Source organism: Vulpes vulpes, chromosome 3, assembly GCF_048418805.1.
Source record: "Vulpes vulpes isolate BD-2025 chromosome 3, VulVul3, whole genome shotgun sequence".
Lineage (NCBI taxonomy): Eukaryota > Metazoa > Chordata > Mammalia > Carnivora > Canidae > Vulpes > Vulpes vulpes.
In genome coordinates, this window is record NC_132782.1 from 151752768 (window position 1) to 151824489 (window position 71722).

Sequence of the window (71722 nt, forward strand, 5' to 3'; positions counted from 1 at the left end):
ATCAATTAAATCCAAGTTTTAAGAGATGGTGTATAGGGATCAGTATTTTTCAAACTTTCTGGGCAAGTCCAATATTCAGCCAACTTAGAATCAGTCTCTAAACATTTTTATAAGCATTTAAGTAAATGCCAAGCTGCTGGCACACTGGCTTTATTTCATTGGAAGAAAATGCAAATTTTAAGTGCTTATCATCTTACCACAAAATTATTCATATTTCTGCTTTGCTGACCAAGTACCAACTTGAAGCAGTTTTTCTTCCATATTTTACTCCAAGATTGTTTAATATCCATTCCTTGTGTGTAAAGACATGTACATAGTGTCTGGAATGTCATAGACACTTGCTATTCAAGAACTTGATTTCTCAATGTAATGTGCTATATAAAATGACGGTGTTTCGTTTGTAATTACTATTTTTTTTATTAAAAACCTAGACAGAAAATGGTGACTATTCTTTTGCCCTTAGCTATAAAGTTAAAGAACCAAATTTGATCTTTTTTCAAGGTGTTTGTATAATAAAACTTTTCGTATTTAAAGATGTGTAATGGGGCGCCTAGGCGGTTCAGTCTGTTAAGGTCTAACTCTTGTTTCAGCTCAGGTCATGATCTCAAGGTTTTGAGATCTAGCCCCACATAGGGCTCTGCTCTGGGTGTGAGGCCTGCTTGAAACACTCCCTCTCCCTCTCCCTCTGCCCCTACTCTCATTGTGCTGTCTTTCTCACTCTCTGTCTCTCAAATAAATAAATAAAAATAAATAAATAAACAAATAAATAAATATTTTTTTGAGTAAGGATTTGTAATGTGAATTCTGTTGCATATCGAGGTAAAAATTGTGGAATTTATAACAATTTAATTTTTTGTATTTATTGATATTAAATACATAAATATGTAAAGACAGTAACTTTTTATCTGCACTAACGTGCATGCAACTGAAATCACAAAATTGATGTAACGGTTTAATAACATGAATTATGGAGTCAGATTTGAATTTTACTGTGCTGTACTGTGTAACCTCAGACAAATTACTTAACTGCTCAGAATTCTACTTTCCTTATCTATTGGTAAAGATTATACTAGTACCTCTCTTTTAGGGTTGTTGTGAGAATTAAATAGGATAGGTGAGAGTTAGATGACAAAAACTCGATTGGATGCCTGGCTCATGGGGGTTAATCAGTTTAAAACAGCCTGCCAGCAAGTGCAGAAAACCCCTAGACTTAGAAACTCCCACGGCAACTCTCTCAGGTCCCCTCCCTCTTTGGGAGCTTTGTACTCTGTTATTTGATAAACTTTACCGTCACTCAATAAGCCTTTTTTTGCGGCCCACCACTCTGACTGGTCTACCTCTTCATTCTTCGAAGCAGTGTGACCAAGAGCTGCAGGCACCAAAGGAAAAGGAAATCCTGCAACAGCATTTTTAATTTCTGCCTGATTAGATTTTAGTTGTTTTATTTCTAGAGTAAGGGATTCTCTAGTGTCTTCTATGCTTTTTCCCAAGCCCAGTTAGCATCTTTATAATCATTGTTTTAAATTCTACTTTAGACATTTTACTTCTGTCCATATTGATTTATTCCCTGGCAGTGACTACTACCTCCTGTTCTTTCTTTTGGGGTGAATTCCTCCATCTTATTATGTCCAAAAAAGAACAGAAGAAAGAGAAAAGGCAATAACAACAACAGGAAAAAAAAAAAAAAAAAGAGGAAAACAAAAAAAAAGAAAAAGTCAAAACAAAAAACAAGACAGAACAAAATAATAAACTAGACCCTGGGTGTATTTTGGTCTGCTTGTTAAAAGAATCTAGGTCCCAAAATAGGAAAGAAAAACATATATATACAATATAAAATTAAATAAAATGCAATGAAAGGAAGCCGAGATGCCTAGGAGGCTCAATGGTTAAGCATCTGCCTTCAGCTCAGGGTGTGATCCTGGAGTCCCGGGATTGAGTCGCGCATCAGGCTTCCTGTGGGGAGCCTGCTTCTCCTGCTGCCTGTGTCTCTGCCTCTCTCTCTCTGTGTGTCTTTCATGAATAAATAAAATCTTAAAAAAATAAAAAGGAAGCCAAAAGTAAAGTATATATAGATATATAAATAAAAATTTTAAAAATTAAAAAGGAATTGAAAGAAAAAAGAAAATAGCTGAAAAAATAAAACTGGAAGACTAAAGAATCATCTTAAAAACATGAATGCTATATACCATTGCCCCCAAGAGCTAAAGTTTTGCAGTTCTCCATGATCAGTAACCGTGGTGCTAGCCATTTGTTCCTGCCAGTATTCTGGAGGTGGGGCTTGTGCTGATTCTCAGGTGCCCTTGCAGTGTAGAAATGTGCCTCCCTGGCCAGGGGCAGGGCTCAGTGTAAGTGGCTCTGGATTCTACTCTGTGGTGTTTTGCTCCCTGAAGACTTTGAGCACCAATGGGGGGGATGAAAATGGTGGTGCCCTCTTCTCCAGCCCTGGAGCTGAAAGTTTACACCCCCACTCTTCATTGAGCCTCACAGAAAAGTAGTCCGTCACTTTCTCTCCCTGGTTTCCATCCAAACGGTGTTCACCCAGCCTGTGACTGAGCTCCAAATCTCCAAATTTCATAGACTCCCCCAGCTTGGACCTGCACTGTTCACAAAGCTCCACACTTTTAAAAATTCAACAAAAGCCAGCATTCAACAATGTCCAGCATCTAATAAAAAATTACTAGACATGAGCTTTTATGCATTCATTTCATAATAGATATAATATTGAACATTATGCTGTGTATCTGAAAGCAGTATGTCTTTTGCCAATACAGTTCAATAGAAAAGTAATAATAAAAAGAAAAGAAAATTACCAGACATGCAAAGGAACAGAAAATCTATTACCCACGACCAGGGGAAACATACCCCCTGGTATGTTTGATCAGTCAATAGAAACATACCAGGAATGACAGAGATAATGGAATTAACAAACACTTTAAATAATTATTATAAGTATATTGTAGAATACAAAGGAAATAGGGAATATAGTGATAGAATGAAAGATATCAAAAAGATCCAAATAGAAGCTGTAAAGATTAAAAATACAATACCCCAAATGAAAAATCTGTGTAATGAAATTAAGAGCAAATTAGGCACAGCAAAAGAAAAGGTCTGTAAACTTGAAAAACCCATAGACCCTACCCAAAATAAAGAAGAAACAAAACTGAAAAAAATAAAATTACAAAGCCTCACTGAGCTGTGGGAAAGTATGACATTGAATAATGCGTCCAATAGGAGCCTGGAGGGGCACAGTTGGGTTAGGGTCCAACTCTGGTTCTGGTTCAGGTCATGATCCCATTGGTCAGTTGAGGGATCCAGCCCCACGACAGTGTCCTCACTCAGTGGGGAGTCTGCTTGAGGATTCTCCCTCTGCCTCTCCCCGCTTGCATGCACACACGTGTGCTTCTCTCTGTCTCTGTCTCTGTCTCTCTCAAATCTTAAAAAAAAAAAAAAAAAAAAAAAGAATCAAAATGTAGGAATGAGAAAGAAAAAGGGAGGACATAAAAATTACTGGCCACAAGTAATGGCTCCATTTTTTCTAAATGTGATGAAGATCATAAGCCCTCAGAAACTCATATAACCTCCAGCAAAAGAAACAAAACTCCACCAAGACACATATAACCAGATGGCTGAAGACTGCTGATAGAGCATCCAGAGAAAAACATTTTATACAGAAAGATAAAAGTGACAGTAGAATTCTTGCAAAAACCTGCAAACCCAGAGAACAACTGGATGATACCATTTTGGATTGGCCATCCTGGCTGAGGGTCGGGGGCAGTTCTGCCCCACAAAGCTTTAGGCAGGGACTATCAGCCCTTTCCCAGCCGCCGCTGATGTTCCCTCCTCGCGGGCCAGCCATCGGCTGAGCCAGCTCCACAGTTCTATGTATTTAGTCATCTTCCTGGGACTGCTCTTAGTTCTCCCCTGGGTCACATATTCCCCGTATTTTGAGACAAATATTTGCACAGGAGGTTACTGGGAAGTAAACTCAAAAACACGTGGAAGAAAGTGACAAGTGACGGGCGGGCTGGGGTTAAAAGAAAAAGTTAAACCGCGATGCAGTTGCAACAGAGGCCTCAGCTGACCCCCGAGGGGCTCTGAAGCGGAGCTGACTCTTCAGAATTGTCCCCAACTCAGAGAAAGGGCTGGGCCTTTGTACCTTTCCGTAAACCAGTCACTGAATATGGGTTGATTCTGAAGAGGAGGTATAACCTCCTCTGCCTGCAGGCCTGTGTGGACACCGCACCGAGGATCCCTGGCATTAAAATGACAAAAAAAAAAAAGAAAGAAAAGAAAAGAAAAATAAAAGAAAGGAAAAGAAAAGGAAAAGAAAAGAAAAAAGAAAAAAAAAGAAAGAAAAGAAAAAAGAAAAGAAAAAAGAAAAGAAAAAAGGCAGGGGGGTAGTAAGGTGGGGGGAAGGATTTGTGTTAATATGAGAGAGAGGGCAGAGCGAGGAGAGGTGGTGAAAACCAATTTTCAGTTATTTCTTTAGTGTTTACTAATGTTAACTTCCCTTGTTAAAAGATAAGGTCTGTCTGTTGTAGATGATTTGGGAATGAGCGTTTAAATCACCCACAGTCTTGTCAACCAGAGTCAACCCTATGAAAATCTTAGAGCTGTTTCTCCAGTGTCTCTAAAGAAAGTGGCTCTCTTGGTCTTCTAAAACTTTGACCGTTGGCTAGGATTAAGGACTGATGATGGTTTTCCCTGAAAGTTCATGGTGAAGCTAAAACTACCATGACTAAGACCTGCCGTTCTTGTTCACCCCGCCCAATGCCCCAGACTTTGTGTTTGTGGATCTTCATCAGCTTCCAGGTGCCCTGGAGACTGTAGAGGCTGCCTCCACCCTTGGAGCTTAGCAGGCTCCGTGTCTCCCGCGGGCCTACTGAGCCCATCTGTCAAGCAGCACGTCCGGCGCCAGCGGAGTCCAGGGTCCTTTCCCTTGCCCAGCTGCTTGTTCTGGCGTCCCCTGCACGAGGACTTGTAATCCACCTACTGCTGGCCTAGAACGTCATCCCGCGTCATACTGTTCGCTCCCTTGAAAATTAAGTCTCCACATCAGACCATAAATTGGGCGGGATTACACGATTTATAAATCACCCAAGTGTTGGTTGAATCTAACTTTCGGGTTCACTGTTGGATAATTCCTAAAATGACTATCTTTTGTTCTGTTTTTGTTTGAACCATTAGTAAGTGTGGTGGTGGTGACACGGGCAGCAGTGCCATCTGCAGGTCTCCTCTGACGCAGCTCGTATTAGTCCCTGGGATTCTCAAAAGGGATTGGAGTCTACTGAGTATTTATGGCTTTATAATGTCAAATATAAAGTGATACTAGGCATAAATTTAAGAAGCACACACTTACCGGTACAGATCCCTGCGACGGGTTTTTTAAACCACTGAGCTGATGTCAGTTGTCATATTCATATTTATCACCAAAATAATCGCCAACATAACCTACAGGACCTACAATGCACGTTGAACGAACATTAATTTTTGGATCATACAGCACTGGGTTCTAATTGTGGCTCCGTTACTCACCAGCCGTGTGACATTAAAAATTTTAATCTCTTTGACATGAAGTTTCCTTATTTATAAAATGAGAATCGTGCTCCGTCCCTGACATCTTTGAGAGCTGAAATAAACTCACATGTATGAAGCGCCTCAAATAGAACGTGCAGCCGACGTGGCCCAGTGACCAGTAGTTCCCTTTCCCTTAAAATCAAAACAAACAAACAATCTAAAGACGCCGCCTTTGTACCCAGGCAAGCTAAGAGCTGTAAAATATACCATTACTGGGGCACCTGGGGGCTCGGCAGTGGAGCGTCTGCCTTCGGCCCAGGGTGTGACCCCCGGGTCCTGGGATCGAGTCCCACATTGGGCTCCCCACGGGGCGCCTGCTTCTCCCTCTGCCTCTACTTGTTGCTCCACCTGCTTCTGCTTCCTCATGCTCACTCTCCCTCTGCCAAATAAGTGAATAAATTCTTAAAAGAAAATGTATATATATATATATATATATATATATATATATGCTATTAACTTTTGGGGGAAAATGGAGTTTGAAAGAACTGTCTTCATAGGATACTTATTATTCCCCCTGTCCTTTGTTTTCATTTTTACGTCTTTTAAATTTTAAATCTATATAGACTACTTGCAAAGAATATTTCTGCAGGATAGTTACAAGAAATCGTAAACAGTGATTTCTGAATTTGGGGGGTATGAAGGCTTATTTTTTAATGTGTATAACTTGGGAGCTGTTCTAAATTCCATCATGTACAACATTTTTTTTTTCAAATAAAAGCAAATAAATATAAATATTTGAAAAAGGAAAATATATGAGATTATCCATATAAAAAAAAGTGGGGGGGATCCCTGGGTGGCTCAGCGGTTTTGCACTGCCTTTGGCCCAGGGCGAGATCCTGGAGTCCCGGGATCGAGTCCAGCGTCGGGCTCCCCGCATGGAGCCTGCTTCTCCCTCCTCCTGTGTCTCTGTGCCTCTCTCTCTCTCTGTCTATCATGAATATATAAATAAATAAATCTTTAAAAAAAAAAGGTGGGGGGTAGCCCGGGTGGCTCAGCGGCTTAGTGCTACCTTCGGCCCAAGGCCTGATCCTGGAGGCCTGGGATCAAGTCCTGCATCGGGCTCCCCGCGTGGAGCCTGCGTCTCCCTCTGCCTGTGTCTCTGCCTCTCTCTTGCTGCATCTCTCATGAATAAATACATAAAATCTTTAAAAAAAAAAAAAAAAAAAAACGAGTAATCACTTCTCCCCACCCCCAAATCTTTTCTTCTCCCTCTCAATGAAGCAGGACCCAAAGGGAGAAGGCCTCACCGAGGATTCAGACTTGGGATAGACTCTCTGAGGCCGCAGGCTGTCCTCTGAAGGAGCCTGGATCCTGCAGCAGACGATCACTTCCATGCGTAGACGTTGATATGCAGAACTCAGGAAAATCTTTGCCTTGGGGGGGATTTGCTCATCGTCGTGGAAAGCTCACGTGGGTACAGCTACCGGACGGATCTGCCCTTAAGGCCTGGCATAGGCCTGGGCTGTGCTCCCACGGCGGCCCATCGGGTCGGGCGGGCCCGGGATCCCCTGGGCATCCTCTCGCCCTGCACCCCGGGCCCAGACCCTGCCCGCGCCGGCGCCCGCACTGCACCTGCTCCTGCTCGGCCGCTCCGCACCTGCGCCGCCTCCCGCCGGGCCTGAGCTTCCAGGGGCGGGACGACTGCGGCTCCCTGCGCGGCTCCCACCGCCCTGCCCGGCTCCTACCCTGGAGGGGGGACTCGGGGGCCGCAGGGACCACAGGCCGCCAAGCCCGCACACCAGGTGCGGGAGGAAGGAAGCGCAGCGCAGCTCCCAGGACAGGTGCGCTCCAACGCCAGCCTCCAGGCTCAGTCGCCGGGCGCTGGGCGCGGTGTCCCCCCCCCCAGGGTGACCTGGGGTCTCCGTGCGTCCCCCCACCCCGGGGAGGGTGACCTGGGGCCTCCGTGCGTCCCCCCACCCCGGGGAGGGTGACCTGGGGCCTCCGTGCGTCCCCCCACCCCGGGGAGGGTGACCTGGGGCCTCCGTGCGTCCCCCCACCCCGGGGAGGGTGACCTGGGGCCTCCGTGCGTCCCCCCACCCCGGGGAGGGTGACCTGGGGCCTCCGTGCGTCCCCCCACCCCGGGGAGGGTGACCTGGGGCCTCCGTGCGTCCCCCCACCCCGGGGAGGGTGACCTGGGGCCTCCGTGCGTCCCCCCACCCCGGGGAGGGTGACCTGGGGTCTCTGTGCGTCCCCCCCGCCCCGAGGGTGACCTGGGGTCTCCGTGCGTCCCCCGGGGAGGGTGACCTGGGGCCTCCGTGCGTCCCCCCGGGAGGGTGACCTGGGGTCTCCGTGGGTCCCCCTGGGAGGGTGACCTGGGGCCTCTGTGCGCCCCACCCCCCGTGGGCAGGCCGACCCCGCCGCCAGGCAGGGGCACAGGTGCACGGGGCTGCGGCCGGCTGGGCCCCCTCCTGCTGCCTGTCCCCCCCCCCCCCCCCCCCCCCGCCCACGGGAAGTGCCGGGCCTCGGGCCTGGGCCTCGGAGGCGGGTCGCCAAGTGTCCCGTGCACGTCCAGCCTCCCGCTGCCCCCGCACCGCGACCCGGGTCCCCGGGGGTGGTCGTGGGGTGGTGCGGGGCGATCCCCGAGCCCCTGGCGAGCACGCAGCTGCCCCCGGAGCCCCCTGACCTGCGCTTGGCGACTGTTGGCTCCGCAAAGGAGGAAACCACGTCCAGGGACGCGCAATCATTTAAGGGGTCGTTTCGTGCAGGAGGAAGAAGGGAGGTGCTGGAGGGTGCAGGAGTGGGGCCGAGCCCCGGGGGGCTGGGGCGACTGCGGCCCCCAGGGCGTCGGAGGCCTGCACGCCCCCGGCCTCCTGCCACTGCCAGGGCGGGTCGCCGAGCCCAGGGCGCCCAGCAGGGCAGGTGGCCCCGGGACCAGCCCGTCTGGGCCCCTGAGCTTGGGAGGCGACTCTGGAGGCGGCCTCTAAGGGGAAGAGTTGCTGTGAGGGGCTTCGGGGCCATCCCTGCGGGCCCCAGCGGGGTGCACCAGGGGACAGGGCCCCAGACCAGGGAGCAGCGGGGCCCAGAGTGCCACTGCCAGGGGATCTCCAGCTAACTGGCCGCACTAGGGCAGGCGGTGTCTCAGAGGCCCCTGGTGACCTGGGCCTGCAGCTGGGCCTCGGGGCCTGACCCCCGCAGCTCCTGCCCCTCAGGCTTGTCCCCCCCTCGGGGGCTCCCCACCTGGGCCAGGCTATCCACCCAGCCTCCTGGGGCTCAGCCTCTCCCTAGGGAGACCTTAGGGCTCATGGAGCTCGGCGTCCACCACCGGGACCGAATCTAGCGCGACTCTAAGCCTGACTCTGGGTGGCTTGACTGGGCCCTAAAGCTGCAGTCGTGAAAATTGGTTTCCATGGTAATCGGCAGCTTCTGCTGGGAGCTCAGCCTGCACTCGGGTGGGGCATAGCTCAGATGGGAGGCAAGAGCCGGAGCCCCCCCGGGGCTCATCAAAGACCCGCAGAGAAGGGCCGAGCTGGCATCGCCCTGGCTCTCGGGCATTCTCTGACGGGAAGAAAAGGTGAAGACTGATGGATACGAAAACAGACAAGCCCTCCGCACCCCAAATCTGGTTGTTATGTTCCACACCGAGGCCGTTTCAATTCGGACCAAATGAGACCTTGGGCTTTTGCTAATAGGTGAGACACATAATCTTCTTGAACTTTAATATCCTCACACGTAACATGGGAGGCTCATACTAGACTATGTCGAAGCCCCTCGTACTATGTTGGGGTCCAAGAGGAGTCGAGCCAAGGAACCTGAGGCATCGCTAGGACCGAGACGTTTATGGAATGTGCTGTAGTTTCACTAATCCGGTTCATTCGGTAAAGACGACGCACCTGTTTATTTCTGCAAAGCCAGCGAGTGTTTCCGACTCAGTCCAAGTGCGGAGGTGGGCCGCGGAGGAGGCAGGAACTCCTGGCCACTTCCTTTCCTCTTCACCTCCTCTCTCCAGGACCTCTGAAAGGGCCCGGGGTCCAATGATGACTAAATAGTCTCACACATTCCAAAGTACAGAAAGTCACGGCGTGCCCCTCAGAGGAGAGATGGGACCCGTTTCTTCTACCCTATTGCAAATGTGAACTTTATTTATACTGCTCCTTTCAAATCTATGATCTGCTAGTTATGAGGTTCGCGGCCATAAAAATCGAAAAATCTTTCAAATGTAACAGTTAAAATGTAATTTCAGTGCAACTGGAGCCTTTCTAAATCAGTTATTAAAAGGACTTCCAAACTAAATAAAACATCTCCAATTAATGAATGTAAATAGCAACACGTTAGGCACTCAGAAATGTGTCCTCGTGCAATAATATATTAAAAATATTATGTAACTAAACAGGAGATGATTCAAACAAAAAATTTAAAGTATTTATTCAGAAGTATGAACACCAAAAATTGAAGTGGTTTTTAAGACCTAGATTCTTTGAATAATTGCCTCAACTGCAAACAACAGGCCAGTTATGATTAACTTAGCTAAAAAAAGATTATGAGAGATTTACAGTGGAAAAAAAAAAAGCTAGCAAATCTGATTGAATGTGAATTTCTACATTTGTGATTGATGCCAGAAAAAGAGCTTCATGGAGTATCTCACAGCTCTAATGCACATTTTTGTGCCATTATCAGCAGCATTGCAAACTAACCGTCAAAGCTTTCATGCTAAGCTATTAATATCTACTAATTTGGGTTTTTTCCCCTCCTCAGCCTTTTTTTTTATAGAAGATAAGCAGAGTTTGGAAATAAGTAATTCAACAAGTCTGATTTGAGCATCTTTAAAGGTTTTTTTCCTGATATTTCACTTTTTCATAATTAAATGTGATGCCTTATCAAATATTGGCCCAAACATTTAATTATAAAATGTCATTAAAGCTCCATAACTTATGCACACCTTTACCATATTTTCTTGTATGCATGGCTTTTCTCCTTCTCTTCCCCTGTGTGCCCTTGGACTATTCTGCTGATTACTGGAAGGGCCTTCTGAGAAGCAACTTAATTCTGGCAGAAGTTTTCAATCTGACATCTCATTTTACAAACTTGATTGGAATTCAGGGTATTGAATCATGGCTCGGATAGGTTGAACTGAGCTAAAGCGTTCCATTCCACAAATATCCTAAAAAACAATCTCCTTGCCCATTTTCTGCCATGGCCCAAGGCCACCTGGGTATAAGATACCTGCTTTATTGAACAGGAAGGTTTTTTTTTTTTTAATAGGTATTCTCTTCATACACCGTAATAATAGCATCGTCATCAGATACGGATACTACCTTGCTAAATGGCTTACCGTTTTCTTTCGTTCAGTTATGCCCCCAGAGTCATTTTGACATAGTGAATTAGCCTTGAGAAGGATGAGGTTTTGTTCATTCATCTCTTCAGTCATTCATTTCTAGGTATTGTTCTTGCTTCTAGAGACCCAGACAAGAATCCTGCTGCCCAGCACATGGTCCACAATTAACCACTGCCTTTTAGAAATTTGATTGATTGATTGATTTTATTCTTCATATTGGAAGATCATAGAGCTGCCTTTGCTATATTATGAAGTAAATACTGGATACTGCTCAAGTATACATATAATTAGCTTCTCACTTATTTGAATATAGGAAGTACTACTGTTCATCTGTTTAAATTCGAAGGCAAAAAAAAAAACCCTTAAACTTGTAATAGAGATTAGTACTGAAACTTATAAAAACATACTGAGCACATAACCCTATTATTATTATTACACACCACCTCAGTTGGGCTTGAGAATGAATGTTTTTGCTATTTTGACCTGTAAGCGCGAGGGCAGTGACCTAACAGTAACCAAAATATGCATTTATCCGAAACTTCCTTGATAGTCAACTCTAATCCAGAAACTTTATAGCATTCATTCATCTATTTGTTGTCAATTCATTTATTTACTCACTAATACCAGCTATATGCTCTGCATTGTGTTAGACAATGGGGACGAAAGGCTAGATAAGACACTCTAATGTTGATGTAGAGAAGCTGACAGACTGGTTAGAGAAACAGATAAATAAATTGCCAATTATAATATAATACAGGTGCTATAACAGAACTACAAAGCTGGGAGGTAATAAATATCATATGTTGTACATCCTTGGGATCATATGGTCTATCCTAAGGAAATAAAATAATGAATGCAAAACATAATAAATTAGGCAATCAAACACTTGTCCTCATGCAAACTGTAATGATGTTTGATGAAGAAAGGGACTTTTGTCTTTTGATTCACTACCATGTAGACAGTGTATGACACTCTATCTTGTAAGTCTTAACAATGGTCTTTTTTAAGTTTCTTGCTTCCTGAATTATCCAACCTCCATTACCAGCATATTACACGTAATGCCTTCAGTCATAAAGTCCCATAATCTCACTTTCCCACTTCCAAAGATATGCAATCCAGGCCTCCCAAGCTGTTCTATATGAAGTTCAAGCGGTTCCCTGAAATGTATTTCAAACAAGTATTTACCAATTGGTGAACTTCAGCCCCCAACCAAAATTAGCACTAAACACTAGATTTATCCTCTTGCTTGAAATAATAAAAAGAATTAAAACAACAGTGTCCGAGATATTCGACATCACCCAATAAAAAGCGATGATCAGTCAACAAGGTAAGCCATCCGATTGCGCCAGTTTAGTGCTATGAAAGTTTTCTGTGTTGTGATACCCAGAAAGTGAACCTAGATAGAACCTGGAAGATTCTCTGAGTTGAGGAGATGAAACTGAGAATATGAGGAGAATAAGGTGACTTAAAGTTCACAGCAAGGAGTCCTACAGAGGGGGCAATCTACACAGAGAGAATTTTGAGGTTCTGCATCATGTCCCCCTTTAGTGCTCTGCTGAAATATTTATCAGTGATTTTCTGTAAGCAAATAACCCAAAGCCAAGAGAATCAACTGACTGGATTAGAGGTAACAACAGTCTACTCACCCACACAGACCCGAGAATACGACTTATCTATTCCCATTATTCAGACTAGAAAATTTCATGATTCGTGGGACATTTGATAGAACACACAGAAAAGTTTTGCCTTAGTACTTGGACAGTATTGGAAAATTGCCCTTACACTGAGCACTGCTTCAATCTCACCTAAGAAATCTTAAAAACAGAACTCAAAAGGACTTGCTTCCAAAAACACTGAGTCTCAGAACAAAGCACAGGACCATTTAAAGGAATACAAATAAATCTAGCAACCCATGAGGTAAAAGTTAAAATGCCTGGTAGCCAATAAAAAATTACTAGACTTTTTTAAAAAGCAGAAAAATATAACCCATTATTAGGACAAAAATCAGTCAATTGACACTGACACATATGTTATAATTACCAGAGAGGTATATTAAAACATTCAAAAATTTAAGTACCGATAAAAAAAAACGCAAATAGATATTCTAGAGATGAAAACTACACAGTCTGACATGAAGATACACTAGATGGTATTAACAACAACAACAAAAATTGATTAATCCAAAAAGAAGGCAGTAAAAGAAGGCGAGGGTGACAAAGAACAGAAGAGATGAACAGAAAACAGTAAGATGATAGGCTCTAATTTAACCACATCAATACTCACATCCTACATAACCCAACTAAAAGACACATATTGTCAGACTGGATAAAAAAAAGCAAGACCAAACTATAATCAGCCAGCAAGAAATTCAGTTTTAAACATAAACACATAAACGGGTTTTAAAACACGGTTAAATATAATTCACCATATTAACAAACTAATAAACAATATTCATGTGATAATCGTAGTGATGACAGAAAAAGCATTTGACATAATCTAACATCCATTCCTGATTGAAAATCCTCAATAAGTAGAAAATTTACTCAACCTGATAAAGGACATCTATGCAAAAAGCTAGAGGTGATACCATACTTTATGGTGAAAGACTCAGTATTTGCTAAGGTCAGGAACCAGACAGGATGTCTTCTCTCACCACTTCTATTCAACTGTCTTGGAGGCTCTAGCCAGTGCAATAAGGCAAGAAAATAAAAATAAATAAATAAATAAAATAAAATAAAAAGCATCCAGATTGGAAAGGAAGACATAAAACCGTCTTTATTTATAGCAACATGATCTTCTACTAGAAAATGTGATGGAATCGACTTAAAAGCGGCTAGAATAAATGAGATTAGAAAGCAGGATACAAGATGAATTCACAAAAATTAAATTTATTTCCATATGCCGGCACCTAATAAGCAGACATTCAAGTGTAAAAAAAACTACCATTTACAATAGTATAAAATATTTAATAACTACTTACTAAGTCCCGGGCTTTACTGTACAATGACAAAGAGAGGCACTGTCTCAAGAAGCTCTCTAAGTAGGGACACAAACACAAAAACAGATAATATACTTTACTTATTAAAGGTAAAGCCCTTAAGTAAAGGAATAAAAATAAGTAAAGGAATAAGTAAAGGAATAAAAAATGTATCTGAACATCGGTCAATTGTTAACAACTTTCTCCAGTTAGTAAAACTATTTCCCTATTGTCTGAGAATGACCCATAAGCACCCTGAAATTTCATAAACTGGATTAGCACAACCAGGATTCCTAATGCTATTAGTAGAACAGCTCTTTTTTTTCTTACGTTCATGTGCCTGAAGTTAAGAGGATAAGTCATTCCTAATCCATGTTTGAGGTTCTTTTGTCTAATAAGCCAGTTCTCTGGCCCAGAGAGGGTGGAAAAAGTCCATTCTAGAAGATTTCAGCTGCCCATTCTTCTTTGCATTTGTACCAACTGGCAGAACCAGAGAACTTAAAAGTATACTAAGGCCTTAAATAGCTGGGGCACCATTAATCCACTAGGCTGGCCCATAGCCTCTTTTGTGCTTTTGTGTGTGTGTGAATCCAGGGCTAGTTCATTAAAATAAGGCTACAATTGAGATTTTAAGTAAAATATTTTAAAATTCTTTAGAGAAAACAAACCCAAATTGTTAAACACTCACTTATTGGCACAATTTTTAAGATTATTCTTCTGCTCAATTCACTAAGGCAGTTCTTTTTTTTTTTTAAGATTTTATTTATTTATTCATGAGCGACACAGAGAGAGAGACAGAGACACAGGCAGAGGGAGAAGCAGGCCCCATGCAGGGAGCCCGACGCGGAACTCGATCTCATGCCCTGAGCCACCCAGGCCTCCTGCACTAAGGCGGTTCTTTTAGTGACTTACACTAACTTGGTTGAGCAAACGAGTCTTAGGGAGTTCTTATCTGATGCCCTGAGCACAATGATGCGCAGAGTCTACCTTGTTAAGATGTCAGACGTCAAAACGCGCCCAAGCCAAAGACTACAAATGATTTGAACTATTACTCACACAGGTGTGTGCAAACAAGGAGGAGTCCCTGAGGGCAGAGCAGGACCCTCCGGCCAGAGCTCAGGGCGACATCCACTAGCCCGAAGGGAGACAGGGTGTGTGTGTGATCGGGGGCTGTGGATGTCTCTGCTTCCCATGACATTATTTTTTTTTAATATTTTATTTATTTATTCATGAGAGACACACAGAAAGAGACAGAGAGACAGAGAGACAGAGAGACAGAGAGGCAGAGACCCAGGCAGAGGGAGAAGCAGGCTCCATGCAGGGAGCCTGAATGCAGGACTCGATCCCAGGTCTCTAGGACCAGGCCCTGGGCTGAAGGCGGCGCTAAACCGCTGAGCCCCCCGGGGTGCCCCTTCCCCATGACATTTTTAAATGATGTCCGGGCAGACAGAGTCTTGGCCGTGGTGGGGGGACCCGGGGGGCGGGATAGGTTGCCTCGCATGTGGCTTACGAGGTGCAATCCCAGAGGGCGCGGCTATCGCTGGTCTGTTGGTTTTCCCCCTGGGGGAGCAGTGGGGTGGCTGCCAGTCTCCACGGTGCCAGGTGTTGAGCGCCGTAGCCACGCGTCGACGAGCGGGCGATTCGTTCCCTCGCTCTGTGCCAACCCAGGGGCCTACAGACGAAGGGGGCAGCCCTGCCCACCAAGGAGACAACACGGCACGATCTGTACAAAAGTGGACTCACATAGAAGTTTCCCAAAAAGTACAAGACAGAGAGCGTCCCACTGAGGCCCCACGGGAACGTCACGCTGTCAGGTTGGGGCAGAAATTAGGCACCTGTCAGCTGAGTGGGGAGGCACTGGCGCTCGGGCCAAGGGGCCAGGCCGTGCGAAGCCGGGGAAGCACGAGAGGCACGCGGTGGCCAGGAGCCGGGGCGCCTCCGGGGGTCAGGGTGGCGGGCAGGGACACAAGGACGCAGCGGGGACCGGGGCGAGGGCACCCTGTGGCTGTGCTCAAGTGCTCGGCCTGGGCGCGGTGGAGCGGCCCCGGGAAGGACATGGTCTAGCTCCGGCAGCACCGTCGGGGAGCAGCTGGGACAGGCTGGGGGTGAGAGGGCAGGGAAGGTTCCCGGAGTTTGAGCCCCACCTCCACCCCACGGGCAAGCTCCTTCAGGGACCGGACCTCAGGGCATCAGAGGCGGCCCGGGGGCAGAGGAACGGACCACGAAGTCCCGGGGAGGAGATGGAGACCTTACAGCGTCTCAAACCTAATCACGAGCTCTTAAAAAAAAAAAAAAAAAAAAAAGATTTTATTTATTTGACAGAGAAAGGGAGAGTGACAGGGAGAAGCAGGCTCCTCGCTGAGCAGAGCACCGGACACGGGGGCTCAGTCCCAGGACGTGGAGATCATGACCTGAGCTGAAGGGGACCTCGAGCAGCTGAGCCCCAGGAGCCGCCAGGAACCTTGATATGCCCGTTTCCACCCCCCCCCCCCCGGCCCTGATCAGTAGGACCCTCGCTCAGTGGCTGAAATTCCCACTTGGTTCCCCCGTGCCCCTGAACACGAGAGCAGCCCCGATTCTTCAGCCTCCCGCCCCGCGACCTCGCTGTGCGACACCGCGGTCCTCCCTGAAGGCAGAGGCTATTGTCACGCCCCTCGAGGTACGGCCGGGCCCTTGACTGGCTCTGGGTAACAGAAGGCAGCGGAAGTGACAGTGTTACCTCGCTCGCGTTCACTTCTGCCGTGGGCAGGAGAATGTGCCCCATTACCCTGCCCGACAAACGTGGGGTGAAGCCACCCCCCCCAGCTGAGACCCAGAGGGCAGCCGACAGCCAGGCCGGCCAGTCGCGGGAGCAAGCGCAGCCCGTGTCGCCTGCCACCCAGGCACTTGCTGTTACGGGACAGTGAGGTCTGATGCTTGAGTTCTGGGCCACAGTAGGCAGATGATAGGCCCCATGACCCCAATTTCTTATATCCCAGGCATATCAATTGCGTGACACAAAATCCCGTACTTCTACTCCAAAGCAGACCTGCGTGTACCCACTTTTCCCGCCTGCGTTGCTCCAACCTAGACTGATACCCAGCCCCGCCCCGCCCGAGCCGCCACGGCGTCCTCTGCTCCCACCTGCACCGCCCCCCCCCGTCCGTTCTGCCAACACCAGGGCGACTGATGCAAGTCGGGTCGCCTCAGGCATCCCCCCATGTCCTCCTGTTGCCCTCGGAAGAGTCTAGTCCAAGCTCCTCACCGTGACTTGTGAGCACGGCAGGGCCCACCTCACACCAAGATGAAAGAAAAGGACCCTGCAGTGCTTCACTCTCGAAAAATGGTTCCTTCGAAGAAATGTGGAAGCAGCTGCTCCTAAGAAACCTCTGCTTGAAGGAAGGTGCTTTGCTGTTTTGTTCCACGGAATGCCATTTTGGCAAATGTACCAAAATATATCAAAATGAAACGGTTTCCAAGGACTATCACTCAGCCATCAAAAAGCGGAATCTTGTCATTTGCAATGACTCTCGGGCGGAGCCAGGCCGTATTATGGTAAGTGAAGTAATTCAGTGAGGGGGCCCTGGGGGGCTCCGCGGTGGAGCGTCTGCCTTCGGCCCAGGGCGTGACCCCGGGGTCCCAGGATCGAGTCCCGCGTCGGGCTCCCCGCAGGGAGCCTGCTTCTCCCTCTGCCTGTCTCTGCCTCTCTCTGCGTGTCTCAGAAATAAATAAATAACACCTTTAAAAATAATAATTCAGTCAGAAAAAGACAAATACCACGTGATCTCACTCATATGTGGACTTTAACAAATGAATATATGGGAAGGAGGAGGAAGGAGAGAGGGAAAGAAACCATAAGAGACTCTTAACAATAGAGAACAAATTGAGGGTTGATGGAGGGGCAGGGGGAGGGGCTAGACGGATCCCAGGCACGAGGGGGACACTTGTTGAGACGAGCGCTGGGTGCTGTATGTGAGTCATGAGTCACTGAATTCTACTCCAGAAGCCAGTGTTGTGCTGTGTGTTAACTAAAATTTAAATTTTTAAAGAACGAAAGCCCGTTTGGCAGATGCATGAATTGAACGTGAAGATCTGATTTTTCCGGCCAATAAAAAATTAAGGTAGAGAATAAGAGGAGGGGATGAAAGAAAACGTGGCACCAGGTAGGCGATGGAGTGTGTAACAGCGGATGACCGGAGGGTACTGACTTGAGGAAGCGGTCCGCGGTTGGGGCTCGGGAGGTCAGGGGTCAAGACCACGCTTTGGGGAGGATCCTGCGCGGCTGTTCTCTGACTTCACACCGAGGAGACTACGGAGAAGTAGGCTGGCCCTGAGGTCAGGGGTGCTGGCTGCGAGGCTGGACATGAAATCACACTCCCTAGGACTGAGCGCTGGTAAGGCCGCTGAATATCTGCACAGAGAATACTTGGGGCTGAAAACAGGCTTTTGCATATTTTCCTTGTTTTATACCTGAAGAGCTCGGGGCTCCCTGCGGTTCAGCGCACAGTAATTAGCTTTCATTCTGACTTCAGTCACGTTCGCTAACTTGACGGCTCGCACGCCCCATGAGCCTGTAAGTCTGCCAGGAAGGGGTTGCTAGGAGTTGTATTTTTTTTTAATTTTTTTAATAATTTTTTTAAGATTCTATTTATTCATGAGAGACACACAGAGAGAGAGAGAGAGGCAGAGACACAGGCAGAGGGAGAAGCAGGCTCCGTGCAGGGAGCCCGACGCGGGACTCGATCCCGGGTCTCCAGGATCACACCCTGGGCTGACCACGGCACTAAACCGCAGAACCCCCGGGCTGCCCAGGTGTTGTATTTTTAAAAGGCCCCTCAGAGCGCTGGCTTCCAGGATGGAGAGAGGCTGAAGACTAAAAGCTGCCACCGATGCAAAATTAAATGCCGAGGTCACCAAAATGAATTCCTGCTATTAAGCAACGTGGCCCTGGCCCCGCAGTACCTGAGAGGGGCGTCGGTACCGTCGTGGGCACTGGTCAGGCGGGGGCCGTAGCTCCGTCCACAACCCAAGCGGCCGTCCTTTCTCTGCCTTCTTTGCCTCGAGGCGCTGACCAATCACAAAGTGTGGTCGGAAATTTCCAGAAATTCCTCTTGAATCCGAGCACCCAGCACCAACCCTGATGCGTCCCCACATCGGTTACCTCCACTTGTCGGGTCTCTGGTTTGCTCCAATCTCTGGTTCCAGCGGGTTGCACAGTGTGACCCAAGCGGCCCTAACTAAACGCCCGTCCGATGGGATGGCCCCCCCATGCCACCTTCCCGCGGCTCCCTCCGTTCTCACGGCTCGGGCCTCGGCGCCTCCACATGGTCTACAGAGCTCTGCGGAACCTGGCCCGGGGTCCTCTCAAATCTGGCTCCTCTCTGGCCGTCTCCCATCCCACCCACACCCCAGCCCACTCCATCCATCCGATCGCAGTCGCGCCTCGACCGTGGCAAGCACGGCCACCTGTCCCTGCACACTCCCGCCCTGCCCGTCCACTGGGCGCCTTCCTAGCTTAGAGACCTCCCCAGACGGCTCCCGCCGCATCCAGATGCCGATATGATGCTCATCCCCCGTGACTCCCCACTGGCCCGTGCTGCCGCCCGTCGACGCACCAGAGCTCCTGGCCATAAACCATGAACCGGTTCCAGTCAGGCAGACGGCCCACGGGTGGCTTAAATGTGAGGTCGCTGGGGGAATCCCTGAGGCAGCTAAAGGCGGGGCGTGGAGGTTCCAGGCAGTGCTAATGCCCAGCTCCGCTGTGGGATGGCTCCACGGGGACACCATGGGCCTTGGGGCGGCGGAGAGCTGGCCGGTGTCACGCACGGGGTGTCCCCTCTGGAGCCTCTGCCCCTTCCGCTGGCCGGTCGCGGGGCCGTGCCCTCCCTGGAAGGCAGGCCGGGCCCAACTGTGGGGGGAGCCTCGGTGCCCGTCAGGGCTGCTGGGTGGGACGCTGTGGTCCGCGTAAACCCTGGGGTGTTCCTCAGCCGTTAGGAGCGACAAATACCCACCATGTGCTTCGACGTGGAGGGACCTGGAGGGGTCATGCTGAGTGACGTAAGTCAGTCGGAGAAGGACAGTCATCATATGGTGTCACTCATACGGGGAATATAAGACGTAGTGAGAGGGGATAAAGGGGAAAGGAGAGAAAATGAGTGAAAATATCAGACAGGGAGACAGCACATGAGAGACCCCTAACTCTGGGACATGAACAAGGGGCCATGGAAGGGGAGGTGGGCGGGGGGAGGGGGGACTGGGTGACAACCACGAGGGGGGCGCTTGATGGGATGAGCACTGGGTGAGACGCTGTGTGTTGGCAAATTGAACTCCAATTTAAAAAAATGAAAAAAAGAAAAAAGAAAAAGGCGGGATGGGAAAGTAGCTCCTGTTTTCTAACTTGGGGCGCTCGGGTCAGTGGTTCTGTCGAGGAGCCTTGGGGTGGCCCGTCCTAGCCGCCTCTTACGTCCGAGGTGGATGGTGAGTGTCCCAGGAAACCCTGAGGTCGTCAGCTGGTGCAGTGGGCGCCGCGTCTGGTCCGGGGGCTCCGGGCCGCACCCCGGCTGTGCTGGCAAACTCCGGGGGTCAGTGACCGCCAAGGCGGGGCGCCCTCCAGGCTGCGCGCAGCACACACGCCGGCCGGCCGGACGCCGAGGGCAAAGCGGCCCGGTAGGTGCCCGGCAGGGCGTGCAAAGGGCGCGTCCGAGGGACACGCAGCCGGTGGAGCGCCCGGAGCAGGTGCAGGTGCAGGTGTGACCCCGACCTGCACGCCACCCCACCTCAGGTCTCCGGAACCCGGCTGAGCAGTCACTGACCTCCTGTGGTCCTCGAAGAGTCACAGCCCCCGCGATGCCAGCGCAGTGCCCACCTCCGGGGGATGGAGTGGGCGTGCAAGGCCGCGTGAGCCAGTGGACGGGGCCCGCAGCCTCCTTCTCCCCAGCCCACCCGCCGTCTCCTCGGGAGGGATTGAGGCCTCTGGAGGGCAGCCAAGGGGCTGCCACGGGAACGGCACAGCCCGGGCTGAAAGCCGCTCCTGTTCCCGCCTGGGCCGGGGCGGGGAGGCCGAGCTGCCGTCGGGGGGGCGGGGGCCCGGGGCGCATAAAGGCCACTGTCAGGCCTCGCTGCCTCCGTCTGCTCGTGCCGCCTCGACCGTCCGTCCTGCCCTGGGAGACCATGTCCATCCAGTGAGTATGCCTGGGGCCGTTTCCAAGTGCCCGCGGGGGCTGACGTGAGCAGCGGCTTCGGGGGCCCCTGGGGGGGGCAACGGCCCACTCATGGCCTCAGGCCTCGGAGGGGACACTCTCCTCCTGTTCATGTATTGAAGCAAATACCCAGAACTGGGGGCGACGTTGCCGCGGGATTTTTGTCAATGGGCCTTGGCAGCGGTGGAGGCCGGGGAACTAAGCCCGGGGGGCCGGGGGGGGGGGAGCACAGGGGCCCGCCTGCCCCTTGTGCGCTGTGGCACCCGGGTGGAGGAGTCTGCGCAGGGTCCCCTCCCAGTCACAAAGTGGGCCCGGAGTGACGAGGCGGGGGACAAAGGCGGGACCCTGGGTCCCCCGGTCAGAGTGTTTGTGAAGACTGTTCCGCGGCCCCCGCGGCTGGGGAAGAGCCGAGCAAAGGTGGGGAGGGGGGCACCAGCTGGAGGGGGGAGTGGGGCCGAGGGCCCGGCCTGGGTGCCTCAGCAGCAGGGACACGGCTGGTCCCGGGGATGTGGCTGGTCCCGGGGACACGGGCCACAGCAGATGCCGAGGGGAGGCTGCACCCCCGACGTGGGCACAGCGCCCAGGACGGCCCTGCCCTGCAGCCGCAGCTGCTGGCCCCACACCAGCACCCACCCCGAGGCTGCCCCAGGCCCCCCAGCCCGGCGGGTGCCCGGCGGCGTCCTGGGGGCCGACGTGGGCTTCTCCCCGCCCTCGCCACCTTCTCAGAGTGGAGCATCCCGCCGGCGGTTACAAGAAGCTGTTTGAAACCGTGGAAGAGCTGTCGTCGCCGCTCACCGCCCATGTCACAGGTGGGTCTCACCTGGCCGGAGCCACCTGCGCCCTTCAGGGGAGGCCCCTCCCTGTGGCTCCTGGGCCCCGGGACCTGTCGGGGAGGGCTCCATCCCGGGGGCTACACGGAGGGCGGCTGTGCCAGGAACCCAGCTCCCGCCGCGTTGCCTCCCTAGGGTAGACACACGCTGTGTGGCCGCGATGCCCAGGTTCGAGCCCGGTGCCTGACGAGGGCCTGGCACAGGGACATGTCCTGGGAGCATCTGTCCATCGGGGTCGGGACAAGCGGGCACCTAGGACACGTGTCCGGGGAGGTCAGGGTACCGGGTGCGGGGCCGCGCCGCCTGTGGGCCCCCGGAGCCACGCGGGGCAGGGCTCACGGCAACTGCAGCATCCTGCTCGTGGGAACCCCGCACGGGACTTGACAGCGCCGACCTTCAGTTCCCTCACCTCGCGGGGATGTCGTGCAGGTCGCATAGGATGACCTGGGCTTTACCTGGGGCCGCTCTGCAGTCAGCAAGCGCCGGCCACACGCGCATCACCAAGGACCCCGTGACCCGCCCGGCACACGCCGCGTGGGCTCGGCAGGTCCCTTCCCCCCGGGCCCTCTCCCCTAAAGTGAAGGGGGAGCCAGAGCTCCCTGTCGGCCCACGTGACGGTGACAGCGGGCCCGCAGGCCACGCCTTCTCCAGGTGTCACCCGACCTAGAGGCTCTTATGGAGCCGCCGCCGAACCCGAACCGCAGGAAGTGATCCATGTGTTTAAAAAAAAAAAAATTGGTAAGGACTAAGCCACCTCGGCGCCCTTGGGAGGCTCAGAGGGCGCGAACCTCACCGCTTGGGCCGACCTTTGTGCGGGCGCCCGTCCAGCGGCCCCCTGCGCCGAGCCCCGGAGCCGCACACACACACCCCAGGCAGAGCAGGTCCCTGGCACCAGCCCGGCGGGCCTGCTGCAGCGGGTGGGCCTCGCCCCGCGGGAGCCGCTCCCTCGAGGACCGGGGAACGGAGCTGGGTGCGAGGAGGCCCGCACTCCTCTCGTCTGCTACAGGAGCATCTTCCCCCGAGCGCCCCGGGCCCTGCTCCCAGTGCACCCTTCCCGCCCCTCGCTCCGTCCAGCTCCATCAAGAGATTTGCGATTCTTCTTAAAAGAGAGATGGCAAAAAAGGCAAATGTGTTGGCATCGGGGACAGTCTGTTAGGAGCAGGAACCCGTGTGCCCCACGATGCTTTTCCTCAGCTCCTTCAAACCTCGTGCCCTGGGTCAAGCACCCCCGGGTGCCCCCCACCACATGGTCTCCCAGCAAGGGGGGTCATATCCGCGCACCCAGTGAGGGCGGGCGGCGCGAGGCCGCCAACGAGAGCCACCGCCGGCCCCACCGAGGCTCGGGGCTGAGCGGCCACCGCCACCGCGGCCCCCGAGCAGTGCCCAGCCCAGCCGAGGGGCGACGCTCCAGGTGTCCCCTTGATCGCAGGCAGGATCCCGCTCTGGCTCACGGGCAGTCTCCTCCGATGCGGGCCGGGGCTCTTCGAGGTTGGATCTGAACCATTTTACCACCTGTTTGACGGACAAGCCCTTCTGCACAAGTTCGACTTTAAAGAAGGACACGTCACCTATCACAGAAGGTAAAGAGTCCCAGCTCCTCCTCCTCCCGGGCTGGGACCTGGCTCAGCTCCTCCTTCCACGCCCTTCTCAACTCCTCGACCCCAAAAGCTGACTTAGGATTCGTTTCCTGCCAGAACCCACCGGCCCAGTCCATGGTCCCAGGTCCCTGGGCTGCGCCACCGCACAGGTGAAACTAAGCATAGGGCCTTCGGCTCCAACACGCCCGGCCTCAAAGTCTGTACCTACCAGACACCACTTGCCTAGATGGGCAGACTTTGCCAAGATGTTACTCTCTAATTCTTGCTTTTATCACCTATAAAATTCTTTTTTTTAAGATTTATTTATTAATTTATTCATGAGAGACACAGAGAGAGAGGCAGAGACCCAGGCAGAGGGAGAAGCAGGCTCCATGCAGGGAGCCCGATGTGGGACTCGATCCCGGGACTCCAGGATCACACCCTGGGCCGAAGGTAGATGCTCAACCACTGAGCCACCGGGGCTGCCCATTGTCATGTATAAAATTCTACTTTAGGGTTCATTACGAGGATTAAATGAGGTACCTGGGAAGCATTAGTAGTAATAAGTTCTTATTATAGTTACTATTATTAGACCATTGGTTCTCTTGACTCCTTTTTTCTTTCTTTCTTTCTTTCTTTCTTTCTTTCTTTCTTTCTTTCTTTCTTTCTTCTTTCTTTTCTTCTTTCTTTTTCTTTCTTCTTTCCTTTTTTTTAATAATCCGAAAGGCCCCTGGGAAGGAGGGAGGAGTGGCACAAAGGGGAAAGGACTGAATTATGTCATAATGAACAAGAAAGAGAAGTTCTCTAAGTACAGAAGGTTGTTGCTAAAAGGCTCCAAGGCCCAGGCCATCGCTCCGAGCGCCCATTACCACCACCACGAATAGTTTGTCTTATGCTTTAATATTCAGACCTGGGTGATGCTTTGTTGATCACCACAGGGGTTAGGAACTCCGAGGAGACACCCAAAGGGAGAGCGGGTGGAGGCCTGAAGCCGTCAGGATAACTCAGACTGTAACACAAGAGACATAGATCAGGTCAAGCAAAAATTTAGCTAAGAAGTCAGACAAAGGGGATCCCTGGGTGGTTCAGCGGTTTAGCGCCGCCTTTGGCCCAGGGCGTGACCCCGGGGTCCCGGGATCGAGTCCCACGTCGGGCTCCCGGCACGGAGCCTGCTTCTCCCTCCTCCTGTGTCTCTGCCTCTCTCTCTCTCTCTCTATGTCTATCATAAATAAATAAGTAAATAAATATTTTTAAAAAAGGAAGTCAGACAAAGCTTTCGCATGTTCCCCAAACACCTTGGCACTTTTTCCCTTTCGTGACTTTTGTTTCTTCATCTGTGAAATTTTAAACCTCATTATATGGATTGAGGAAGTGCAAAATCAGATTTTAACTGGCTTCCCACCTGAGAAATCCTAGGTGACATATGGGATAAGGTTGAGGAGTTCTGACGGGGCAAGATACCGGAGTCGAGAATACCTGCCTTTATTTTTTTTTTCTTTATTTTTAATTTTTATTTTTTGAAAACTGGTTCTTTAAAAATAAAACTGAAAAACCACAAGCAAGGTCAACCAGAAAAGAGAAATGTCACAAATTATCAAAATGAAGAGTTGAAAATAGTACATCATTACAGAACAAACAGTTGTTAAAATGATGAGGATTTTTAAAAATGATGCTGCAATAAAGAGATAGTAACAGAAAAAAATACTCAAGTGTCCATTACATAGTAGAAATAATACATAATCTCATATAAGGTAATAATCATTTGATGAAAAAGATATAAAGCTACAAAAACTTTAGGGACTGCTCCCAAATATTTCAAAATTCCTAAATCATTATTTTGCATTACATAATTAATGTTAAACTAGCCAAGTTAGGGGCCCCTATGTTACTTGGTCAGTTCAGCATCTGCCTCCGGCTCAGGTCATGACCCCAGGGTCCTAGGATAGAGCCCTGCTCAGCGGGGAGACTGCATTCCGCCCCCCCCCCCCCCCGCCCCCTGCCTACCACTCTGCCCACTTGTCAAATAAGTAAATAAAATATTTTTTTTAAATGAAAAGACAAAACTAGCAAAATTAAATTTTCAAAATGAGGAAAAAACAGGAGTGACATAAAGGAGGTTGAAAGGACTATAATTCGGCACACCAGCTTTCGTATCTCTCGCTTCCGTGTGAGGTTGACGGGTTAGAGGCCGCAGGAGGGGTCCACGGAGGCCGTGTGTGACCCACCGTGGAGGCTGCATGGTGCGAGGCGGAGAAGCTCTAACCCAGCTCCCTCCCATGTGCCCATCACTTGACTTCTCCGCTGGGACAAGGCAAGTCCAAGCCAGGAGCCTCCGGGTCCTCATCTGCCACTGCGAGGTTTATCTTATAATTTATCTTATAATTATCTTATAATATATCTTATAATTTATGTCTTCATAAATTTAAGCTCATAGCACACGGCCTCCTTCTCTCTTAGTCACCCTGGGAAAGTGGCCAGACCACACCCTTCATTCTTCCTGGTGTCATTTAGGATCCCCACGTCGTGAGGACACACAGGAGGACCATTCTCGGCTCCGTGTGGGCCACACGGGTTGCCCCCTGCCCATGATCCTTTCCCATGTCTCCGTGTCCTTCAGGTTCATCCGCACCGATGCTTACGTCCGGGCAATGACCGAGAAAAGGATCGTCATAACGGAATTTGGCACCTGTGCGTTCCCAGATCCCTGCAAGAATATATTTTCCAGGTTACTGAAACTTGACTGCATGTTATTAAAGACATTTTACATTAGCCCTTTTCTTTCACAGCTTGAAGGTTACTGGACTGAAAAACTCTTCTGTTTGCTTCTGTAGGTTTTTTTCTTACTTCCGAGGAGTGGAGGTCACTGACAATGCCCTTGTTAACGTCTACCCGGTAGGGGAAGATTACTACGCCTGCACGGAGACCAACTTCATTACAAAGATTAATCCTGAGACCCTGGAGACAATTAAGCAGGTAGGACGAAATGCTCAGGCGACATTGCTCAAGAATTTAGAATTTGCAGTTTAGATTTAACTCCAATTTTGGGGAAAGCACATGAGGGCCAGATAGGTTGTCTCGCTGCCTTGCTTTGTCATCAACTACTAACCATCTGACACGAGGCACTCTTTATCTACAAAATTTTAAATATTTATTTAATATTATATTAGTATATTAATATGTTATATTATTGCTATATTATATATTAATATTTAATATTATATTAATATATTAATATATTATATTATTGCTATATTATATATTAATATATATTATATATTAATATATTATTAATATATAATATTATATGGGTTGGAGGAAAACCTTGTAAGATGCCTAACATGTTCATTCATTTATTTGTGACCCAAATATTAATGGAGTCCCTTCCATGTATCAGAACTTCCACTAAAGGCAAAGGAAACATCAATAGGTAAGACAACATGGATAGGTCAAAAATTTGGAAGCTGTTTAGCTAATGGGAAGCTACTGAAACTTTTTACTAGGAGAAATGGTATAAGCAGAGCCCTGCTTTAGGATATTTGATCCAGAAGCCAAGCATGAGCCATAGGGGAGGACGAAAGAGATAAGGGATAGGAGGAGACAGGTGAGGTGGAATTTAAGGCCAGAACTAGAAATTCAGTGTAGTAGAAACAGAAAGGAAAATAGTCCCAACCCTGGGTCTCAGGGTCACTAATCTGTAATTCTCAGCAGACTATTTATTAAGGCCTAACATATCCTCGCAATAGCTCTTTCTTGTTTTTAATGTGCGTTTGTGACCATGTAAGCGCATATGTGAGCTCACGTGGAGAAGACCTGAAGCTGAATCCCAAACCACTCATTCAACTCTGATAAGTGAGTCTGTCCTCACATTGCTATGGTCAGAGGACTGCACCTGTAAGGCTCAGGCACAGCTCCAAAATAGCCTTTATTCGGGGGCCAAGTTGCATCGTGAGCATCACGGCGCCTTGACGTCATGTAAAAATATGCTCGGAAAAATTTGAGATTTTTTTTTTTTGAGATTATTTAAAATCACCATTACTAAAATAGGCTCCTAATCAGTGCCTTTGCCCCCAGCCTGATTCTCTTAAACACAACTTCTCTGATTCGGGAGAAGCAACTTTTCTAAAAGACGAGTGTGAATGTGTTACTCTACCCGAGGCTCCCACGGTTCCCAAGGCGAAGTCCACACCGGGCTCTGCTGGCTGGCGGGTCCTTGCTTCTCTTCTCTGCCACACTTTTCACAGCAGCCACGTTCACTGACTAGTCATCTCCAACCAGCACCTGCTACTTCACAATTCAATGCTTGTGCATTAGGGATCCCGCTCCTGGAACACCTGTCATCCTCTCCACCTGGCTAATCTCTGCTCGTCGCTCACGCATCCGTTGGGCACTGCCCTTGAGAGTCCGGCCTAATCTCCCAGGGTGGGTTAGAGGACCCTTCTCTACAGACACCCTTTGCCTTTGCTGGCAATGCAGCATGTTATACACCAGCTTACTGGCCTAACAGTGCTCTCAGATAGAACTTTCTACCTCTGAGGACTTGGAACGTGGCTAATGTGATGGAGGAACTGAATTTAAAGTGTTGTCTAATCATAGCCAATCCACCTCAGACTACGTATGGCTACCACACTGGACAGCACCAGTCTAGACTGCAGGTTTGTTTTTTTTTTAAGATTTTATTTATTTATTCATGAGAGACACAGAGAGAGAGGCAGAGACACAGGCAGAGGGAGAAGCAGGCTCCCTGCAGGGAGCCCGAGGTGGGACTGGATCCTGGGACTCCAGGACTACACCCTGAGCCAAAGGCAGATGCTTAACCGCTGAGCCACCCAGGGATCCCCATAGACTGCAGTTCCGAAAGCGAAGGCCGTCCCTCTTCTCCTAGACCCTAGCACAGCGATAACAGAAACTCAAAGAGCCCTTATGAATGAATGAATGAATGAATGAATGAATGAATTTTCTTGCCTATTGCTTAAGTAAGAATGCTAAAAACTTCCCTTTAAAACAAACTCTCCCTATAACATATAAAGAATTTTGTTTAAATAAACACACACCTCATCAATTATTCATTCAATAAATCTGTACTGAGCGGGTCACAGGAGAGATTCTCGCTCTGATGTTGGCAGCGTGTGGCTCTGTATCCTTGAAGAAGTCACGTGACCTCTCTCGGACCTCAACTTCTCTTTCTGTAAACAGATTTATGCTAGATTTGTGATTCTGACTCGCTTATGAGACTCCAAATTGAATTAAAGCGCTAAATCTTCTCTCCACAAACATTTGCGTGTAATTCCAGGAGATTCATGGTCCTCCTGAAGTGTATTTAGGTTGACTCTATACTAAATCGAATCCTGGGTTTTCTTTCGGTTCCAGACTTCTACTCTGTGCAAGCTGCTGGATTTGGTATCTAGGGACTACTCTACAAAATTGCCATTTTTGTAAAAATAAGAATCATTGTACATCTCAGCAACTTCACACAACTCATCTAGTACAATAAGGGGGATGGAAAGAAATCCGAGGATTCAAATGATCAGAATATGCTCTTTGGGTGAGGGTGCAAGCCGTGTTCGGTGAGACCTGGGGGCGAAGGGGTGCAGAGTCTTCCTCCTTCCACGGATGACACCTCCTCTCCTCCCGCAGGTTGATCTCTGCAACTACGTCTCTGTCAATGGAGCCACCGCTCACCCCCATATTGAAAATGATGGGACTGTTTACAACATTGGTAATTGCTTTGGGAAAAATTTTTCGATTGCCTACAATATTGTAAAGATCCCTCCACTCCAAGCAGGTCAGTTTACCAAGTTGGCTCGTCTTAGATCGGGTATCGATACTGTGAGAGAATTCCTGGAAACGCGGGGGTTCCTGGAAATGTCAGGAGGGCGCTATCCACACGCGGTTAAATGCCTCTCAGATGGCCCCTGCCCCAGCCCACCAGGGACCAAAGCGCAGGAGCACCTGAGCACAAAGTGACAGCTTGAAAATACGGAAAGCAAGGGGCCAAGTCGTATTCCACAGCGTTTCGAGAACGTACTGCATAGGACCACTTGCTCGTGCAAGAGTCAGACTCAAATTCAGGAAGTAGCTCTCGAGGGCTGACTCCTCCTTATGCCAGGCACAGGGAAGTTTCTAAACAGACGTGTCAGTGTGCAGAGTAGCACACGCACAGGTATGAGAGGGTGCTCAGGGGTTTGCGAGTGTGTGATTCCCAAAGACACAAACAAATCTATGAACTCATATTAGGAAGGAGAGAACTCTCTAGAATTCTCCATTCATCCTCCATTCATTGCCAGAAGATTTGATAACCATCTTGGTAACAGAATTATTTGTGTGTGTGTGTGTGTGTGTGTGTGTATATAATTATATATATCAGAATTACTTGAATATATATTATATATAACAGAATTATGTGTGTATATATAATTATATATATCAGAATTATTTGGATATATATTATATATAACAGAATTATGTGTGTATATATATAATTATATATATCAGGATTATTTGGATATATATTATATATAATAACAGAATTATGTGTGTATGTATATAATTATATATATCAGGATTATTTGGATATATATTATATATAATAACAGAATTATGTGTGTATATATATAATTATATATATCAGGATTATTTGGATATATATTATATATAATAACAGAATTATGTGTGTATATATATAATTATATATATCAGAATTATTTGGATATATATTATATATAATAACAGAATTATGTGTGTATATATAATTATATATGTCAGAATTATTTGAATATATATTATATATAATAACAGAATTATGTGTGTATATATAATTATATATATCAGAATTATTTGAATACATATTATATATAATAACAGAATTATGTGTGTATATATATATAATTATATATATCAGAATTATTTGAATACATATTATATATAATAACAGAATTATGTGTGTATATATATATAATTATATATATCAGAATTATTTGAATATATATTATATATAATAACAGAATTATGTGTGTATATATAATATATATCAGAATTATTTGAATACATATATATAATAACAGAATTATGTGTGTATATATAATTATATATGTCAGAATTATTTGAATATATATTATATATAATAACAGAATTATTTGAAAATATATATATGTATACACAGAGACGTGGATCTCTGTTTCGTGTTACGTAGCGTGGTTGTCAAGGTGCAGTCCCTGCACCAGCAGCAGCATCACTTAGGAAGCTGCTGGAAATCCAGAGCCCCACCTGTGGTTGCCGAAAGGAGGAATTCTGGGTGTGGGCCTGCAGTTAGTATTTTAAGAAGCTCTTCCCGGGATTGTGATGCACGCTAGGGTTGGAGGCCACTGACGCAGCCGTCAACAAACTTTACTGTGCTTAAGAAGCACTCGGGGTGCCTGGGTGGCTCAGCGGTTGAGCGTCTGCCTTGGGCTCAGGGCCTGATCCAAACTCAGGGATCGAGTCCCACGTCAGGGAGCCTGCTTCTCCCTCTGCTTATGTCTCTGCCTCTTTCTGGGTCTCTCATGAATAAATAAGTAAAATATTTTTTTAAAAAAGAATTGCTGTACGGAACGGAGGACACAAACCCACGTCCACCATACTTCACAGGCAACTCGAGAGATCACGAAAGGCATTTTGACCGCACTAAAGTCTTGCCTTACTCACCGGCAGCACCTACCATTTCCAACTGTGAGATGCGACCCCACTGTCCTCTGCCCGTCACGACACGGTTTTGAGGACACTTTTCCAAACCTGCTGCTGTTTGGATTTTCCTGGGCGACCGCAGCTTCCCGGGAAGTTTCCCTAAGAAATGCCAATGATGGAGAAAATGAAAAGAAGCCCTAAAAAAACAAACAAATAGCCCCAAGATCTGCAAATGTATTTCTTTACTTGCATAAGCTGTTCTAAATGCTTTGTATTAAAAGAGAGAGAGAAAAAAAAAGAGGCTTTTCCGAAGCCTTTTCAAACCGCTTTATTTCAGACAAGGAAGATCCAATAAGCAAGTCCGAGGTCGTCGTACAATTCCCCTGCAGCGACCGATTCAAGCCATCGTACGTCCATAGGTAACTTGAAGGCCCCGCTGTGAATCTTCAGGAAAACTCAAGTTTAAAGATCTGCTTTGCCTGCCTTTGATACCAATCCCGCTCACGACATTTTCTGGCAGAAACCTAGATTTAAATGTAATTAATTTCACGTGGGCACCGTTGATTCCTACCCACCGTGCACAGATTTCTGTGTGGTTTGAGAATCAGCCCCTCCCGTTCACAAGTCTATTTGTGTCTCTAAACAGTTTTGGTCTGACTCCCAACTATATTGTTTTTGTGGAGACGCCAGTCAAGATTAACCTGCTCAAGTTCCTTTCTTCGTGGAGTCTTTGGGGAGCCAACTACATGGACTGTTTTGAGTCCAATGAAACCATGGGGGTAAGTCGGGCATTTACCTGTCACGTTTACGATTCTGAAGAAGGTGTTTCATAGTGTGCACTGTTTGCCCTTGTAAATGCATCAAAACCTTTTCCTCACTTTTTTTTTTCCCCTCACTTTTCAAGGTTTGGCTTCACATCGCTGACAAAAAAAGAAAAAAGTATCTCAATAACAAATACAGGACCTCTTCCTTTAATCTCTTCCATCATATCAATACTTACGAAGACAATGAGTTTCTGATTGTGGATCTCTGCTGCTGGAAAGGGTAAGAGAGGACGTTGGATAATGTCACATCTCCGGTCGCGCCTAGAAATCAGGGCCCCTTTTTCGGAGATGCTGCTCTCAATATTTAATCCGAATTACATCTTAAAAAAAAAAATACCCAGAAAGCCAGAAGTGTGCTTCGGTCGCAGAATATCATTGAAAGAGCAGTCGGGAGGGTAGGTAACCAGAAGCGCTCACAAGCTGAACGTGGAAACCGTGGGTCACGGTTGAAAGTTGATCGGGTCTGTGAACCCGACCTGGAAATCAGGTGCCGTATGGCCTGATGAGCGACTGTGACCTTAACTTCACCGCAACTAGACAAGGTCCCTTGGGGCGCTTGACGTCCGCTCACTCTGGGCTTGGGAGAAAGAGACGCGCTTGCTTTCCCGTGAAGACCAAGTCACCAGTGGCCCCTAGCGACGTAGACGAAAGGATGAAGGAGACACAGGACAGAGGTGTCCAAGGCTGCTGTCACTTGAGCGTCTCCGCGAGGCAGCGTCCTTTGCTTGCCCAGGTTCTCGGGCCGCTTGGAAAGGCGTCCTGAGCCGAGTCTGGCTTGGGGGGTGAAGAGCAGACTCGACGGGATGAGCACTGGGTGTTATTCTGTATGTTGGCAAATGGAACACCAACAAAAAATACATTTTTATTAAATAAATAAATAAATAAATAGATAAATAAATAAATAGATAAATAAATAAATAAATAAATAAATAAATAAATAAATAAAGTAAACCCTTAAAAAAAAAATAGAGCAGACGGGCTGGGCCCTGGGTGCTGCAGTGGGTGGGGGTCCACCACCTGGCTGCAGCCCAGCTTCTGCTCTCGGGGCCCCGGGGCGCAGCCTGACGTGGGCCCTGCGCTCAGGGCCGGGGCCGAGGCCGCTGACCTCCCGTCCCTCTGCCGCTGCCCGCACCCCTTGGCTCACTCCTGCGCCCGCTCGCTTGCTCGCTGGACAATAAGCAAATCAATCCACACACACACACGCACACACACACGCACACACACACGCACACCCCAGAGCAAGCAGCCTCCCCTTCTTTTAAAAGACATGGAACATCCGAGATTATTTGCCATTGTCTGTGCTCACGTCCGGCTTTTTATTTTTGCAGATTTGAATTCGTCTACAATTACTTGTATTTAGCCAATTTACGTGAGAACTGGGAAGAGGTGAAAAAAAATGCCAGAAAGGCTCCGCAGCCTGAAGTTCGGAGATACGTGCTTCCTCTGAACATCGACAAGGTAAGGGCCTCTCCACGGGTCTCAGACCCGTCGGGCGCCTCCGCTCCCCGGGGCCCGCCGCCTGCCTTCTGCGCACACCTACGACCTTGCCATTTCGGAGCTGGAAGGAACCTTAAAAACACGCCAGTTCAACTCCCCTCCCTGAACGACGAGGACCCCGGGGCTGGGAGAGCGACGCGACTTAGCCAGAGCCAGCTGCGGCTGCGCCACGACGGAAACCGGGTTTTAATGGGAATCTGCGGTCGTCTCATTTGCAGCGTCCTTGCAAAGCGGGTCTCCCCAGTGAGTAGCGCAGGCCACGGATTCCTAGGACCCTCTGTCAGGGATACACGTGATTTCATTTAAATAACTTGAAATTCCAAAGAACGAAGCATTAAAAAGTACCCCCGCAGGGAAATCGGCCATCTGTGGTTCTGACAAAACTTCTAGAAGTAGAGGACGGCATCCTCAATGGCCTTCGGCCGTCACCTTCTAGTCCTACTTTCTGTCCCTGTATTCAGTGGCCGTGTGTCTAGACCCTTGGATTAGCATCAAGAGGTCTCAGTGATGGAAGGCCAGGCACCACCAAGGCAGACGTAATTCTCACGGGAGATTCCTGAGCGCTCCCTGCCGTCCGTGGGCGTGCAACACACACAAGTGGGTGAGGCAGGTGCACGGAGGGTGAGTGTCCCCGAGGCTACACAGGGGTGGTGGAGAAGCTGCCCAATTTAGGGGGAGATCGCCGGGCTCCCAGGCAAGCTGGTGAGGTCTCCGCAGGGTCGCAGCAGGGGGACGTGGAGGTGGCACCTGGGGAAGCAGGTAGATGAGCTTCCAGGTGGCCCAGGAGAGCAGGTAGATGAGCTGCCAGGTGGCCCGGGGAAGCAGGTAAATGAGCTTCCAGGTGGTCAGGGGAAGAAGGTAGATGAGCTTCCAGGTGGTCAGGGGAAGCAGGTAGATGAGCTTCCAGGTGGCCCAGGGGAGCAGGTAGATGAGCTGCCAGGTGGTCAGGGGAAGCAGGTAGATGAGCTTCCAGGTGGCCCAGGGGAGCAGGTAGATGAGCTGCCAGGTGGCCCAGGGGAGCAGGTAGATGAGTTTCCAGGTGGTCAGGGAAGCAGGTAGATGAGCTTCCAGGTGGCCCAGGGGAGCAGGTAGATGAGCTGCCAGGTGGCCTGGGGGAGCAGGTAGATGAGCTTCCAGGTGGTCAGGGAAGCAGGTAGATGAGCTTCCAGGTGGCCTGGGGGAGCAGGTAGATGAGCTGCCAGGTGGCCTGGAGGAGCAGGTAGATGAGCTTCCAGGTGGTCAGGGGAAGCAGGTAGATGAGCTTCCAGGTGGTCAGGGGAAGCAGGTAGATGAGCTTCCAGGTGGTCAGGGGAAGCAGGTAGATGAGCTTCCAGGTGGCCCAGGGGAGCAGGTAGATGAGCTGCCAGGTGGCCCGGGGGAGCAGGTAAATGAGCTTCCAGGAGGCCCGGGAGCTGTCACAGGAGCAAGACCTAATGGAGAAAGGTGAGGTCGTTGGTGGGGCTGGCACTGCAGCAGCATAGACGGCATGAGGGCGGCTGAGGCACGGGGGGTGGGGGGGGCTGAGGTGACACCAGGTACACGGCTGCCACCGGCTGAGGCCTACATGACGCCCGACGGTCGAGTCCAGCGAGGCCAGTTGTGGTGGTCAAGTCACAGCGCTCCTTAAATTAAGGACATGAAATCATTTAACTCGAATATCCCTCACCTCGCTCTCTCCGCGTCCGGCAAGAAGGAACGGGACGGATGCTCGTCAATGCTCAGTGGTCGCTGCCCGAGGAAGACCCGCCCGGGGACACGTGGAGCCTTCGGTGTCTCGTGTCCCCGAGGCCCTGCTCGCCTCCTCCCGGCGTCGGGGGCTCTGCCCCAGCAGGTGCTGGTGGTCCCGGCGGGGCCGTGCGGAGAGCAGCGCGGAGTGCAGGACCGTGAGGCCGGGGACGGTGAGGGTGAAGGGGTGGATCTTTTCATTTTTTAGGATTTTATTTATTTATTCATGAGAGACACACAGAGAGAGAGGCAGAGGCACAGGCAGAGGGAGAAGCAGGCCCCACGCAGGGAGCCCGACGTGGGACTCGATCCCGGGACCCCGGGGTCATGCCCTGAGCCCCCGGTGCCCCTGTGAGGTTGACTTCAAGTCAGACGGAGCCGGGCCTGCGGTTCCGCTCCGCCCCGTGCTAACTGGGTGATTTCACCTTAAGTTTCCTCTTATCTATTAAGAGAAACATTAACGTCCTTAAACTTCCTTCTCTTTGCGGCCGCTCCGGGAGGGGACAGACGTCAGTCACTAGAGCCCTGGACACAGGGTCATCCTTAAAGTCAGCGTCAAAACAGGGTCACCAGGGGGCCCTGGCGGTGAAGGCCCCGTGAGGCCCACCCGCGGAAGGGGCGACGCTGAGATGGGGCTCAAGAAGGGGAGCAGAGCCCGAGGGGGCCGCAGGGCAAACAGGGCTCCGGGTCGGTTAGGGCCGCACAGCCGCCCCTTCCTGAAGAGGCCGAGCGCCCGGACATGCTGGGAGGAGAAAAGATGGGCAGCCCCAGCAGTGTGGGGCGTGTCACGTACAGAAAGAGCAGGGGGACAGAGTGGGGGACAGAGGGGGGGACAGAGGGGGGACAGAGGGAGGGTAGGGAGACGGAGGGGGAGAGGTGGGCAGAGAGGCCTCGCGGAGCTAAGAGGGGACGAGCCGCAGACGGCAGGTGCCACTCGCCGGCAGGTGCACAGGGACGAGGACTGAACCCCCCTCCCGCCCCCTCCAGATCTGGGGCCCAGGGCCGAGGGGGAGGGCGACGAAGTGGGAATTCCAGGTGCCGAGGGTGAGCGACTGGCAGGGTGTGAGCAGCGCCGGGGGGTCCACAGGCTGGGAGCGTGGCAGTGGGGGGAGCGGCCCGCGGTGGTGGGAGGGGGACGGGCCGGAGGGCACAGGGCGCAGGGCGGCCTGCTGCTAGTTGGGACCGGCGGCGCCTGTCAGATGTGGCTTGTGTCGTTCTGCGCGGACGGCCGTGCCCTCACCTGGTCAAGAGCCAGAGTGACGGGGAAAGGCAGGGACCCGAGGTGTCAGCCCCCCACCGTGCGAACCCCATTCACCCCTGCTCACCGCCCGGGCGGGACTGCTCAGGCCTTCCTGCGTCTCAGGTGTGTCTGTGCAAACAGGAGGACACCACCTACGTGTCGCGTCGCTGTCACCGGCCGCTCTCACACCCAGGGCCCGGTCGGCCGTGCGCCTGCGCCTGCCTTGCTCAGTCCTCAGCCCCGTGCAGTAGCCCCTGGTCCCGCGGGCAGGTGCAGCCCCTGGTCCCCGCCGGCAGGTGCTCCCGTGGCCGGCCCGTGGGACGAGTGTCGTGGCGCCCGGGCCGGGCCCAGAGGGCGAGGTCCTCAGAGGTGGGGTGACAGGCTGAGGCACTGGTGTGTCTGCTGGAGAAGCGGACGCGGGAGGGGACAACGCGGGGCTGGTCTGCAGGGGAAGCCGGGGCCACACCGCGTGTGTCCTGCCCAGAAACTCCACCTGGGAACGGGAATGAAGTGAGACGGGGAACTTCCGCTCGCACGCGTGTAAATGGCTTGTGTGACACGGGCACGTGATGCGTCCCCCTCCCAGTGCCACAGGGCACCTCGAGGCCCCGTGTCACCAAGTCTCTCAGCGTCCCCTTCGTCCCGCTCGCTCCTGGCCCGGCCCCATCCTGCGAATCCTCGGCTGCCCCCTCGGGATTCACGGTCCCCCTGAGGAGGCTCCGCTCTGTCCTCTTCTCAGAAGTTCCTGTCGCCAGGCTTTAGCTTATTCTTTATTTTATTTTTTCACCTTTTTTTTCTTTGAACCAAACCCCAGCTCTCCCGAGGACGTGGGGGCTCCTGGCTGCTCGCCCAGCCTGGGGCCAGCCGACCTGGGGTTGCCTCTGCGCTCTCCTGCCCCGGGCCTCCGCGGCCGGCCGGCCTTGCCTCCAACCATCCTTCCCTCCAACCATCCGTCCTTCCCTCCATCCGTCCTTCCCTCCGTCCTTCCCTCCATCCGTCCTTCCCTCCATCCGTCCTTCCCTCCGTCCTTCCCTCCATCCGTCCTTCCCTCCATCCGTCCTTCCCTCCGTCCTTCCCTCCGTCCTTCCCTCCATCCGTCCTTCCCTCCATCCGTCCTTCCCTCCGTCCTTCCCTCCATCCGTCCTTCCCTCCATCCGTCCTTCCCTCCGTCCTTCCCTCCATCCGTCCTTCCCTCCATCCGTCCTTCCCTCCGTCCTTCCCTCCGTCCTTCCCTCCATCCGTCCTTCCCTCCATCCGTCCTTCCCTCCGTCCTTCCCTCCGTCCTTCCCTCCATCCGTCCTTCCCTCCGTCCTTCCCTCCGTCCTTCCCTCCATCCGTCCTTCCCTCCGTCCTTCCCTCCGTCCTTCCCTCCATCCGTCCTTCCCTCCGTCCTTCCCTCCATCCGTCCTTACCTCCATCCGTCCTTCCCTCCGTCCTTCCCTCCGTCCTTCCCTCCATCCGTCCTTCCCTCCATCCGTCCTTCCCTCCGTCCTTCCCTCCATCCGTCCTTCCCTCCATCCGTCCTTCCCTCCGTCCTTCCCTCCGTCCTTCCCTCCATCCGTCCTTCCCTCCGTCCTTCCATCCATCCGTCCTTCCCTCCGTCCTTCCCTCCATCCGTCCTTCCCTCCATCCGTCCTTCCCTCCATCCGTCCTTCCCTCCGTCCTTCCCTCCATCCGTCCTTCCCTCCATCCGTCCTTCCCTCCGTCCTTCCCTCCGTCCTTCCCTCCATCCGTCCTTCCCTCCGTCCTTCCATCCATCCATCCTTCCCTCCATCCGTCCTTCCCTCCATCCGTCCTTCCCTCCGTCCTTCCCTCCGTCCTTCCCTCCATCCGTCCTTCCCTCCGTCCTTCCCTCCATCCGTCCTTCCCTCCATCCAACCTTCCCTCCGTCCTTCCCTCCATCCGTCCTTCCCTCCGTCCTTCCCTCCATCCGTCCTTCCCTCCGTCCTTCCCTCCAACCGTCCTTCCCTCCGTCCTTCCCTCCATCCGTCCTTCCCTCCGTCCTTCCCTCCATCCGTCCTTCCCTCCGTCCTTCCCTCCATCCGTCCTTCCCTCCGTCCTTCCCTCCATCCGTCCTTCCCTCCGTCCTTCCCTCCATCCGTCCTTCCCTCCATCCATCCTTCCCTCCGTCCTTCCCTCCATCCCGTCCTTCACTCCATCCGTCCTTCCCTCCGTCCTTCCCTCCATCCGTCCTTCCCTCCATCCATCCTTCCCTCCGTCCTTCCCTCCATCCGTCTTTCCCTCCATCCGTCCTTCCCTCCGTCCTTCCCTCCATCCGTCCTTCCCTCCGTCCTTCCCTCCACCCGTCCTTCCCTCCATCCGTCCTTCCCTCCGTCCTTCCCTCCATCCGTCCTTCCCTCCGTCCTTCCCTCCATCCGTCCTTCCCTCCGTCCATCCTTCCCTCCGTCCTTCCCTCCATCCGTCCTTCCCTCCGTCCTTCCCTCCATCCGTCCTTCCCTCCGTCCTTCCCTCCATCCGTCCTTCCCTCCGTCCTTCCCTCCATCCGTCCTTCCCTCCATCCGTCCTTCCCTCCGTCCTTCCCTCCATCCGTCCTTCCCTCCGTCCTTCCCTCCGTCCTTCCCTCCATCCGTCCTTCCCTCCATCCGTCCTTCCCTCCGTCCTTCCCTCCGTCCTTCCCTCCATCCATCCTTCCCTCCGTCCTTCCCTCCATCCGTCCTTCCCTCCGTCCTTCCCTCCATCCGTCCTTCCCTCCATCCGTCCTTCCCTCCGTCCTTCCCTCCGTCCTTCCCTCCATGCATCCTTCCCTCCGTCCTTCCCTCCATCCGTCCTTCCCTCCGTCCTTCCCTCCATCCGTCCTTCCCTCCGTCCTTCCCTCCATCCGTCCTTCCCTCCGTCCTTCCCTCCATCCGTCCTTCCCTCCATCCGTCCTTCCCTCCGTCCTTCCCTCCATCCGTCCTTCCCTCCGTCCTTCCCTCCATCCGTCCTTCCCTCCGTCCATCCTTCCCTCCGTCCTTCCCTCCATCCGTCCTTCCCTCCGTCCTTCCCTCCATCCGTCCTTCCCTCCATCCGTCCTTCCCTCCGTCCTTCCCTCCATCCGTCCTTCCCTCCGTCCTTCCCTCCATCCGTCCTTCCCTCCATCCGTCCTTCCCTCCATCGTCCTTCCCTCCGTCCTTCCCTCCATCAGTCCTTCCCTCCATCCGTCCTTCCCTCCATCCGTCCTTCCCTCCATCCATCCTTCCCTCCGTCCTTCCCTCCATCCGTCCTTCCCTCCGTCCTTCCCTCCATCCATCCTTCCCTCCGTCCTTCCCTCCGTCCTTCCATCCATCCGTCCTTCCCTCCGTCCTTCCCTCCGTCCTTCCCTCCATCCGTCCTTCCCTCCGTCCTTCCCTCCATCCGTCCTTCCCTCCATCCATCCTTCCCTCCGTCCTTCCCTCCATCCGTCTTTCCCTCCATCCGTCCTTCCCTCCATCCGTCCTTCCCTCCGTCCTTCCCTCCATCCGTCCTTCCCTCCGTCCTTCCCTCCATCCGTCGTTCCCTCCGTCCTTCCCTCCATCCGTCGTTCCCTCCGTCCGTCCTTCCCTCCGTCCTTCCCTCCATCCGTCCTTCCCTCCGTCCTTCCCTCCATCCGTCCTTCCCTCCATCCGTCCTTCCCTCCGTCCTTCCCTCCATCTGTCCTTCCCTCCGTCCTTCCCTCCGTCCTTCCCTCCATCCGTCCTTCCCTCCATCCGTCCTTCCCTCCGTCCTTCCCTCCGTCCTTCCCTCCATCCATCCTTCCCTCCGTCCTTCCCTCCATCCGTCCTTCCCTCCGTCCTTCCCTCCATCCGTCCTTCCCTCCGTCCTTCCCTCCATCCGTCCTTCCCTCCATCCGTCCTTCCCTCCGTCCTTCCCTCCGTCCTTCCCTCCATGCATCCTTCCCTCCGTCCTTCCCTCCATCCGTCCTTCCCTCCGTCCTTCCCTCCATCCGTCCTTCCCTCCGTCCTTCCCTCCATCCGTCCTTCCCTCCATCCGTCCTTCCCTCCGTCCTTCCCTCCATCCGTCCTTCCCTCCGTCCTTCCCTCCATCCGTCCTTCCCTCCATCCGTCCTTCCCTCCGTCCTTCCCTCCATCCGTCCTTCCCTCCGTCCATCCTTCCCTCCGTCCTTCCCTCCATCCGTCCTTCCCTCCGTCCTTCCCTCCATCCGTCCTTCCCTCCATCCGTCCTTCCCTCCGTCCTTCCCTCCATCCGTCCTTCCCTCCGTCCTTCCCTCCATCCGTCCTTCCCTCCATCCGTCCTTCCCTCCATCCGTCCTTCCCTCCGTCCTTCCCTCCATCGGTCCTTCCCTCCATCCGTCCTTCCCTCCATCCGTCCTTCCCTCCATCCATCCTTCCCTCCGTCCTTCCCTCCATCCGTCCTTCCCTCCGTCCTTCCCTCCATCCGTCCTTCCCTCCGTCCTTCCCTCCATCCGTCCTTCCCTCCATCCGTCCTTCCCTCCGTCCTTCCCTCCGTCCTTCCATCCATCCGTCCTTCCCTCCGTCCTTCCCTCCATCCGTCCTTCCCTCCATCCGTCCTTCCCTCCGTCCTTCCCTCCGTCCTTCCCTCCATCCGTCCTTCCCTCCGTCCTTCCCTCCATCCGTCCTTCCCTCCATCCGTCCTTCCCTCCGTCCTTCCCTCCATCCGTCCTTCCCTCCGTCCATCCTTCCCTCCGTCCTTCCCTCCATCCGTCCTTCCCTCCGTCCTTCCCTCCATCCGTCCTTCCCTCCGTCCTTCCCTCCATCCGTCCTTCCCTCCGTCCATCCTTCCCTCCGTCCTTCCCTCCGTCCGTCCTTCCCTCCGTCCTTCCCTCCATCCGTCCTTCCCTCCATCCGTCCTTCCCTCCGTCCTTCCCTCCATCCGTCCTTCCCTCCGTCCTTCCCTCCATCCGTCCTTCCCTCGTCCTTCCCTCCATCCGTCCTTCCCTCCATCCATCCTTCCCTCCGTCCTTCCCTCCATCCGTCCTTCCCTCCGTCCTTCCCTCCATCCGTCCTTCCCTCCGTCCATCCTTCCCTCCATCCGTCCTTCCCTCTGTCCATCCTTCCCTCCGTCCTTCCCTCCATCCGTCCTTCCCTCCGTCCTTCCCTCCATCCGTCCTTCCCTCCATCCGTCCTTCCCTCCGTCCTTCCCTCCATCCGTCCTTCCCTCCGTCCTTCCCTCCATCCGTCCTTCCCTCCATCCATCCTTCCCTCCGTCCTTCCCTCCATCCGTCCTTCCCTCCGTCCTTCCCTCCTTCCGTCCTTCCCTCCATCCGTCCTTCCCTCCATCCGTCCTTCCCTCCATCCATCCTTCCCTCCGTCCTTCCCTCCATCCGTCCTTCCCTCCATCCATCCTTCCCTCCGTCCTTCCCTCCATCCGTCCTTCCCTCCGTCCTTCCCTCCATCCGTCCTTCCCTCCATCCATCCTTCCCTCCGTCCTTCCCTCCATCCGTCCTTCCCTCCATCCATCCTTCCCTCCGTCCTTCCCTCCATCCGTCCTTCCCTCCGTCCTTCCCTCCATCCGTCCTTCCCTCCATCCATCCTTCCCTCCGTCCTTCCCTCCATCCGTCCTTCCCTCCGTCCTTCCCTCCATCCGTCCTTCCCTCCGTCCTTCCCTCCATCCGTCCTTCCCTCCGTCCTTCCCTCCATCCGTCCTTCCCTCCGTCCATCCTTCCCTCCGTCCTTCCCTCCGTCCGTCCTTCCCTCCATCCTTCCCTCCATCCGTCCTTCCCTCCATCCGTCCTTCCCTCCGTCCTTCCCTCCATCCGTCCTTCCCTCCGTCCATCCTTCCCTCCGTCCTTCCCTCCATCCGTCCTTCCCTCCGTCCTTCCCTCCATCCGTCCTTCCCTCCGTCCTTCCCTCCATCCGTCCTTCCCTCCGTCCATCCTTCCCTCCGTCCTTCCCTCCGTCCGTCCTTCCCTCCGTCCTTCCCTCCATCCGTCCTTCCCTCCATCCGTCCTTCCCTCCGTCCTTCCCTCCATCCGTCCTTCCCTCCGTCCTTCCCTCCATCCGTCCTTCCCTCCGTCCTTCCCTCCATCCGTCCTTCCCTCCATCCGTCCTTCCCTCCATCTGTCCTTCCCTCCATCCATCCTTCCCTCCGTCCTTCCCTCCATCCATCCTTCCCTCCGTCCTTCCCTCCATCCGTCCTTCCCTCCAACCGACCTTCCTTCCATCCGTCCTTCCTTCCATCCTTCCTTCCATCCATCCTTCCTTCCATCTGTCCTTCCCTCCATCCGCTCCTCGGATGCAGCCTCCTGGTGCACACGTGTGCTCGCCCGCGTGACCGCTGTCCCTGAACCACCACCCGGCCCCCCTCAACCGCCCCCCCCCCCAAGTCCTGGTCACTCTCCCCACCCATCCCGGGCGACGCTTCCCACAACCCGGCGTCTCAGGGCCTTGTCCTCATCCCCTGACCTCATCTCCGTTCCGCGCCGGCCACTCGCTCCCCCTGGACCCTTGACCTGCACGGCCCGTGACTGTGGCTCTTCCCTCGGCTCCGTTCCCCGCAGGGCACCCTCGGGTCCCCCCGTCCCCAGATCACTGGCCCTGCTGTGCCTCCCACCAGAACCCTCCGGCCCCGCGACCTCCCCAACACGCCCCAGTCCCCTGAGGACTTACTTTTCCTCACCATTTCACTGGAGTCACATGGTCAACAGCTATGATCCTAGTGCCCGTGTCCCCTGCCTCGTCCTGGCCGTTGGCCGCCCCTGCCGCCCCGCAGGCCCTCCCTCGTTAGCTCAGCTCCCGCCTCCGTCCGCCTGTGCCTCTCGGGGTGCAGTTAAGGGCTGAACACAGCCTGTGAACTGGCTCATCTCGAGGCCGTGAGCACCGGCCCACGGCCACATTCCCGACCTCGTCACGCTCCCACTTTGCTAGTTGAGAGCTTCACGGCCTCCTGGCCTCCACCTTCCAGCACCTGCCGCCTCCACGCTGTGCTCGGCTGATGCCTCTGCTGCCCACTCCAGGGAAACAACCGAAAGAAATCCTAGACCCGTCAGGCGTGGGCCACCGACTCCAGCCCCCCCCGCCCCCAGCATCTGTACTCGGCGTGAATCCCCTGTTGTCGCCCAGAACTGGTCCTTGCCAGTCTCCTCCCGTCCCCCCCGCCCCGACACCAGGCGGGCAGTGCTCCCCGTTCTCCGTTATCACGACCTCCCCTCCCTTCCGTGGGCTCCTTCACGTCCTGCTATTACTTTGCCCTCCTACACAATCCTTCTCTGACTTCCTGCCCCCGAGCTACCCGCACTCCTCTCACGCACCCCCAGACGGGGAGGGCGCCAGCGCTCGGCCCTCCGTCCTACCTTCTGTCCGTCCGTCCACGCCCTGGGTCAACACTCACGCTTCAAAGCCGCCTACGTCTGCATTTTCAACGTGCCTGCGACGTTGGCTCGTACATGGCCCTGCCAGCTCCATGTCTCCCTCTGGGTGTCCAGCAGACCTCTCAGGCTTAATGCAATGAAATCTAAATTTATCCTCTTCCTCTGCAAAAAAAACAAAAAAACAAAAAAACAAAAAACAAAAACAAAAACACGCCCACCTGCAGTCGTCCCCATCTTTGTTGCAACAGCTCCAACCCTTCATTGTTCAGGCAAACACCTCGGAGTCATCCTTGACTCCCGTCTTGGTCACACGCCTCCTCCTGACCACCTACTAAAATTAGAACTCACCTACCCTTCAAACCGCTGATCCTCCTAACTCTGCTGTATTTTTTCTTCCCATAGACTTTATTAATTGATATTTATTGTTGATGCTCCCAGACTAGACTGCAAGCTTCATGAGTACGGGGCCTCTATTCTCTGAATTATCCCAAATGTCTAACATAGAGTCTAGCACAAAGCGTCTACTCAAGAATTTGATACGGGTGTTGACAAATGTGCTCTTCGAAAGAGCTCGTGGTATCCGTCCCTTTCATAAATCATCTGAAAACCACCAGGCAGGGTAAGGGAGTGGCAAGAGACCTTCGGCAACATCTGATTCAGTAGTTCTCCTTTGCATTTTTTTTTCTTTTCGACAACACAACTGTGTGATTTTTTCAAGCAAGATCAGAATCTACCCGAACTCTAAAGGAGATAAACCCTGTAAATGAACCCCTGGAGCTTGAAGTCTTCCGTTGTTCTACACAGGCTCCTCCTCAGAGCCCTACATTTTCTCTTTTTCTTTTTTTTTTAAAGAGTTTTTTTTTAATTTTTTTAAAATTTTATTTATTTATGATAGTCACAGAGAGAGAGAGAGAGGCAGAGACACAGGCAGAGGGAGAAGCAGGCTCCATGCACCGGGAGCCCGACGTGGGATTCGATCCCGGGTCTCCAGGCTCGCGCCCTGGGCCAAGGGCAGGCGCCAAACCGCTGCACCACCCAGGGATCCCAGCCCTACATTTTCTTGAGGGCAATCTCGTTGTCCCCATGTGAGGGCCTAGAGGTTACGGGACCGCCGGTGACGGGCTCAGGAGGCTTTCCCGCACTAGCTGCCGGGCTTGCCTTCCTATAGCTTTCCTAGGAAGGACGTAGGAAGGCACGGACGCGGGAGACAACACCCAGAGAGACTTTCCTCTCCTTCTCACTGAGCTTTCTGTCCCCCTTTCTCCTTAGGCCGACACAGGCAAGAACCTAGTCACCCTCCCCAACACGACGGCCACTGCAACTCTGTGCAGCGACGAGACCATCTGGCTGGAACCTGAGGTTCTCTTCTCAGGGCCTCGTCAAGGTGAGGTGATGTAAGAGAGGGATAGTGAAAGGGAATAGAGGGGAAGGGAGAAGTGGGTGGGAAATATCAGAAAGGGAGACGGAACATGAAGACTCCTAACTCTGGGAAACGAACTAGGGGTGGTGGAAGGGGAGGAGGGCGGGGGGTGGGGGTGACTGGGTGACGGGCACTGAGGGGGGCACTTGACGGGATGAGCACTGGGTGTTATTCTGTGTGTTGGCAAATTGAACACCAATAAAAAATAAATTTATTATTAAAAAAAAAAAAACCCTGTCCCTCCCCGTCCAGAGACTGGCTGGGTTTTCCTAAGCACGTCCCCTATTTTGTAGCCTTTGAGTTTCCTCAAATCAACTACCAGAAGTATGGCGGGAAGCCTTACACGTACGCGTACGGACTTGGCTTGAATCACTTCGTCCCGGACAGGGTAACGGCTCCGTCTTACCTAATGCTAGAAAAGTAGTTTGAGTCACGCGCTGGTCAAGCAAAGCACATCGACGGATTAACTGGTTGATTGTTCCTTCTCCCAAGCAGCTCTGCAAGCTGAACGTCAAGACTAAAGAGACGTGGGTATGGCAAGAGCCCGATTCATACCCATCCGAACCCATCTTTGTTTCTCACCCAGACGCCTTGGAAGAAGATGATGGTAATGGGAGCAGTGGATGTGTCTGAGCCCTTTCTTCTTCTTGGAGTTCTCCATGTTAGTGTATTCGGGGAGGAGTCACAGCGATAACCCCCTGCTGTTCTGATAGAGCCTTAATGTAATGCAGCAGGAAGAGCTTAAACTTATCTGAAAAGAAGTGTCCTCTCATGGCCAATCTCATTGATTACTCATGGAAAAATGTTAAAGCACCATCCGGTGTCCGAATGGAACATCCATGTTGCTCTAGAAGGAGGGATGGATGAAGAAAGAACAGCATGAGTTGTAGGGTTTTGCCTTTTCTGACCTAGGTACATTTCTGGAAAAGAACAGAGTTCTCAGGAGAGAAATGGGGTATTGCAGCAGATCAAAGAGAATGAGAATGAGGCTGGGTGACCCGGCCTTGGGCTGCTGCTTTCAGCAAACTGCACCTCCCGCCTGTACCACAGCAGCTCAATTACAAAGCATCGGTCTTTGTTGACTATTGATTAGCTGGGGCACGAAGGTAGATTATATCCTCTGGGATTAAAATATGGAACACCACCGAGGAGTGAGTAAAATAAAGAATTATGGAGCCATTTCACGCTACATGAGTTTACATAGACAGCCCATCCAGACAAAACTGCAAAGGTTTGCTCCCATTTGCTCCATTCCTCCCATTGGAAGGAAGTAGGCTTCTAGCTAGGTCCTGGAGAGTACAGGGTTCATCTACCTTACCGCTTTCAAGGTCTTTTAATATATATTTTCCATTTGAGTGTCACAATACTTTTTTTTTTTTTTTGGCAGTAAGCTATGTTAAATCTTATGTTACAGATAAGAGCACAGACCCACCCATCAATAAGAATTTAACGAACACCTACTATGTCCTAGTGATTATAGTAGGTTATTGGGATGCAACAGTGGATAAGTCAGATATGGTCACTCCCTTCCTGGAGTTTATAGTCTAGGGAATATAAAGAGTTTGAAAGACCCCCTCAGGTGGTCACGCGGCCAGATGGTGGAAAATCCAGAACAAGATATTAAGTCATACGGTTTTCTTCATTTGTCAATGTAATATCTCCTATATTATTTCAGTGACATTTAATCTATGGTTCTGGGATTTTTTTAAATTTTAATTTAACATTGCTTTACTTTTGATTAACAGGTGTAGTTCTGAGTGTGGTGGTGAGCCCTGGGGCAGGACAAAAGCCTGCTTATCTTCTGATTCTGAATGCCAAGGATTTGAGTGAAGTTGCCAGGGCTGAAGTGGAGGTTAACATCCCTGTCACCTTTCATGGACTGTTCAAAAAATCCTAAGTACATTCTAGCAAATTATATTTCTATTGACAAAGTCAAGAAAAAGTGAGGTCTGCAATCAAATTCTGTTCAATTTTAGCCTGCTGTATTACATGGTTTTAACTTGCAGATGCACACGATTTTGCAATATTTTACAGAAAGCACAGAGGGGAGCAAGCAATTCCTTCTAAAAAAAAGTTGAGATTTAGATAATCATAATTTCTCTGTGAGACAGGCAGACCATAGCTAAAAACTCTTTATATATATTTAGCAATCTAATAGACAATGAATGTAGATTTATTAAACTTTCTTGTTCCTATTATGAAAGTGTATTTTAGGTGCCCATCTTCTCCAATTATTTTTTAACATTTAAAAGCCAAAGTTCTCTACACCTAATTGGTATGTGGCTTTGCTGAGACAAGGCGGTACCATGCAAAAAGGCTAAATTACTAAATGTCAGAACAAACTTTTTCACAAACCAGGGACTATCATCTAAGAGCAATCCTAGTAATTAGTGTATGTATATGTATGTGAATATATACCTAAGTGTATGTATATGTATATATATACACATATTATTGTTACAAGATTCTCAAGCTTTATGACCTTCAACATTTCCATTTAATATAGGCAATTACTGATTATTTCTGATTTTACAATAAGAAAGCCTCTCTCTCTAATCGACTGACAATCTCTGTGATGCTATTTGATTAGAGCTATCTATTAAAATCTTACATAACATCAAAGCAATTACACAGAGTAATGACTAATTTTTGAAATAACTTACACATATAATTTCTACTTAAAATCAGAGTATAAGGGATCCCTGGGTGGCGCAGCGGTTTGGCGCCTGCCTTTGGCCCAGGGCGCGATCCTGGAGACCCGGGATCGAATCCCACATCAGGCTCCCGGCGCATGGAGCCTGCTTCTCCCTCTGCCTGTGTCTCTGCCTCTCTCTCTTTCTCTCTGTATGACTATCATAAATAAATAAAATTAAAAATTAAAAAAAAAAAAATCAGAGTATAAGATCATGTCAGGAGGTTATACTATGTTGTCTCATATTTAATTATATTTAAGCACTGTGCAATCAGCTGACCCAAGTGAAAGACAGAAAAAGAGAAAATATTAAAATTAACATTCCAATATTAATACATTTTAAATACTCTTATTTTTAGAATTATTCTCTTATTGCTACATGTTGAAAAAATGGAGATTGACAAATAATTATATTCTCTATCTTAGTCCTGGTATGCATTTTATGTTAAGTAAGAAAATTACATATATCATGGTATTTAAGATAATCAGCATTGTGTTTGACTAAGTAAAAATAGCTTGAAGGAACAGACTGACTAGGGTACTTGATGCACCCATTTTATTTCTTTATTTAGATAAAATGCAAACTCATTTTTTAAATTATAAATACTCATTGAAACACACTTCTCAAAGAAAATTTAAAATTACAGAAAAGTAGAAATTATAAAGTAAAATCATACAGAGCCCATCTAAACTCAACTACTATTAAGACTGGGTACTATTCTTTTCCATCTTTTTTCCTTCCATAGTTAATGTAATCATTATTTCATTGTGGCTAGTTCTTCGCTAGAACTAGAAATTTCATCAAAGAAAAGAAAATGCCAGAGAATCACATGGAATGGGTGACCATACATAAACACCAGCCTGTTAGTTTTTGTCCCTAGACATGGCATATGACATAATTCCACAAAGAAGGCCATTTATCCATTTCTTTTAAAAATGCAGAGAATAAGTCACTGAATAATTCCTAAGTTTTGTGCTTAATAAAGTCTTCCAATTTAAGAGAATTCCTAAAGCTGCCCCTTCCTACATTTGCCAGTCACTCCCTGCCTTCTTCCCATTCATTTTCCATGAAGCAAGCCTTGCAATTTGGTGTGCCCAACTTTCCTTCTTTTGCAGGATCCCATTGTGAGCACTGTGTTCTGTGAAGATCACCACAGTGTTTGTTAAGATAGGGGAGAGGCAGATCTAGCTAAAGTAACATCCTGCCAACATCATTTCACTATATAATCATTGCTAATATTATGCCAAGAAGGCTTAGGAGCTACTTTTAAGACCAAAAATGGAACATGGGCTTTACAATTTTTAATCAGAATAAGGAAGATTTAGGTCAGGCAAGAGGGACTCACTTGGAAATTCAGATTGAAAAAATTAAGGAACCTGCTTTCTAAGAACCAGAGCTACCCATTTGGAGCATCTAGAGAATCATATCCCGTCTACAAACAAATAAATCCAGTTTAAGGGAAAAAAAATCAACTGGATTAAGACAAACCTGTTCGTAGTAGTTATTTAAAAAAAAAAAATTATTTGAGACTTTTACTTTTTTCATTTTTATCATCTTATATCTCCCATAGTCAAGTCAATAAAACTTTTGAAAATACCATCAAAGGCTAATTAAAAACTGGTAAATGCCATATGGCAGACAATCTAGACAGAGTCCCTGTGCTATGTTCTAAACCAGAAAATACCAATAGACAGCAAAGCCAGCCTACTTTCCAAGAATTCTGTGACAATATTATTCCATCATCCCACAGTCTGGCTGAAGAATAAAATTCAGTGATGTCTTCTGTAAACTTGATAAGAAGAGTATCAATAATTAGGGATTAGGGGGCAGCCCGAGTAGCTCAGTGGTTTAGTGCCGCCTTCAGCCCAGGGCATGATCCTGGGGACCCGGGATCTAGTCCCACATGGGCTCCCTGCATGGAGCCTGCTTCTCCCTCTGCCTGTGTCTCTGACTCTAAATAATAATAATAATTAGGGATTATAAGAAAATATGCTCTTAAGGAATCTTTAAAGAACATCCCTAAGGAACCCCAAACCTGGTAAAATTCAGCGTCGGTGGAAAACAATCTCTGAAAGATGGGAAGAAAGGAAACTCACACTCTTTGACTGCCTTTTACTTTTAGAGAAAAGTGAAAGTCACTCCCAATGCTATACCCATCATGGTACTTCCTGTACCATTTTCAAGATGAGGGAAGGGAGGTCAAGTTACTTTTCTAATGAAAAGCAAAACTTAAACTAAGTCTAAACCTAACAGTTCCCCTTGAAAATTTGGTTTCTGATAACTTCTGAAATATTTCTACTTATTGAACTTTTTTTTTTCAAATACAACCACTATCATACTACTTAGTCATCAAGCCAGAGGCAAATAAGATCTTTACCTGGTCAGTAACTCTTACTATTGATTAGTAGGCACAAATGTTTCTTAAATAATAGTGACCATATATCAAGTACTTATTATGCCAGGGATTCTACTAATCAATCTCTATAAAATCCTATGTGTAGATTTAATAATCCTATGTTGCAGGTGAGGAAAGTGAAGCTCAATAATGTTAAATATCTTAGCCAAGTTTCCACACAGAATGGTGATGTAATTCCAAATACTATATCTGTCTCTGTTGGACACAGTGAACTTCTACTTGGAGGTGGTTCACAATTTCAACATTAGATTACCACATTCTTTTGGATGATATCCAAAAAGTAGACATGCAGGAGATATCTCCCAATTCATTTGGAGCCCAGGATTACCCTGATAGCAATTCCAGACAAAAACATCACAAGAAAATCACAGAACAATATCATTTAGTAATTTATATGAAAAAAAAGTGGTCAAAAAATACTAGCAAACCAAATTCAACAATTCATAAAAAGGACTGAATCAAGTGGATTTTATTCTAAAAATTCAAGGTTGGCTTAACATCCGAAAATTAATAAATGTGAGTGACTGGTCTGAGTGGCTCAGTCAGTTAAGTGTCCGACTCTTGATTTTGCCTCAGGTCATGATCTTAGGGTCTTGAGATCCAGCACCGAGTCAGGCTCTGCACTGGGTGTGGAACCTGCTCAAGATTCTCTCTCTCCCTCTGCCCCCCACCCCACTGCCCACAGGTGCACATGCGCTCTCTCTCCCTCTCTAAAAAAGAAATCAATAAATGTAATGCACATATTAATACAGTAAAAGACAAAACCACACAATCATCTCAGTAGATGCAGACAAAGCATTTAACAACTCTTCGTGTGAAAAACAGAAAAAATATTACAAGTAAAAAGGAATTTGTTCATCCAAATAAAAAGCATCTATGAAAAATCCACAGTTCACATAATGCTTTATTATGAAATATTGAATTTTGCCTCCCAAGATCAGGAGCAAAAGAAGGATGCCTCTCTCCCCACTAGTACTCACATTGCACTGGAGCTTTTAGCCACAGCAATTAGACAAGGAAAAGAAATAAAATGTAAAAGGAAGAATAAAACCATCTCTGTTCACGGATGACATGGTTTTGCATCAAAAACTATTAGAATCCATCAATTCTATCAAAACTATGAGAACTAATAAACAGTTCCACAAAGGTGCAGGATACAAGATCGGCATACTAGAACATGCACAATTGAGATTATGGAGAGTTTACAGTAGGGGATAGGACATCAGAAGGAAAGCCAAGGAAGGGTGAAGGAGAACGAGAGGATGGCCTGAAAATTCCAGGCCCCATCGTATGAGGGACTTGGGAAAGAAAGCATTCAGCCCTTGCAAAGGCTTCAGAGATGCATTATTATCATGGCAGAGTCATGGTTTTTGTTTGTTTGGTTTGGTATTTGGTTTTTGTTTTGTTTTGTTTCTAGCCATGTTTTGGTTTCAGCAAAAGGAAAACAGAAAGTTCACAAGTGAGACTGAAGATAAAAAGGATCTAATTCACACAGAATTCTAGGGTTTCAGAGCTGGGCCTGTGGGAGATTAGAATAGAAAAGGCAATGCCTGGAACCCTAGAATTAGGGTCCAGAGTATGAAAGAATATGAACAGAGATGAGGGATATCATGACTTCACTTCTGATGCACCAAAAGCACAAAGTGACTGAAAGGTCATGAGTGTTTAGGGACAGGAAGCAAGAACTACTAAGGGCCTCACGCTTGGCTCCTAATGATGGAGATGAGGAATCCTATAGAAGAGCAGTCTTAGCTTGAGGACACTGACACTCTGAGGCTTGCTGGTGATAGTTGAGATGATGGTCTTACACTTTCTTGACCTCTACCAAATGGCAGCCTGACATGGGAGTCATCTCACTTACTCACTCACTTTCTATGTGCTCACTTTCTATGTTCTATACATTTTTCCTTGTGTTAGCTCATTTAATCCGAATGGTTAGATCCTAATGGTTAAATGAAGTAGATACAAAAAACAAGATTTGTAACAAGGAAGTCTGGCTCCAGAGTCTATGAGTCTAATCACACTGTAGGTGACATTTCAGATGATGAAAGAAATGGGAAAATATAATGACTTCCCTTGAGTCCACCTACAGACTTAAAAAGCCAGAATTATAAGAGAGCATAGGACTCTCAGTAGTCCTTGTTTCTTTGACACCATCTACCCATCACCCATCATTATTATCTTCCCTGATAATGATGTTGTTAAAACTGTATCTACTTCTAACTTTGATTTCAGAGGTAGTTCTGGGTGCACGACCATAACTGCTACCAGAGGATAAGTTGAAATTAATATTTCTATCATCTTTGTTGGATTGTTCATGGAATCAAGACACTGGAGTTGCTTCTGTCTTGGTTAGTGCTTGGGAAACCACTAAAACTCATCTTGTACGACCCAAAATATCTCATATCCATGACCATGGTATAGCTTTTGCTGCTAAAACAGCTACCAATGACCAGAGTTAACTTGGGTGCAACTGCACAGGCAACTGTGGCCTTCATAAAAGTCTAGGCTCTCCACCTCCAGAAAGTTCTGCTTGCAAGGAGGATAGATGTTAAAAAGGACTTAACACTATAAGGCTTACTTTTCTAAGAAATCTTTATGGCCATCCCTGGGCCAAAGACAAAATAAATAGAGAAAAGCAAAACAAAATAAAACAAAACAAAATTTAATGCAAAATAGATCACCATCATCAACAACAAGAACAAAAATAAAGAACGGAGTAAATAAGACTGTGGGTTAGAGGAGATGATTTTTAAAATTCTCTGTACAATGGAATATTCCTCAGCCATTAGAAACGACAAATACCCACCATTTGCTTCAACGTGGATGGAACTGGAGGGTATTATGCTGAGTGAAATAAGTCAATCGGAGAAGGACAAACATTTTATGGTCTCATTCATTTGGGGAATATAAATAATAGTGAAAGGGAATAGAGGGGAAGGGAGAAGAAGTGGGTAGGAAATATCAGAAAGGGAGACAGAACATGGAAGACTCCTAACTCTGGGGAACGAACTAGGGGTGGTGGAAGGGGAAGAGGGCGGGGGTGGTGGTGACTGGGTTAAATGAGGGGGGCACCTGACGGGATGAGCACTGGGTGTTATTCTGTATGTTGGCAAATTGAACACCAATAAAAAATAAATTTATTATTACAAAAATAAATAAATAAAAATAAAAATCGCTGTACAATAGAGGATCATACAGAGGAGGCCACTCAGTGGCCATACCTGGAGTGTGTAAGAGACAATGAACTTTAATGCACAGTGCCATTAATAACTACCAACAATAAGACTATTCTTCCTGTGTGCCATGCGAAGAGATTCATACTGTTTTGTGTGTTTAATACTCCTAACAAACTAGAGAGATTAGGATTATTACTTTCATTTTCCAGCAGAGGAAACTGAATCTCAGTCAGCCTAAGTAACTTCCCAGTTATGCAGTCAGCTAGGGTTTGAATCTGAGTCTATCCCATTTCAAACCTTGTGATCTTAACCTCCCTGAAGCATGAAGAATGTTCTTTGGAGAAAAAAAAAAAGTGAAAACTTTAATATAACAGTGATATCATGGTTTCTTTATTACTTTAGTTAAGAACATGCCTAATTCTTCCAGGGACTAAGTAACAAGGTGACTTAGGGTGACTTAGACACTATTTTACTGATGCAGCTAATAAAAAAGACCTAAAAGATAAATATTACCTATGTTTTTGATGACATATCCATCAGGGAATTTTTTTTTATGCAACTCCTTCTCAAAGAAATTAAACTGAGCTTCATGCAGGAATGGAAATGTTTCATCTGTTCATTGTTTATCTCCCACTCCAGCCACAAAACTAAGTAAACTGAAACCGCTTAGTAAACATTTGTTGAAGGAAAGAATGCTAAAATACTCCATGGATTCCAAGTCAAAAAGAATCAGAAACACTAATTTTGCTGAAGTTTTAAATAGAAAACACAGAAACCTCATTAACTGAGAAGACCCACGCGTTTTTCTGACAGCATTTTAAAAATCTAAAGTGACATATCTGTGAGAGACCGGTTGCATATTGATGCTGTGGGTTGTGTTTGGGAGAAACAGAATCAGGATATTTCTGTGACTACACAAAATTGACAAAGTTGCTCCCTTTAAGGGATGCCACCATTATTTGTCACGATTCCAATCTGGTGTCTGGTAAAAGAAAAACACAAAATCACCCCTTAGTCTTACGCAATTTCTATTTCTGTTCTTACCATTGCCAACAGCTTTCAAGGTGCATGCCGAGTCTTCACCCATGAACAAGGGTGTGTAAATCTGCATTCTCCTTTCTATCAATCATAGAAAAGCAACAGGTAAACAATAACAACAACAAAAAATCCTTTATATTGCATTTTAGGTAAAATGTATCAATATATTTGCAAACTCCAAAATAAGCATAGGGCTAACAAAAGCCATTGAGATGGAGCATAAGGGAAGATGTAAAAGAAAAAGCAGAGGAGAAAGAGGTCTTGGTATTCAAAAGATCACATATCCATTACCATGGCTTGTACAGCAAACACAGAACTTGTAAAAGCCAGTGAAAAACCTAAAGTAAGAAGGGCTGGCAACCTAAGCCTTCCTAGATTTATTTGGTAAAAATCAGGTGAAAAGCTAGGGCTACATGCACAGTCAAGCCACAGTTGTGGAAACTGTCTCTGAAGGAGCAGCAGAGAAGAGCGTCATTAGGGCTCGGAGCTGGCATGCTACCTTGGCCCTCTGCCCACTTTCCTCAAATACACAAAAATAAACCCCCTGAAAACTACTAATCCAGGAAAATCCAATGCAATAATTAATCCAACTCAACTAGGACAGCTATAATGAAGTACCACAGACTGGGTAACTCAAAATAATAGAAATTTATCATCTCACAGTTCGGGAGTCTGAAATCAAGGTATCACCAGGACCAATCTCCCTCTAACCTATGAAGGGAATTTTTCCTCACATCTTCCTAGCTTCTGGTGGTCCCAGGCATTTCTTGGCTTCTGACACCGTAATTGGGGTCCTCAGTCTTCAGAAGGCATTTTCCCTGTGTATTTACATTAGCTTCACTCTATGCATGTCCATTTCTGTGTCCAAATTTCCCCTTTTTATAAGAACACCAGTTATATTGAATTAGAACCCATTCTAATTACCTTATTTTAACTTGCTCCCCTTGTAAAGACCCTATTTTCCAAAAAAGGTCACATTCAGAGGTATAGGGGTTAGGATTTCAATATATCATTTGAGGTGATACAATTCAATCCATAACAATGAATCCTAAGAGGAGACTAGCATTGATGAAAGAAAAAAAAAGACACTGATGAAATTGATGAAAGAAAAAAAAAAGGTGAAAAGTATAGCAAAATTTTGCCAAGAAATGAAAGACTCACACAAAAGGTACCACAGAGTAAAACACAATTAACAAGAAACATGTGAGATTTTCATGAAGACCATTTTAAAATCCTGCTAAAAATGAGTGGGAAATATCAGAAAGGGAGACAGAACATGAGAGACTCCTAACTCTGGGAAACGAACTAGGGGTGGTAGAAGGGGAGGTGGGGGTAACTGGGTGTCGGGCACTGAAGGGGGCACTTGATGGGATGAGCACTGGGTGTTATTCTATATGTCAGAAAATTGAACACCAATAAAAAATAAATTTATTAAAAAAATAAATAAATAATAAAATCCTGCTAAAAGACAAGAAAAATTCAAAAGAAAGCTAGAGGGCACAATAAAGATAGAGAAAAAAATAATGAATCTCCATATGTCTCTGAGTCTCTGCCAAACTCACAGAACTTCTAAAAGTTGGAGGTAAATGGTTGCCCAAGGTAGTGACAACAATTCTCAGCTTCCCTTCCAGCTTTGTTAACTTCTCAATAAGGGGACATGAGCAGAGTATGAGATTAGGTCTTGCCCTTCACAAAAAGTAAGTGATATCTTCATCCTCTTTTTTCTTTCCTACTATCTCCAGTCAAGGCCTGGCATGGAGACACTTGGCACTAGGTCAAAGGCTAGGCCAGGTGGAACAACAAGATGGAAAAAGAGGGGCGCCTGGGTAGCTCAGCAGGCTAAGCATCCAACTCTCAATCCCAGCTCAGGTCTCAATCTCAGGGTTGTGAGTTAAAGCTTTGCATTGGGCTCTATGCTAGGCATAGAATCTACTTTAAAAAAAAAGAAGAAGAAAGGAAGAAAAATATGGAAAAAGAGTGAGTACAATGTTGAAACTCAGCCCCTATAGTCCCAGGAGTCACACCAGCCCCTGCAGACCCAGCCTCTAAGCTGGCACTCATGGTCCCAGGCTCTAGGCCTGTCCCCAGTGCCAGATCATCACCTGAAGGCCTGGGCTCCAGAGAACCAGGGTTATTTTGATATTCGTAATGTATTATTTATACTTTTATGTAAGTATATACTTATATATACATATATATGTATGTGTTATATATATATATATATATATATATATATATATAATTCTTTTTTCACAAAAAAGAACTTGAATACTAACAAAAATATTTTTAGACATTTCAATAACGGAACTGACATTCAGTAGAGTTAAATCAGGGATGGTGTCTGAAAGACAGTGGTAGGTAATTTTGTTGCTTCATCTTATTCTCCAAGAGAATATGTTTAAATTAATTTAAATTAATACATCCAATATTAAAAATTGTCAAAGCAGTAATCAATCATTATCTCATTCTACTTTTACTTTTTGGTGCTTATCAAATGTCAAATTGACATTTTCAAAGATATAAACAACAAATGTAAATTAACCCATCTGACGAGCAAGATCAAATATTATTTTCAATCTTTTCAATATCAAGACCAATATTATTTTCAATATTCAATGTCAAATGTTATTTTCAAATAAAAGTAATTACTTCAGAAATATAAACTCAAGATTCTTTGAAGTGTATGATCACTTTGATTTTAAGAAGATTAAGTATGATTTTGGAAAAATAAAGCCATTGTTGCTTTGGTTATGACAAAATTATTTACCAACTACCACAAGGATTTAATTTTTTAAAAGAATGCTACAGTAACAGTAATGTGACCTTTTGCCTACTTACCAAAAACTGTCTTAAGCTTCAGATCTAAAAAAAATTATGATAAGAAGCAGAAAGATTGAAATTTATGTGCTGGAGAATATTTTCATGAACAACTAATTTTTTATTTATGTTCCAGAAATCAAGAGCACAATGTGCATGTGGATAAACTTTTCATTTAAACTTCTGGTATAGAATCCTTGTCCATACTTACTGTGCAGTAAATTAAAACATGTTAACTTCACACTAGCCTTGACCCCCTTCCAAGTGGATTTTGCTCTCACAACATGGTGAACTGTTGGTCCTAACTATGTCACTTCACACTTAAAAATCTTTATGGTTCCTCCCTGCATTCAGGATCGAGTTCAAGACTCTCAAGCATTCATAATCTCAGTCACAGCCACCTCCGTATTCTCACCTCAAAATCGAACTTTGCTGTGACATCATAACTCTTAGTTTCCCTTATTGATCACATTTGCTATTGCTCATGCTGCTTCCCCCGTGCCTGAGAAGCCCAATTCCACTCAACCTTATGCATTTCCCTTGCTACTTCTACTCATCCTTTTAAAATTCAGCATAAACATCACCTTCTCCAAGTCATCTGTGACTTACCCAACAAACCATCCATAACACACACACACAGACACACACACACACACACACACACACACATAGATAATCTCTCAGTAGATGAGGCTTTTCGTTGTCCCCACATGCCCCACACACCTTTACGCTAAAGCATTTACCTACTATTTTATCGTTTCTCTGTCTTCTCCACCAGACTATATATATATATCTTGAGAAGAGGATCCATGTTTTATTTATCTTTGTGTGTCTATAGCTAACACAGTGGATGGTACTTGATAAGGACCTAAAGAGTCATTGGTTGAGTACATAAATGAAAAGTGAATGAAAACCAAATTGCTATTTGTACCCATGCAGAAAAATCACATATAAAAATTTAAATGTAAGTGTCTTGATCTTAAATATCTACTTGACTATTTCCAAAGGCCAAATATGTGTAAGAAACTTGCAAGGTTATCGACATAATTTTCTAAATATAGACTCAGTCTCCATTTGCTATTCTCTTGTCATGAGGGTTGCTGATAATCCATATTTCAGTATATTTTCAATCCTTAAAGGAGTCCTCAGTTCCTAAGCAAGTGGTGCTAGAGTACTGCTAGTAGCATCTAAGAAAATTAAAGGTTAAGGTTTAAACATCCTAAGAAGCAAATTACCTGTCAGCAGGCTGTTGCCCTTTCTCGTTGTGGTTACAGCTACAGCCTTCATGGTGGAACCATCCCAGAACTGTTGTTTTTTCACCTAGAGCCAAACAGCCATCCTCTAAACACTCAGGATATCAGAGGCCAAAATACTCCAGAGCAGAAAGTCTCTTTGGGGCTGAGACAACCTCGGGGGTTTTGGAACTATGTGGCACACATGGGGTCATTATGAAGACAGAAAAGGGACACACTGATGACAGGTAAAGCCCATCCAGTTTTCGTGTAATATAAGGGACAGTGTGGTCTTTATAACCAAATATCCTGACACTTAGTGAGTGAAAAACTTGCTCATAATTATCAGAGCCTGGAACATAACTCAATCTTACCAAAGAAAAAAACCTAGTATATTTTTTTCTTGATTTGAATATACACAGAAATTTCCAGGAATATATGACCATGTGTAATGAGGCAAGATTATCCTTTATTGGTTTGCAATCTTGACTGTCAGTCATTTCATATGTCACTGTTGGCAAAACAACTTTGAGTGTAGCTAGTGTGTGAGGAACTGAATTTTTAATTGGCATTTTCATAAGCAAGAAATCCAGCCTCAGTATCCTCTCGAGGATATTGAGAAGCTTAAACAGGGCTCATGACAGGGAAAGGTAATGGAATATCTGGACAAATCCAGACGGACTTGGGTGAGGATTTGGGGTTTTATCTGCTAGGCTATAGAGAATCATTATTGATTCTTCAACGAATGAATCACATTATTTGTATAGTATCAGCCCAGGTTCAGTCTAGTCTCTTTTTCATTATGGTTGGAACTGTTACCAGCTAGTTGTTTTTTGACAGAAAAGAATACAGGTGAAATTGCATAGCTGAACCTGTCCTGTAGCTAACAAACATCATTGAAAATTCCTATTTCCATAGTATCAAGAATACATCCACATAACTGAGGCATGATAGGAAATAAACATTGCTTCTCTGGCAACCCAGATTTTTATCATCTATAAAAACCAAAAATACTGGCTTTGGGTTGAACACTTTGTCCAGCGACATAATTTAAATTTCCTGCATAGTAGCTCACGCAGCATTCGTCGGTTATCTATCTATGCTATTCTGACCTATGCGTGAGAGCAGTTGCTATCCTCACAAAGCCTCAGCGCGTAGAATGTGAGGGAGCTACTTTGCCAAGTGTGCAAGGTGATAAAAAAAAAAAAAGAAAAAACTAAGGCAAATTCTTTATCAGTGAGTGGTTAAGTGTTAGAGTTTGGAGATAGCCTTGGGTTTGAGCACTGGCTGTGCCATTTCCGAGCCAGTCCTGGTATCCCATTGGTAGAAAGGGACCAAGGGAAGTACCAACCTCACTCGTCTACTGTCAGGATAAAAGGGGACAAAGCACGTCAAGGGTCAAGTGCAGTATCTCGAACTTGGGGAGTGCTGAACAGATGCTGGCTCATGTTGGGATCACTGGTTTCGAGTCGTATCAGACATTCTCTCAAGCAGCAGAGAGGGTTTTAGAGTCAGGTGATCTGGATCCGAATTCACATTCTTCCACATATTGTCTTTGTGACCTTTACTAGTTTATTTAATATCTTTATCTGTGAAATGGGAATCATAGTGGTAAATACCTTGTTTTCTTCTCCAGAAAGTAAAGTACATTCAAGAGATGGCCACATCTTATTCTTTTCATATCATCTTGACACACTGGCCAATTTGAGTTCTCAATAAATAATATTTATTTACTAATTGATAGACTGTGCTCAAAATCTCAAAAGATGGGGCACAAGGACTACATTCCAAGGAGCTCTGTGTAGCACATTTCCAGGCAAAGGGTCGATGCTTAATAAATACCTATTGATTTCAATGGGATTTTAGTTATTCTAAATGTTCACTCTAAGATCTTTCCGGAGCCTGTACACTGCCTACACGTTATCTGAGATCTACATTCACTTTTTAGTTCTAAGGAGGGAGAACGACTACGGTATTTGTGAAAAGCTGGCTAAGTTTCAAGAGATGATTGTCACAATATACTGGTGAGGTAGATAATATCCCTTATTTCTTTATTTGCTTCTTTATTTTTTTTTAAAGATTTATTTATTTATTTTAGAGAAAGAGAGAGAGAGCGAGGGGAGAGGTAAAGGGTGGGGGAGAGTCACTGAGCATGGAGGCCAACATAGGACCCTGAGGTCACAACTGAGAGGAAACCAAGAATTGGATGCTTCACCAACTGAGCCACCCAGATGCCCCTTCTTTATTTTTTTTTAATGAGTAAAACGGAGTTTATAAAATGTAAGTAACTTGCCCAAATGTACTCATCTAGTAAGTAGTGGAGGAGAGAGTAGTGGAGGGGTCAAACCTGTCTGACTTCAAAGTCCATCCTTTTCTATCATCCTTCATTGCATCTACATTAAGTGAAGATAAAAGAAAGGCAAAAACAGAACCCGGCTAAAAGGGTGTTTGAAGAAACTGCAATGGATCGCCTTAGCGTCTACATCTGCAAAGCCTATCAATGGTTTCATCTCCCCATGAAGTAAATTAGGCAGCACAGTTAAAGGAGTAAGGGTCAGAAGCTGTGGGAGCCACCCCTGTTTTGCTTCTTATAGGCCCCATAATCTGAAGTCAGCCACTGACACAAAATGCTCTGAAGTTTGTCCACAAAGTTGGAAGAATTACGTCTGCCCTATCAGCCTCTAAGACTGTTGTAGGACGCGTAAGATGACACACATGAACATCTCTGGTGACTGAGGAAGATCTAAGGCGCTGACTCAAAGAATACAACTGTGAATTTTGAGAGTAATAAATGTCTCCTTTAGGAGTGAAGTTTAAGTATCAAGCTTAATGAAAAATTAAAGGCAAATACCAAAGAAGTCAAGTCAAGTTTACTCCTATTATTGAAAGCAACTTTTTAGGGACACCTGGGCGGCTCAGTGGTGAAGCGTCTGCCTTCAGCTCAGAGCGTGACCCTGGGATAGAGTCCCGCATCGGGGTTCCCTGCAGGGAGCCTGCTTCTGTTTCTTTTAGGAATGAATGAATGAATGAATGAATGAATAAAATATTTTTTAAAAAATGACTTTTTGTTATCCACACAGGTTGCTTGGGAAACCACCGTAAGCAAACTACAAATCCCTTGACTGCCAGGCTCTGCTCACCACCACCACCACCACCCACTCACACACACACACTTCATAATACTTCCTATGACAGACTCACTTCACAAAATGTTCCTAGGAGTGGTCCCAAAGGGGCTTTGAATAGAGAATCGAAAAGTTGAGGGCGCCTGTTGGAAAAGGGAAGAGCAGGGCCATCCAGGTGTGTCAAGTTCACCCTATTTCCTGCAGTCAAAAAGGAAGTTTTGCTTAATTGCAGGAATAGTGGCCATAAGGAAACACCATTCCTAAAACATAACCAACAATAGAAATTTATCATACATCCATAGAACAAAAAGTCATCCATTGCAGTAGTTTCTTGGAGGCCATAATGGCAATTAAAGCCGTTCAATGTGCCCAGATCATTCACCATTTGAAAAGACCTTTTGATCCTCAAAAACCTCTGCAAGGTAGGCAAGGTAAATATTTTTTGTTCATGCAGCCCTTTCCCTCAGCTCATATGTACTGGGTAACCACTGTGTTCCTAGTACTCTCTAGGCCAGTAGAACTCCCTGCGATGGTGGAAGTGTTCTATCTTGTCCAATAGTGTAACCAATGGCCACATATGGCTACTGAGCACTTCAAATGTGGTCCATGTGACTAAGGAATTGAATTTTTAATTGGCTTGTCTGTAAACAGGGAAACCCAGTCTCCAAAGCACATCCCCTGCCTCCATCAAAGTCGCCACTCTCTACCCCTACCCTTTCTTCTCAAGGGTCAGGACACAGCCCTGAAGCCACTCTCTGCCTTAGACTGGTTTTCATATGTCCACATGGAAGCCCAGCTTGCTCTAATTAGCTGAGAAAATGCTCCCATCATACCCCTAAGAGAACTCTTGCTTGTCCACCCAGGATAGATGTCTAGTGCCAGATTAGGATTACACCAGGACTGGTTTGTCTCATCACCTACTGAACTCGATATTTCCATTGTGTTGCTGACCAAGCTCTGGAGAAATTTATAATGTATCTAGACAGGTGAGGCATAAATGTCCAAGAACCAGAAAATCAGATCGTCCTGAAAAATTCACCCTAGCCTGAAGAGAAAGAGAAGCACGCTATACTAAGAGAGATCATGTGATGGGATTTTAAAGACGAGCAGAGAAAAAAGAGAAATAAGGATTCCTTGTGCGTGTCTTTCCTAAAGGTGCGTAACATTAACAATAATATAAATATTAACATCCGTTGAGCACTTGTCGCATGCCAGGCTCTATGCTAAGTACATGGATCATAGCATCTCATCTTTCCCCAGTACCTATTTCACAGGTGAGAAAGCAGAGGCACCAAGATGTTGTATGACTTGCCTAAGGTCTCCCTTCTCGTTAGGATGGAAGTGAGGATTCGGACCAAGGCAGGCTGGCTGCAGTCCTCACTCTCACCCACCAGCCCCACTGTTCCTCAGGGTCCAGCAGCGGCTACTGTTGTACTAATTCTACCTCTGGTTAGTCTCCTCTTCCTCCTCCCCCTCCTTCTACCACATGCCACTCCTACTGCTTCTACAATAATCGGGGTGAAAACACAGTCTCTGAGGTCACACCGACTTGGCGTAAAGTCCAACATCAGCACTCACTAGTGCTGACTTGGCACATTGCTCAACTATTCTGTGCCTTAGTCGCATCCATAAAATGAGGGTGATTGTGATATCTGCTCCATAGGACTATTCTGATTATTAAATAAAGTGAGATAGATAGATGATAGATAGATAGATAGATAGATAGATAGATAGATAGATAGATAGATGATAGATAGCCAGCCAGCCAGCATTAATAACAGGTCCTGGCACAGTAAGAATTCAATATATGTTCTTTTGTTACCATCTCAGTTGGGGCAATTCATACAGTCATCTGAAAATCTGTTTGCAGCTTATTTTAATGGCATCTGTTTCAATTATTTCCTGGAACATCCGATCAGGGAAAATCATTAATTCTTGATCCAACAGGCTCTGGTGTCCCTCCAAAATAACATAAGCAATGAAATATTTACATAAAAACATTGGATTTATTAGACCACTTGTTCTTACACCTCTCTGTAAACTCAACATTGATCATGTGTCCAGCATATTGAAACATGCCCAGTAGATACTCATTAAATATCTAGGCTGATGATACACGATACAGTATAATTTGCCTCTTAATTACTGTGAAAAATTCTAACTTAAGCAGGAAACAATGAGCTTCCTCCGGAGAAAATGAGTTTGCCCGACAGAAGAGAAGCGTAGCATTATGAAGCAACTGGCATAGCAGTCAGCGCAGCCTAAATTTTTACTTTGAGCTGTTGAATACTTGGCTGCTGCAGGAAGTTTCTGGCTGCAGAATGTTCCCAAACGCCGCGAATGGGACTAATATTCACATCGTATCATTCTCTCTAATGGGACTTTCCCTGAGGTTCTATTTCATCCACAAAGATGCTTAGTTCTCTCACATGGTTGGTAAGACGGGATTTAGAAGAACTAGACCTAGATTACGATTGAAAAGATCAGCTTTAGCAGAAGGGGAGAGTGCTCGGGCCTCTTGCGGCCTAGCTCACGGGAAGGATGTGCTCCTGCAAAGTGAACCTCACCTTCCCTCGGGGCGCCTGGCGGGCGTGGTTGGTTTAGCGCCCGACCCTTGATTTCAGCTCAGGTTCCATCTCAAGGTTGGGAGATCACCCCACTTTGGGCTCTGCGCTGGCTGTGGAACCTGCTTGAGATTCTCTCTCTCCCTCTCCCCCTGCCCCTCCCTCCTGCTCACATGGCGTGTGCGCTGGCTCTCTCGCTCTCTTTCTCTCAAAAAAAAAAAAAAAAAGAGAGAGAGAGACAGAGAGAGAGAGAAGTAAATCCTACCCTCCCGGATGAGTAAAACCAGTTACAAGTGTTGTCCAATATCCTTCTTTGAACTATGGGATCAACTTCCATCTGCCAACCAGCTCAAAATCTACAAAAGACACACGACGAGATGCACTCATAGCTCAACTAATTTAAATGTTCTTGTGATGCACTCTGCAGAAATCTAGTTATAGTTTTGAATTCACGTGTAATTTAGTTCAGTTGATGTGTGCCTCCTCTACCAAGACGTCTGCCAAGTCAGTCCACACAGTAGGCGCTCAATGATTGTCTGCTGACGAAATTATGAATCAAGTAAAAAACAGTTTAAAAACTCATTGTGTCCAGACATCCATTCATTTACTTAACAAATGTATTTTAGTCCCTCCAAACGACAGAGATCTTAGAGCAATAAGCTAATCTCCATATCCTTTGCTTTCCTGCTCTATAAATAACAGCAATTCCCTGCCTGAGGGTTGACGCATGTACCTCACCACCACTTATCATAGCTTGTGTGGTTTAACATGGTGCCGGGGAATTTACATGAATATTTGATTAATTCCTTACAATAACTTTATGAACTAGATGTTATTATTGGATGCACTTTATAGATAAACAGACCTAGAGAGTAAAGAACTTACTAAGGGTGAACAGTTATAAGTGGCTGAAAGGAGATTCAAAACCAGGATCGTTGAATTCCAAAGGCTGTTTGTGAGTCTCGTGGCTTTTCTTTTTCTAAGAGCTCACCCCTGCTTGATAATCCCCCCAGAACTCCTACATTTCAAAGCTCTCTTTCCTGACATTGATTATTTCTCTACTTCCATAGAAACTTATGGAATCCTCTAACTCTATACAGGCAGTCACAGATTCTCAAACTTTTCTATCTAATGGTTTATTTTGCCCAGGAATTTAAAATATACTAAGAGTTTAAATATAAAAGTCACATTTCTGTAGGAGTCATAAAAATCCCATGAAATTGGCATGAGCTTGAAAATACATCAGGCTTATAACTCAAGTTAGTCTTTAGTTGATTAAATACAAAAATTTATTTATATCGTGTCTTTATAAAAGGGATAATTATTCCCTATCACTAAGCCACAGTTTATAACTTCTGGTGCCACAGTTTATAACTCCTCTAAATACTTGGAATAAATAAATGCACTATAATTGGGTTTTGGTTTTTGGTGGGTTTTTTTTTTTTGAGGGGGGGGCATGTTAGCAGGTGGCAAGGAGACGGGGGTGGGGGGTAGAGGGAGAGAGAGAATCTCAAGCAGGCTCCGCGCTCAGCATGGAGCCCCAGGGAGGACTCCACCTCGCAACGCTGAGATCATGACCTGAGCCAAAATCAAGAGTTGGTCACTTAACCGACTGAGCCACCCAGGTGCCCCAAATGCATCCTAATTCTTAATGAAAATGATTAGTCATGGGTCTACACAATCCATCTAAAAACAAGTTTACTTTTCTTCTCTTACCAATTTGAGCTGTAGCGAGACTCAAAATCCTGAGTTGCCAGTCCGCTTAGCAATTTGGGGCTATATAAGGGTCGTCACATTTCATAGGCTTTTCAGGTGGATATCCCTATTTTAATGTGAGAAAAAAGATTATTTTGAGAGACTCCTGGATGGCTCAGTGGGCTGAGCACCTGCCTTTGGCTGAGGCCATGATCTCAGAGACGTGGGATCAAGCGCCCCTGCTGAGCAGGGAGTCTGCTTCTCCCTCAGCCCCTCCCCGCTCATGTTCGTTCTCTCTCTCTCTCTCAAATAAATCGATAAAATCTTTTTAAAAAATTTTTTTTGAGAAAAATATTTTTAACCTGGTTGTAGGCGTCCTCTTCAGTAGATATAAAATAGTCAATATCACCACTAACTCTAAACGGAACCAAATAAAAGTATGAACAGAAAAAAAAAAACACAATTTGAGACATAAAAATCTAAGCCCTTAGATTAGAAAATCATTATATTCTCACATATGCAGTGCATATTTTGTACATATTTTACATCCAGAAAAAATCCTACCTGGTCTTGGCATCAGAAAGAATCGTGTTTCTCTGGTCAACTGGACTGTTTTTATCTTGTGTGCCTTGTAAAATTGATGCAAATTCCTTTTGCTGCTGGTTGTTAACAAAGTTAGAACCGGGTTTGTGTCCAGTGATGCTGAGGTACATGTCTTTTATGGGCTCGCCATTGGTTCTATTTTTTATACCCACCTCTCTGCCATCTTCTTTTCATTTCTCTTCATTTAAACTACTCCTTGTACTAAGGATATGCCTGTGTGTGGTTTTTCTGGTCACTCTTGCAATTAACCACCCAACCTAGCTTTTTAATCTGCATGATGGTTTTCTTTTCTTTTTTAAATCATTGGTCTTTAAGAGTTCCACAATAAAATGTTTTCTTATATCAAAAAAAAAAAAAACTTAGTAAACTGCTTTAAAATGCTTTTTTAAATAACTTATTTCTTCCTTTTCAAACTTTATATTTTTTTCTCGCTTTATTATGCTAGGAAGAATGCTCAGAATCAGGCTAAAGCAATGATACAAAATATTCTTTTTTTAAAAGAATTTTTAAAGATTGATTTTTTTATTCATGAGAGACAGAGAGAGAGGCAGAGACACAGGCAGAGGGAGAAGTAGGCTCCATGCAGGGAGCCCGACGTGGGACTCGATCCCGGATCCTGAGATCAGGCCCTGAGTCAAAGGCAGACGCTCAACCGCCGAGCCACCCAGGCATCACAATGCCAAATATTCTTATTTATGATCTCAGAGAGGTGGCTTTCACCTCAGAGAAACATTTTTGTTTATTTATTTGTTTTAGGATAAATCCCCTTTATCAGATGAAGGATAGTCCTTTCAATTTCACATTTCCTGAGAGTTTTTATTATAAATGGATGTTGACTGTTATCGAATGGTTTTTCTGGATCTATCAATCTATGTGTCCTCTATGTTGATGTGATGAATTCCACTGATTTTCCAAATTTGCATTAACAGAAATAAACCCAGATAGTCTGGTTTTATTATTCTTTTCATAAATCCCTGGATTTGGCGTCCTAATATTTTATTTAGGATTTTTATATTCTAGGTTCAATAAAAAAGATTGGCCTGAGGGGCTTTTGCTTATTTGTTTTTCAAGCTCTTGTCAGGCTTTATTATAAGAGTTATGCAAGTCTTACAAAAAAAATTGGGAAGGGTTCTTTTTTTTTTTTGTCTATATTCTAAAAAAGCTTGTGTAACATACATTATTTCTTCCTTTACATGTTGTGAAAAACTCATTGCTGATGCTATGTGAACTTCAAGTGTCCTCTACAGAAAGGTATTTACACATTAAATTTCTTTAGCAGTTATAGAATTCCTTGATTTTGTATTTTTTGTTACTTTTGGTGTTTTATTTTCCTAGAAATTTATCTATTCTATTTAAATTTTCAAGTTTTCTGACATGAATTTGTTCACAATGCACCTCTGAGATCTTTTCAACGTCCTCTTTTTCATTCTTTCTCACTTTTTTAACCTCTCACTTTTTATTTGATAATTTTTATCTGATACTTGCCAATTTTATTATTGTTTTCAGAGAGATAATTTTTTACTCTTGAATTCTTTATTATATACTTGTTTTACATTTCCATATTTTCTGCTTCTATTTATTTCTTTCTCTGGCTTATTGTGTTTTCAATTTGTTGGTATTTTTCTGACACCTTAAACTATTCTTTGTATGATGACTGCAATCTTCTGGATTTTGTTTGAGAAGCTCCCAGTCACATCCCTAAGCAAGGATGATCACTTAAGTTATAGTCATTGCATAATGCCCAGCCTGAGTTGATCAAAAGAAACCGATCCTTCCGAGGGCGCCTGCGGGGCTCAGTTGGTTAAGTGTCTGACTCTTGATGTTGGCTCAGGTCATGATCTCAGGGTCTTAAGATCAAGCCCCACATCAGGCTCCATGCTCAGCAGATGTCTTCCTGAGATCCTCTTTCTCTCCTTCTCCCTCTGCCCTTCCCCCACTCCCTCTCTCTCTCTCTCTCTCAAAATAAATAAATAAAATCTTTAAAAAAAACCTGATTCATCCATATAATTAATCCTCAGACTATAATTACTCAATCTCCCTGAGAACAGCCTGCAGTTTACCCTGGCTTTTGAATACCACCCTGGAGAGCAACTAATTTGCTTTTCATCTCCTTTCCTACCAAGCATACAGAATGGCTCCTCCCAGTTCTTCAACAGAGACATCTTATTTTGTAGCAGCTTTTACTAGAGCAGGCCCAGCTAGGAACAAAGACTGATTTTGTTTACAATCTATTCCTCAGTTAAGCTAGAAATGTAAGCAGCTCCTGCCACACAAAAACCACATACCACACTGCTAAAGTGAATGAGAGAAACAAACAAAATATGTTATTTTTCAGGCCTTAAGATTAGATTGTTATGTTTATCTTCAAGATCAAAATCTGAAAACTTCATCTTATGAAACAGTAAAATAAAACACAAAAACATGATAGTACACAGTGTGGGCAAGGATCTAATGAATCCTTGGCTGAATCCTGGTTTCGTCCTATATTTCGTCCTATATTTTTGCAAGAATTATAAATAGGCATACCTCTCATTAAAGTAAGTTGGCATCAGGTATCAGGTGAGAGTGGTACAAACCTTCTGAAAACAATTTGCAAAAATGTATCAAGAGAAATCAGAAAATTAATAACTCTTACTCATTTTTTCCACTGTTAAGTAATCTAGTCTTTAAAAAATTTACCAAATGACTTTATTATAGTGGAGTATTAGGAATGACTTAAATTTCCCACAAAAGAGAAATGATTGAGAAAGTTATAGTGCATTTATAAAATTTACTGTTACGTAGCCTTTGATGATGACTATGAAGGTAACAGAAACTTAGGGAAATGCAGACAATACTGATGTAAAGTATAAGACACAAGATGCAAAGATCATATGCATAATCTGATTATAAATGTGTAAACATACATATATGAAAAGAAGAATAGAAAGAAATGTGCCAAAATAATAATAATGATGCTTTGTCAGTATTGTGGGTCATTGTTTTTCTTTTTTTAATTTAGATTTTGTTTGCAAAGTTACTGTGATACTTTTATAAGAAAAAATACATAAGCTTTCAAAGGAAAGAAAAAATTCAAATATTTAAACTTATTTTTAGGTAACAGTTTTATAAATAGAATGTAACATGTTGCGTAAATAATTTATTAAAATATAATTTTTAAAATCTGATACTAAAAAATTAAAAATTTTGTGGTTACCTATGGGATTTTTATTAAAGAGAGTATTGTTATGTTGTGTATGATTGTACCACTATGATTTTAATCTGGAAAAATGTCTGCCTAAGAAGGGAATGAAAGACATAAACTAACAAGTTCCACAGAAGACTTCAATAAAGACCTGTAAGAGAAAAATCAATTTCTATTTAAAAATTTACAAGTTGTGGGACACCTGGGTGACTCAGTTGGTTGAGCGCTCGACTTTTGATTTGGCTCAGGTCAGGATCTGAGGGTCATGAGATCAAACCCAACATCAGGCTCCCCACTCAGTGGGGAGTCTGCTTGAGATTCTCTCTCTCCCTCTCCCTCTGCCCCTCCTGCCCCCATATATACTCTCTCTCTTTCTCAAATAAATAAATAAATCTTTAAAAAATGTTCCAAGTTGAAATATATACTAATCACCATGTCTTTTTTTTTTTTTATAAATTTTTATTTATTATAGTCACAGAGAGAGAGAGAGAGAGAGAGAGGCAGAGACACAGGCAGAGGGAGAAGCAGGCTCCATGCACCGGGAGCCCGACGTGGGATTCGATCCCGGGTCTCCAGGATCGCGCCCTGGGCCAAAGGCAAGCGCCAAACCACTGCGCCACCCAGGGATCCCAATCACCATGTCTTATACATCTTCAAACTTTTAATTCAGCACTCTAAGATTATAAGCTACAAAATTATATTCTAAATTTTAAGATATTAAAATACTTTTAAAACCCCTGGGTCGCTCAGCTGGTTGGGCATCTGCCTTCAGCTCAGGTCATGATACCAGGACCTGGGATAGAGCCCTGCATCGGGTTCTCTGCTGAGCAGGGAGCCTGCTTCTTCCTCTGCCTCTGCTTTCCTCTCTACCTACGTGTGCTCTCTCTCTATCAAATAAATAAAATCTTTAAAATAAAAAAAATAAAATACTTTTAAGATATTACTATAATAGAGTTTTTTAAAATGAGAAAAATCTTAGAAATTTAAAGAAAGCTGACTAGTAATTTCCTTTTTTCCTCTGTTTAAAAAAAATTCAGAATTAAAATGTACTTTTATACATTTTAAAACAATTGTGATGAAAGCTCCTAGTAAATTAATAATACCGGAAATGTTCTTAATTTCATAAGAGTCGACTATTACAAACTAGCAAGATACACTTATTTAACTTGTAAACTGTACAAGTATTCTAATGAGATCTCAGACAGGAATACTATTAGCATTAGTAGTTAATATTGCCTGGATGTGTTAGGAAATACAATTAAAAAAAAAGAAAAGAGAAATAAACAGGATAAAATATTACAAAGTAAAGGGATTTTTATCTCTACATGCAGGTGACATGATGGTCTACAGAATATCAAAGAGAATCAACTGCAAACTTTAGAATACATAAGAAAATTTGTGGTACAGTTTGAGAGAGAAAGAGATTTTCTTCTTATACAGAAGAAAATTTTATTTTTTAAATGCAACAAAAAGTAATCCCATTACAGCAAATTTTATGAAATAGCTCAGAATAAAATTAAAAAGAAAAGACAAACACGTCTCAAAAGTCTAGAATTTATGGAAGACATAACTAGAGTAACTAGAGAAATATACTACATTCTGGATTGGAAGACTTGACATAAAAAGCGTATTCCAAAGTTCATCTGGGAGGAGAAATGTCGAAGAATAGCTTAAATATTGCAAAAAAAAAAGAGGACAAAAGAGGAGGAGAAGGAAAAAAGGGAAAAAGAACAGAAAGAGGAGGAGAGGAGAGGATGAAGGAGGGAGGAGACAAAGAGAAGGGAGAGGAAGAGTAGGGGGAGGAAGAGAGGACAGGAAGAGAAAGAACGAAAGGAGCAAAGGAGGGAGAGAATTTGTTCTATCAGGCACCGAAACGTACAACAAATCCATAGTAATTGAAACTGTGAATTCAATTCTTGATCAACAAATGAATCAGGGGAGCTAAATAGTTGGTCCAGAGAAAGACTCATGTATATATGTTAGGTTAATATAAGGTAAAAGTAGTACTTGAAATCAGTGGGAAAAGTTCCTACCTTTTGAGAAAAAATGATGTTGGGTTTATAGCTCCCATTATACACAAAAATGAATTCCAGGGAAATGCAAATGACCAGTAGTGCACGAAAAGGTGTTTAA

General features: G+C 46.8%; 2 protein-coding genes across 2 annotated transcripts in view; both read left to right on the top strand.

The window, feature by feature from the left end:
- The window catches only part of DEPDC1 (DEP domain containing 1), a 19033-nt gene extending 18356 nt beyond the window's left edge, over positions 1–677 (top strand). Inside the window, exon 12 of the mRNA XM_072751317.1 lies at positions 1–677. This exon is cut by the window's left edge and continues 1126 nt beyond it. The gene's annotated coding sequence lies outside the window, so the exon portion shown is untranslated.
- A 20228-nt stretch (positions 678–20905) lies between these two features.
- On the top strand, positions 20906–47669 carry RPE65 (retinoid isomerohydrolase RPE65). Its single transcript, XM_072754913.1, has 14 exons — positions 20906–20986; positions 21731–21813; positions 23264–23414; positions 26029–26136; positions 26243–26384; positions 29046–29193; positions 31408–31489; positions 31717–31849; positions 31975–32114; positions 33223–33352; positions 44893–45007; positions 45337–45431; positions 45539–45650; positions 46789–47669. The coding sequence occupies exons 1-14, from the start codon at positions 20976–20978 to the stop codon at positions 46938–46940; spliced, it is 1602 nt and encodes a 533-aa protein (XP_072611014.1). The 5' UTR covers positions 20906–20975; the 3' UTR covers positions 46941–47669.
- Positions 47670–71722: the final 24053 nt, after the last annotated feature.

What these genes read in the sequence shown, in the direction of transcription:
- RPE65 (XM_072754913.1), top strand. An exon ending in TGCAAGAATATATTTTCCAG is followed by an intron (nt 26,137 to 26,242) that starts GTTACTGAAACT and finishes TTGCTTCTGTAG; the next exon opens with GTTTTTTTCTTACTTCCGAG. An exon ending in AGTCCAATGAAACCATGGGG is followed by an intron (nt 31,850 to 31,974) that starts GTAAGTCGGGCA and finishes TCACTTTTCAAG; the next exon opens with GTTTGGCTTCACATCGCTGA.